This window comes from Plodia interpunctella, chromosome 10 (assembly GCF_027563975.2).
Source record: "Plodia interpunctella isolate USDA-ARS_2022_Savannah chromosome 10, ilPloInte3.2, whole genome shotgun sequence".
Taxonomy (NCBI): domain Eukaryota; kingdom Metazoa; phylum Arthropoda; class Insecta; order Lepidoptera; family Pyralidae; genus Plodia; species Plodia interpunctella.
Window position 1 is genome coordinate 315,678 of NC_071303.1, and position 52,906 is coordinate 368,583.

The 52,906-nt window shown below is 35.4% G+C and overlaps 1 long non-coding RNA gene across 1 annotated transcript; it reads left to right on the forward strand.

The window, feature by feature from the left end:
- The first annotated feature begins 296 nt into the window (after positions 1-296).
- Positions 297-52,596, forward strand: LOC128672925 (uncharacterized). Its single transcript, XR_008405009.1, has 3 exons — positions 297-839; positions 22,365-22,394; positions 52,557-52,596. It is a non-coding gene; the product is annotated as an uncharacterized LOC128672925 (long non-coding RNA).
- The last annotated feature ends 310 nt before the right edge of the window (positions 52,597-52,906 follow it).

The following is a 52,906-nucleotide window of genomic DNA, read 5'->3' on the forward strand; positions in this document are numbered from 1 at the left end:
AAAAGAAAACAAAATATCAACAACAGATTAACCTACTCAAAATCATGCCAATTCCTGAATACTATCGTCTCAGAGTTCTGTGCTGGTTGACGTGACGTGCGGTTCACTATCACTCACATTTACCTAATATTCAAACTAGATTCGAACATCATAAATAACTATAACCACTAACCAACCAATTAATAAAGCAAATACAATGTTACAACCAAGATGTGTAATCACAAAGCTGTTTACATACAACTATCGGAGCTTTAAAGCTCGTCTCGCGCCCGCCCCGGCTCACTCGCCGCCCAGCCGCCGCGGCGCCCGCCCGCCCTACGATTGCTGAAACACGCGAATTCGCGAAAATTTACGATACGAACATTTTAAAATGAACATTTTTAGATTTTGAGTAATTTAGTGATAGTAATGAGTAGTGGTAGATTTTCTGGCACTAATAAATATTTTTTGAAAATTAAGTTAAGTTAAACTTTTGAAAATCAAGAAAATAATATTAACATAATAAGTATAAAATAAATTAGTTACTACAACTTAATATATATAAAATAAATTAGATTTAAACTGTTTTAGAAGTAACCTTAAAAAGCAGTAAAGCTAAGTTTATTATAACCATAACGCGTTAGGTTAAAAATAACTGGAGTTAACATAACCGGTAGTTGATAATTCAGAATATACCTTATTGATGGAATTATAGGTTTTGAGACTAAGCGATTGTGAACTCTATGTGTAGTATTTAAGGTTGATTTTCGACGTGTACTGAAGGACAATTGGGGGAGGTGTATTATGTAAATATTGGTGTAAAAGTAAATCGTTCGAGGAGCGTTCGGTCGGAGATTCCGGTGAGTGATTGTGTTTAGTTTGGAGATATACTGCTAATCTATATTAATCATTGGTGAGGAACATTTGAGCACGCGGGGCGCATATGGAAGGTTATTCAGTATGTATAAATGTTTTTTATTTCGAAACACGAACGCAAAAGAAGTTGCGGGCGTAGCTTAGTATGTACACATTCTTAGCTCGTCAAAAAAAATTGGTTTTTGCGTTGAAAACACTACAACTAAACCTATTATACAACTGTTAGTTTCTCTTGATATTTTTTACAATGAGAAGTCCTTCCTTGTGAGAAGGACATATTAATCCCAGAAAAAAGTACTTACTTTTCCCTATGTGAAATACAGTAAATCAAAGTTGTATGTATACTTTTTGTCAAAGACATTTATCCAGACATTAGATTTTCACAAGCATTTTTCACATCAATCTTTACTATAGCTACAAACTATTGGCATTTCGGAAAGACCACTGCTGAGGAGAAATGGCGAAATAAACGAATTAAAACAGTGGTCCTATCATTCCAGAAGGGCTTACCATGATTATTGCTCGCAATTTTTCTAGTAAAGAACACATTAAGGGTCAAAAGTATACAAAATACATGTTACGATAGTGAACGATTGCTGATTAAAAAATAATTATAAAACACTAACCTAACAAAATAAACGAGAATCAAGCTGACAGTTCCCCCTGGCTGCATTCGTTTGTTTTTAAACTCATTATCATGGATTTGATGGGCTTATACTACGCAATATTGCGCGATCTGATACAGGAGACGTTAGACTATATCTCTCGGTTCGGCTGCGGATCTTGTCATAAGATAACAATAAATAAATATATTAGGACAAATCACACAGATTGAGCTAGCCCCAAAGTAAGTTCGAGACTTGTGTTATGGGTTACTAACTCAACGATACTATATTTTATAACAAATACATATAGATAAACATCCCAGACTCGGATCAATCAGAAAACGATCATTTTCCATCATTACCCGACCGGGGATCGAACCCAGGAACTCTCGGTTCAGTGGCAAGAACTTTACCACTGCGCCACCGAGGTCGTCAACAACAGTAGTTAAGCGGACACCCTCAGCTGCGGGATAACACTGTACCGCACTTGTCGTTTATGACGAATTTAGTATCGTCTTTGATATACATATTTAATGTTATCACCTCGTACGTATCGCCACATTTTTTGTTATATTTTGCTTTATAAATCTTTAGATACCTGTTCTTTGTGTTTAAAAAGTCATACTAATAATATAATCAACTAAACGATATCTTATAACAGCATCCACCTTTGTTTTTAAAGCTTACCTTAGAACACTTGGACGACCAATAATAGAATAGATTTTTTTTTATCGCATACACACACTCAACAAATATTTTACTAACACGAGTGTGCATCAAGACCGTCAAGACGAATTTTCTGATATATACGTATATAAAAATCGTGAGATATGAAATAAAAAGTACTATTACACTGATACATGATACTCTCGAAACACATAACATTTTCCTTGCAATCGGAATGATATGCTGCAGATATCACTTCCTTATGCAATAAACATTTCCGATATAGCATTGAGACTGCACAGTGCATCTAGCTGGATGCACTTGCGAATATAACTGTGTAAACAGCGGAGTATTGAGTGTTCTGGTACAAAATACTCGATAACAGATAATCCTGTGAAGTCTCAGTTTTGTAGTGGCTATGAAACCGATTATATTTGGGTTTGTTCCGGTTTCTGCTGCATCTGATTATAATCTCTATCTACCCGAGTTTTAAACTATACTTACATTTATGATAATGAACTATAGATAACTCTTCTTCTGCGATTCTTCAACTGCCATATTTTTTTATTTAATTATTATTCATTCGATAGTAGGAATATGTCATTGTTAAGTTCACCGTAAAACGATGGATAGCCAAGATTATCAGCCGAGGAGAATGACAAGAGGTTCATGGCTATTATTGGAGTACTAGAAGCTGACTATGATGATGTAACAATGATGTCATTAAGCGCCATTGCATTAATGCATAGCTTCGATCAAAACAAGACTGCTGCCGTACATATTGCAGCTAGCCAATATGACGCGCGCTGCATACATTTGTAGATTCGTGTTGGACATATAGAAGATAGACAATCGATTTTATTTATGACTATATTTTTTAATTAATTCACCTCGAAACTAAAACTTTTTCTGCGCAATTTTTTTATATTTGTTATTATTAAAGTAAGCGTGTCATCAAACGCTTACTTTAATTTTATTCATATTTTAATTAAATGACTTCAGAAGGTATAATTTTTTGAGCCCTCTTCTTGACAAGGACTAAGTACATCAGTACCTACTTGCACCAGATCACTATCTTACAAAATCTCTTAATTCAACTCAGGATAACATCTCTTGTTGACGCAAATAATTTACTAGTGCCGACTTTCAAAAGAAGAAGCGGCGCTACAGGCTTCACTGCAGGATTACATGGGATCAGAATAGTTTATCTATATAAATAACAGCTCAATGGACAAGCATGTGTTGCAAGCGAAACTGCGCCGGTTCGTGTGTGGGAACGATTAGCAAGCACTGTCTACTCGTTTTAATTAAAGCGAATCCAAGCCAGGATGTTCTTCCTGTAATTGAAACGGTTCTGGGGTACATAATGTATGGGACTGTATTGTAATGAGGTTTGAAGCAGGGGAAGATAAGGAAAATTTAAAAGGAAAGACCGGTATAAAGTTGATGACGTTAGCGTATTGTGAAACTGGTTTATAATATTACTTATTCAGTTCGTAATTTTGGTTCTTTTTTCTGCAATTTCAACAAGATAAGTAATGTTACAGATAGCGTTGTAAAGATTAGGATTTAATAGAGTCTTATGAGGTAAGTAAAAACGGAACATCGTGTAACTGGTCAGTTTATAATATAATACATTCAGCTCATTATAACTTTTGAGAAAATTTTGGAGAGGTTTTCTGGAAATTCCGACCATCACTACATAGTATAAAACGAAGTCGCCGACTGGGACGGTTTCTTTCGTTCTTATATTAATTCACCCAATGAATTTTCATGCAGTTACTGTTCAGTTCAGATCACTGTCAAGATCATTTATTCCCGAAGGTTTATACATAAATAAATGACGGGTGAGGACGCTAGTATCTTTATAAAAACTTCAACAACATACCTACGTCAAGTGAAGTAAACTGTCCTCGGGGTGCTGTCACGACCGGAGCTGACCGTAACTAGTTTATATCTGTGACGTGAAGGTGGTTTCTGGCTCACACCCACGTCCGCCGCCTCTCAGGGTGATATGTGATAGTGATGGCGTTAACTTTGCTGAATGACAGTATTTTAAATCCTTCCTTCAAAGTTTTATAGTTGAAAATAAATAAAATAATTTTATTTTTGATAATGAGATATTACTAATAAATAGTCTTACTTATAACGTATGGTTTTGAGACTATTAACAAATTGATCAAAGGCGTAAGTAATTTTGAGGTATATTGTGTATTTTATTTTAAGAGTCTCGATGAATGAACTCTTGTCCTTTACAACTTAGACTTAATTATATTTTTTACAATATTTGATCTAAAACTAAATTCTTTGGTTGCAGGTAAGAAATGCCACGTTTATTATGACTGAGGCAGAAGATCGAGTGAGTATAATATTAGATTTATCGAAAATAAACTAAATAAAAAATCCGACCAGAAAACCATGATATTCTCTAGGTTACTTAACATCGTTGACACGATCGCCACCTTGTTCACGACTATTCAGTAGTTATTAAATCCAAATACGTCGCTAATGCCCCCTCCCGTGTATCGACGCTGATTACCTCACGTCGTACACGGATGCAGTGAAAGATTCGCAAACTTGCAGCCAATTAGGATTCGGCTCGCGGGCCAATCACGCGCCATTGTGGCCGCCCAATTAAATTACACGCCGGGTTCCGCGCGCCACCGGAATGATAAGCTGACCCACAGAATTTGGAATAATACAAGTTTAGTAGAATTGGCGTGTGATTTGTCGCCGACTGGTCCTGGGCTAAATTAGTAGATGTAAAGTATACGACATGCGGAATCTTTGTTTTTGGAGATCACGTTGTAATCGATATGTAACACGTTGCCATTTTTGTTCAAATTTTAATTTTCAATCATATTTGTATCTTGTATTATAGCGAGCGGAGCGTGAGTCAGAGTAACAAATAAATAATAATAATAAATCCATATAAAAGATAGCACTTCTATTAGGCTGCAAATTGCAGACTCTGTGAACTGACCGGTTTCGTTCGATGAATTGTTATTCGCGATTCGTAAGTATAGGGAAAGGAAGGATGTTTTCAAAAATTCAAGGTGTGTTTGAAGTGAAGATTCGGAGGAGTGAATAAAGGTACGCATAATACCTTCTCAGCTTTTAGGCAGTACCTACGTATGTATTCTCACACTTACACATGTTATAAAACAAAGTCCTATGCCTTATCTGTCTGTTTCTGATAAACATAAAAACTGCTGCACGTATTTTCATGCGATTTACACTAACAGGATTCCTGATATAATTTATGTTTTTACCCGAGCGAAGCCGTGACGGGCTGCTGGTGCTCTAATATATCCCGTTATACATCATTGTTAGACAATATTAATTTTTGATACTTAACCAAGTAACAGAAAATTTAGTGAATTCAAATTAAAATAGACATTTGGGACTACCGAATTTTTGCAACAATATTTTGTTAAAATCCTAATACCAAACGATGACACAAACAGTTGTTCATTTTGATCCACAATAAATTCAACTGAAGCCAAGCTCCATTCACCCGAACAAATGGCAAAAATAAACACATTTAGCAAACATATCGTTGCGAACAAGAATGGAGATTTGATCTGTCTGTCATAATCATCATAACATCTGCTCTTTGACCACAGAAAGACCAATGCTTAGTGATTTTAACGTTTTTTGAACTTAATTTCATTAGTAATAGAGTATGTTTTCAATTGAGGCGAAGAAATATGTTAATTCGATGTTTATAAAATTTTTTGAATGGTTGATCCATCAGCCTGCGTATTTAGAATAAACATGTCGTTATTTCAAGAATAATATGTATGACATGATACATATACAATATATTAAAAATGGTAATGGTTTAAAGTATGTAAAGGTTTTTTTTAATGTAGATCTATGTGTATGTATTGGTTTTTATCCTAAGAGTCACAAGAATCTCGCAAATATTGTGTTCTTGGGAAAGCAATTTTAAACAACTTTCTAAAGCTAAGCTGTATTTGTTTGTTTTGTAAACAGCTTTTGATAAAATGGTAAGAAAAAGCGCATTTTCATCACTTGCCTCAACTTGTAAATGTCGAATATTTGCATTATGTAACTTCACATAGATTAATAAATACATAATGCCACAAATGAATCAGGCAATGGAATAGGAACTGAGGCAGGCTGTCTGGCGTATAATTTGTCACGATGACAGCCGATGATGGACGATGGAGCGCACGTATCGATCTGAACACCACTTGTGGTGATCAGCTGCCGATTGATGGATTGCGTGTTATTTTGTTTTGCTATAATTTTGGTATTTTTTTACAATAATGAATAATAAAAATAACAAAATTAGGCCAAGGCCGAAAATACACCACCAAGTTTAACTCGTATAAAGTTAATTAACACGAATACTTAATAGGCAAATATATAGATTTTTGCAAACAGTTTATCGTAATTTCTAAACTTACAAAATGTTACAGGCGTAAGTTAAAATTTACGCGAATAACTTCCACGAGTGTAAGTTACGCCTTACGTGCGGAACTAAGGTAAATGCGGAAGAATAGGTTCGATTGACAGATACATACTGTATGAAATCAGAAACTCAATTCCGAAACAATATAAATAAATCTTCAATAAAAAAAAAGGTCTCTAATTAAGGAAAAAAACAACATTTAACATTTTTTACATGCAAAATCCAATCATAACATAAAAATTGCAAATAATATCGGCTCTGTTATCCAGTTTACAACCAATACTATTGTCGTTTCCTAAAGGCTGCAGTGAAACAAGGGACTTCTAAATAAAGAGCCTGTATTACACTAGCTTGCAAAAAGTCTCAAAGATGGTTAAAAGCTAACTCCCAAATATTGACAAAAGGCCTTCCCTCGCTTACGGTGCAAAATATTTTAATACCTCCACCATTTCCGAGGCACGTATGACACGACAGATAAAAAGAACCCCTAAATATGCACCTTCAAGTTCAAGGGGAGAAAACTTGATTAAAGCTAGAAAATCGAACGATATTATAATATAAATCGAAATTCGTGAGTGACGGGCGTGCAGACGAACATTCTGGCAATTAAAAGGGGTGGGCAGGGGACTGTCATCCATCACGGTGGATTACAGGGGACACTATTATTATTAGCAGCCGCCGATAACCGGTTTAAGCCGGTTTTTGTTTGACAATTTTCGCGATTGATGAGAAATTCGGCCGCTTTGGGTTGCTGGTGAATTCGGTGAATTAATTTAAAATGTATTGAATGAAAAGCTCTATTAAGAAATAGGCGCTATAAATTGAAGGACAAATAGTGGACAAAATAAAAAAATATAATATCGATAAAATCCAGAGTTGAAAGTCTTATGTCTTCCTATCTTATGCCTATTGTGCTCAAGGTTTTTGTAAAAGATATCCAAAAATCTATTACGCTGCGAAACTCCTAGTAAGTAGGAGTATTTTTAATAATACATTAGCCATCGAAGTTTTGTTAATCTTTGAAACTTTAGTGATCTTGTTCGATTTCAATTTATTATGAGAGGGAAACACTGTTTGATTTTTTGATCAGTGTTTCCGGCGGCCTACATTTTTAAAGCGTTTAAACTTTCCCAATCCAATTTTGGGTTGAGTTTCAGATACTTTGGGACAAGATTAAATTGATTCCAACCTTTTTCTTTGTGTGAATCAGAATGGCACTGAATGTAGAGTTAAAGTAAATTTTAATTGTTTATTTGGAGATGAAAATAACTTTTATGAGAGCGGAAAGAACAGTTTTGATTTCCATACAAGCAGTTCGATCATGTGTTTGCCATATATATGTATATACATACTATGACCATGTATATACATACATACTACATGCTATTCATACTAATACTATAAATGTCTGTCTGTCACGCTTCTATAGCTTAACCATTGGACCGATTATGATGAAATTTGAAAAAGTTATATTTTACCTACGGTCAAACATAACGGGTAATAAGCTAGATTAAGAAATTGAAAATATATATATTTTTTATAGAATTACTTTTGGATACAAACTAAATTGAAGGTAGAGTGGTTGTATTGTAGCTCTTTTAAATCACAGTCATACCTTACTAAGAGCCTTGCAGGATTAGAGTAATGCCTCTGAGGTCCGATGGGGCGGAACCGGCTGAAATTGCTTCATTCGGGCAACCCCGTCGAAACACTTGGCAATTTCCGCTTAGAAACGGGACTCTTCTCTCTTCTTTCGTTCCGAATCCGAAGATTTCGATTAAAATGTGATTAATTTACAAGATGGCAGCGTAAATACGCAAATGTTGATCGTCGGGAAATTAGGAAATTGGTTTCGTGCTTGAAAATAAAAAGGTTTTAGATTTTTTAAGATCCCCCTTTTATAATCTGAAGAAAAATAGGTCACGAAGAATACCTATATGGAACTTTTTGGTTCGACATACATTGATAGTTTTATTCCTGTAGTAAAAAATCTTGCATATGTACGTTAATTAGTGTTGGCATTTGTCTGAGTTCGGAAATAGTGTATAGCCGGCATAAGATAAGAATATTTTTAATATGTACTTACTAGTTACTAGTTATAAAATTTTGTTGTACAAAAACAAAATCTTGGAAATTGCCCCTGTAATTTCATTTATTTTTATTTCTTTCATATATGAGTAATTTTAACATTCAGTATTTTAAAAATTAAAGCATTTTTACAATAGTAACATTTAACAAAATTTTCCAAACACTAACATATTTACAAATTCCGTTAAACTCCCACTAAAAGTTAGCGTGCGGATGAAATCCATTCGTTTGTCATGCGACGGGCCGGCGGGGGGAGGGGGGGGGGGGGGGAGGGGTTAAAATATGCCACGTTTTCACTTTTTTCCCAGTTCTCTTGAATGTAAATAATTTAAGTGTGCGCTCATCCTTTTCGCCGGTTTAAAAATGAACCGCTTTGGGCGTGCGTGAGCGATAACGTGGAAATAAGATTTTTGCTAAGGTTTCGACTTACGCCGGGCGGCTGAAAAATTAGAGATTATCCCCCGAGTTTAATAAAGGTATGTGGAATAAGATAGGTTTTCTTGGAAGAAAGTAGCGAATTTTGCTTTATAAATTGAGGTTGCGTCTAGAATTACCTAAGGTTTTTTTAGAATCTTTTTTAGCCACGAAAAATAGTGAATTTTGTTATGTATTGTATATGCATGTGTTTTTGCTTCAAATATTAAACTTCATATGAATGAACAAGCAGTGTGAAATATCCTTTCCGTTATCTCGAGATACTCAATTAAATTGATAGTTACATTCTACTTTCATGACAATATATAATTATTAATTGAAACGCGCAATTGTTTTAAAGTACACAATGTAAATATACAATTTTAACTAAGGATAGCATGTTTGTAACGTATTGCTACTTCCTTTGGCGAAAAATCGATTTAAAAACAAAACACAAAAGCTATACACTTCTCAGGCGTTCTCCAAAAAAAAATAGTAGGAACGGAACGCGCAATTGTTTTAAAGTGGAAAACAATCCGCTACAGCGGCGCCCTCTGCCCGCCTCGCGGCGGAAATTGACAACATCGAGACAACTGACTTTTGTTTAGATTCAGATTGCCTTTTTGTTATATTGTAAAAATATGATTTTCTTTTAGAAAATCTCGCGATTTCGGATATAATTCTGTTTTTTGAAAAAATAAATCGGTGATCTTACAGTTTTTTTCCCGTTTACCGTTGTAATTATTATGATGAATTTTCGCACAGCTTGCAATACAGTTTCAAACATGAAATTCTGCATGAAAACATTAAAAACTCCAATAATACCAGAATCCAAACAAAAAAGTAGCACAACAAATACACGTCCGATCGCCAAATAAGGTGTCCTACAAGATTTAACCGTAAACACCCAACTCTTCAAACAACGCTGAACAAATAGAGACTCTAAAACCACTTGAGAGGGTCTAAATTACATCGGAGCAAACACTGGAAGATTTCGATGACCATTGGGGCTTTGTAATCAAACAAGATAGCCATGTTTAGTAGTTTTTTTTTTTTCAAGAGGATATGGGAAATCCTTTAAGCCGCGTCTGTTCGCAATTTATGTGTTATGGCTTAGAAATCACGATGAGTGAATGAGTTGTAGTGAGCAAAGAAGCATGCGAGTTGCTTGATAATAAACGTGAAACACCAAAATTTTACTTGTTTCTGCCAGCCCAATACACACATACGTATTCAAAGTTCAAAATTAAAAAAAAAATCAAAAATCTTTATTTATCTCCCACTGTTCTATCTAGAACAGTATTCCTAAATATAATTAATACAATTGTATTGTCATGTATACATCCAAAAGATAAGATAAGATTGTGAGAGACTGGTGTCTGAACTAAGCAGAGCCTGTATCTCAGACACCAGCCTCTCCCCACTAGGAGCAGGATAACTAACACTTGTCTATGTATTAACCATATTTATTATTATTAATTAAATCTAAGTTTCATATAAAAATATGTAAATAAAAGTATATACTAAATCTAGATGATAGGTATGTACAATGTGTATCTAATTGATTCCACAATTATGAAAATTACATTTGAATAGCAGGCATATAAATAATGAACATGCAATCACTATAGGCTGAACAAGCCCGGAGTACAATAATTGGAGCACAAACAAAATTCGCAAGAAAATCTCTAAAATAAACGTGACACATGTTCCCGCGAACCCTCAGACATTTCCGACCCAAATTTTCCCTCCAAAATTTTTGAAAGAGCGTTTTATCCACTCATCCCATTGTGCTTTGCGGAATCACCCGCGGCCCATTGGATTTCACTTAAGATGCTCGTTCGCCATCATTAATAACTACCTTCCTACCTTTGTGTCCCGGTGACTTGAAAAGGTGAAAGGCTGAGGCTTTACTTACAGCGATGGCGGGATTGTTTGTAATGCCAGCGGTTCTCATAATTTGCTCCTATGGAAACATTTGTTGGTACCCCCATGATAATATTAGTCATATAAAAAAGTAGCCACCAGTATTAGTAATCATGACATGAAAATCATTAATGCAGGGCTGCCAACGCGCGAGTGGTAACCCTGGTTTGCAAGCGTCCGGGCTGCGGTCACCACTTTCCGTAAGGTGGGCAGCATTCCTGTTTGCTTGCTCAGTAGTATATAAAGAAAAATCTCGTTGAAGCAAAGATTTTTAATATGATTTTATTAATTTTGCTAAATCATTATTACAACCGCATCCTTGCCTAATATCAATGTTATGTTTGTCAATCCTCAATGCTATTGTCGCCATTGCCGGTGCCATGGCTATATGTCCCTAATTCGCCTCGTACGACATCTACGGGAGGACATGCAGTGAACCTATTCTGGGCGGAACCATATCCCATAATTACATTTTCCTATTGATTAACGTTTTATATAAATCATCTCGCTGTAAAACAGACTTTCGCTTTCCCAAAAATGGCGAGCTTCAAATTGGATGTGCAGGTGTCTTTTTGTGGCCATTTTCTTGTCGTTTTCTTTGGCTTCTATAGGTATTGGTACAGTTAACGGCACATCTATACTAATTCGTCGTACCTTTATTATCATCGCTTACAGATCAATACAGGGCATCAACGATTTGCGCTTGACTATACTATGTTTTGATTTCTTTGCTCACAAAAAATGACTAAAATAGACTTTCTGATTATATATTTAGACTTCAATTTTGTGGGCTCCTTCATCGAATTGTCCATTCAGAATCTTTACTTTTCTCGAATTCTGTTTGTTTCATTACAACGACTGTGAATAAATATAGTTATTTTCAATTGCAATTGACGCGACTCGGCACTATTTTTTGACGAGAGAGAGAGAGAGAGACGTTAATTACAAATCATAGACTAAACATAGTTTCAGGAAAACTTTAAACTTAAAATAAAGTCCAATACCTAGTACCGAATGGCAAAAAGAATACATTCCAAGTAATATCTAACTCACACGTAACAATGTTAATTCTTCTTTAATTATACAGCTACCCCCTTTCCCCCCTTTCCCCTTCCCCCTTCAAGCCGTCGGCATCTTGATTTACGTCGGTCGGGAAATTATCCCTATTCCTGATTTACAGCACGTTTTTACCTGCATATTTATAACTTCAAAATAAACCATGTGTTATTGAGAATAAGGTGCAATTTTCCAAGGGTTGTTGACCCCATATGTTGTGGTAATTGCATAGTGTAGGCCGTTAATTGTCGGAGATTTTCGTGATAGCACAGTTGAGGTGGCTTTGTTTTCCAGGGTTTTGTTGTAATTGTGTTTTTTTTTTTGAAGTTATGGAAAACACCAAGTTGTTTAAGTTGGTCAAGTGCTACCCAGACTCTCACATCGTAGGTCCTTAATTTTTTTTCGGTATGTACTAACCCTTATAGTCTTAAAAAAGTTAATTAAATTTCGGGATAAAAAGTACAGGTTGTAGTTAGTATAGATTTCATTTTGATATACAGACGGGCAAAGAAATGATCCAATTTGAACCTCATTTTTACATTGTAGATACGGAACCTTAAAAATACTCGAACGCCGAGAACACCTCAACATCTCGTCTCTTTTCAAGCGAATTGGAGAAATGTTTAGAATTTTTTTTATTACTTACATCACTGTGCAACTGAAATGAAGAAATATTCCTTGAAACGAGGCCTCAGATTCGGCTGTTATATTTACATAACGTTTGCAGCCACTGGGAACTGTTTTATCAAGCTGTAATATTGTACAACAATACTTCTCATGGAAAAATGCACCTCATCACAAAGACTTAAAGCCCATTTTGGGCAAAGCCTGGAGATAATAAAGTACCTTAAATTGACGCTCTCAAGTCGAGTTAACTTTAAAGTTGAAGTATCCACAGTTCCTTTTTACCACGGTGCTCTCAACACTTTACAAAAATGTAGAAACTATGTATGAAGTCTTTACTTCAAACATGTAGTGTCTTGGCTTGGAGTCCGACGTGACTACATACGTACATACAGACAAACTCCTACCCTGTATTAACAGGGTATTTCACAACATAGAATACAAAATAACTCAATAACTTCTTCTTCTTGCTTTTTACCAATATACCTAATTATTTTAAAATCTAAACACAATAATTTCATGTCACTATAAATCGATCAATTTTGTTAACTTACTAGTGGCGTCCCGGGGCTACGCTCCCGTGGGAATAATAAAAAGCCGGTCCGGTTCGAAGAAAAAGCCCTACACAGAAAAAGAAAACTTCCTGTTTATCCAGTGTAGGTTAGTACAGATGTGACACTGTACTTTTAGTTATCAATAAAAGTATATTGGGAAGGCTTTTTAGACTCGTTCTCGCTCTTCTTTTTCAATCGTCACTATTTTAATAATGGAACCTAAAGTTTCATATAAATTAATGATTTAAACATTTAAAATAAATATTTATATAAGAAGAAACTCGTGAAATAGCCAAAAAACTAGATAATGAAAATTTATTTCAAGTAAATTTACATGGCATTAGAAACCAATCATTAAATTTAATATATTATCCTATGACAGCACGGTGACCACTTACTGCAACTCCAGCGAGAATCGAACCCCAAACATCGAGTCTATCAATCGTGGCACCGCGCCATTAACTTCGGTTTGCGATGTACGTGTACAGAATTATTGCACATTGTACGAGTCGGCTCGCCTACTGAACTAAGTAAAGTTTGTTGACCTAGCGAAGCAGATTTTAAGAATATAGAGATCGTCTAATCTAATTCGCTGGGTATGTCGACCTAAGAAAAAGAACAAAGTCTGAAAGTTGAAATTAAAATTTCATTTTGATGATTGAATTTGATTTTGATAAGATGAAAATTTTAATACATAGTTATCGCTGCTGTGCAGTCTCCCAATGAACAGGAGTGGCTGGTGGATATTCCATTTAGGTTATGTAGGTATTTAACCGCAGCCTTTTCTCCAAGGACGTCAATTAACAAATATAAGTCTTATACATATATTAAACATTAGGAGGACGAATAAAATAAAAGTTGTATTTCCAAAAAAATTATTGAAAATTGTCACACAAAATATTATATACATAATGACTAAGTCTGAATAAATGAATTTATTATTATAGATAGAAGCGTGAACAGAAACGCGAACAATTATTGAAAGCGGCAGATAGACTCGCCCTTGAACTAGACCATAGTGAGCTAGGTGTTAGAAGTATCGTGTAGCGGGTACACGCGATCGATCCTGGTGGCGCGCCGGCGATGGAAGATCCACCGCTATCAGTCTAGCTGCTCGTATCTACAAATTTATTGCAGACATTGAGGATGCTAACTCGATTGAAAATGTTTATGTAACATATAAAAGTTGATAACGTTAGATCGTACGTTTCTTTTAAGTAATATTTTATGTTTGTCTTAAGTCATGTATAATAGACGCGAACGTAGTTACATTAATTTTTTTGAACTTCATTCCACAAAAGTACAACGCTGCATTATATAACTATTATTCTTTGTGATGACAAGAAATCGTATGGAAAGTAGTATATATGTTATTTTATGGTATGGATCATTACATAATTACTGTATACTGGATGGCAATAATTACTTAATTACGTTGCACTTTTGATCTTTATTGTTAAAAATAGTATTTTTTCTTATAAAATAGAGTCATTTACCAAAAACTATTCAAAAATAATAAGTAATTGCTTTATTAAAAAGCACTATATATCTACTCTCTTATATATTTATTCTATTTCCTTGAAAAAATTACAATATGAATGAAGAAATCTTTATTGTAGGACATTATTTTTTTTCGAAATAGGTTTCTCGTTATTATGAAAATACCGGTCAAGTGCGAGTCGCACTAGCGAACTGAGGGTTCCTTAAAATCTTAATTTTAATTTTTCAAATTTATTCCTAAACATAATGATTTAATAAATAATTAGTCAATTATATTATTTATAACTAATAAAGTTATTAGAATAGGTTTTGATTCAAATGAGAAATCGAAAATTACTTTTAAAGAATCATATCTTTTGATAGCATATACTTTACTTTTCTCTCTACTATTTACTTTCACAGCCAAAGAGACCGTGGCCCAATTTGTAATATACATTTCAACTTGATATATTTACGCATTCCTGACAATAAGGGTCTTTACAGCTGGAAAGACAGACCGACAACAAAGTGACCCTATAAGGGTTTCGTTTTCACCTTTAAAGGTAAGGAACCCTAAAAATATTAATTTGGTGTAAGTTCAAAGAAAGTATTGTCAATATTTCCCATCGATTTCATTTCTTGGCGCAATTCCAGCGAAGCCTCAAAGCTTGCGTATTGTAGCCATTGTGCTACGGCGTAGCCACTCGTAGCTCGTAGCTACGACTCGTAGCATTGTATTGTGCACTTTCTGGTTTCTTTTCAGGTATTATTGAGTGTTTATTTCATTTTGCCCGGAAGTGTACAATAGATGACTGGATGAATCGGTTTTTACATAGAAGTAATTTGGTATTCGTATTCAATTGGCGTGATATTTTGTAAAGAGTTCTTTGAACTGAAATTAATTTCTGTTTATGAAAATAGAATTTAATTTCAGTTCAGCTGGTCAGACAGAGTAAAAAACGCGACTTCTTTCTTTTTTATTCCCGATAAAAAATGCTGCCCTAGTTACCCATGAAGGTTTAAACTACAAACAAAATTTCACGAAATTGGTTCTGCAGTTTATGTTTGGCAGTGTTTAGAAACTATAAATAAATAAATAAATAAATAAAAATCATTTATTGCAGGCATAGCCCATAAAGTGTCAGTAATAGTAGTAGTGTATAAGTATAGTATATAGTATAAAACAGAGAGTCACTTCACACTTTATAATCTATTATTCGTTTCCAACATACGAGTACGAAGATAGAAATCTTTCCTCTTTATGATATTTGTATAGAAGTATAGAATTTCTAAGCCGTTTAGAGTTCACTACTGGGCTTAGATCTAGCGTTTGGTTCCGCATATGATAACAGATATCGTCTTTATAATATTAGTAAAGATATTTTGAGCTGTTTACTGTTGGACGTAGACTTAAATTAATCAATCTTAAAGGGGAATATTATTTCTATTTATAGCGAGCAGCCATCTCATTGTGATTCCGGGCGAATTTCATTGGTTTCACTGTTTGCTGCTCAATTCCTGGCTCGTACTCAACTTGAAATATCGCCCCGTGGGTTAGCACAGTGTGTACAATATACATTCCTACTAGCTGCAATCTAGGGCTTTACTCCCATGGGAATTTCGGGATAAAAGTTCCTGCCAGGGGAAACTGATCAGCTCGATTCTAATACAAGTATTTTATCTGGTCACTAGTGTTTTACGTCTATATTATTTATCAGCCGTCAATCACAAACATGTCGTGTTTTTGTATATGGTATGGCTAAACCCCCAAGTGCGGCTTGTTTTTCTTTTTTCTCTTTATTTTTTTTTTATAGAGGGTTTTGTCAGAATTGACTACGTCACCCTCATAGGTGATAACAAAAAAAAAACTGTATTATTTTATAATATAGATCGGCGCTTCACACCGACCATTACCATTTTGTATAGCGTCCTTGCCTCGTGCGATGATGAAGTGCGGCTTGTTGTTACGGAAAGTTCTTTATTCGACTTAGGATGATACTTCTAACGTTAATATTACTTAGAACTTAAGTCTACAGACGACTTCCAAAGCACAGGTGAAGAATGCTTTTTGAGCATTTACTTTTGGCAATTTATCTCGTCAGTAGTCGTTCCGAGATGCCAGTTTTATTTTAGAAATTTTACATACGCATGTTTATTAGTTTTTAAGGTCTGATTTCTGAATAAATGCACCGAGAATCCCGTAATTCTCACGGGAATCGAGCAGATTATACGTGGCTCCAAATAAATACTAGGGACCTGCTAAAAGTAGCCTATGACACTCCTCAAACTTACATCAATTCGTCGACATTTTGACGTGAATCCTTCGTGAAACAAATAAACATAAGTAAATTATGGATTTGATCTAGTATGTAGTTAGTCCGCTTGTATTCATTAGAGAACAAAGCGTGCCTGTCTTATACCTGAGGGTTTAATGTGTAAACTCTGTACGAACTTTATGTGGGACGTAGTTTGACGATTCTGAGATATGCGAGTCTTATTTGTCTCCTAGTTGTATCCCGGGCGTGGATGTTAAACGAACTTTGGAGATGTAAAAAATGTATTTTATTCTTCTGAAATTTGGCCTGGCTATTTCAATAATTAATTTTCCAATCCAACAGAAATACTATACAAACAAACGCGAAACAAATACTTTGATAAGCAACTGATTTACAGAACCAAATATCAACCTCCCGCGTCTCTTTTTTTTTTACTGCTTTTTGTTTGTGTTTTCTTTGTGCAATAAAGAGTTTAGAAATAAATTAATATTATTTATGTCAAAGTCTGTATGTACAATACAAGAAAGGTAATACTTGGAAGTCTATGTATGTCGACGAGACAAAATTTGTGAGGACGACCTCACCGACACAGCGTTATATGTGGCATGGTCCTTCAGTGCAGGTGTACAATAAGTGTGCCCTGGTTTGGAGAAAGGCACCATTTTGTTAATCTCTGCCAGAGCTTATTATAAAGGAAACATGTCCAGGTACCAACCTGGACATGTTTCCTTTGCACCGGGCGAATTGAAAGTATATATATATATATTGAAAACTGTAATAAAAATGTAATGTCGACAACGGCGTATTGAAATATATATTAAAATGGTATTGCATTTGTTTTTTAATTAACAAAACAAAGTGTAAGTGCCGTATCGTACACTCTCGCGCAGTGGGTCGCTTAATAACTCACAAAATTAATACAAAAGTCCCAGCGACCGGAATTAAAGGCACATCATTGTTATTGGAATTGAAAATGGCGGGTGATATTCCAATACTCCAGCCGGGACTCGTAAAAGTGCTAGACTTGTCACAGGCATGCTGGCTAAATAATGAAAAAAAAAACGTTATTTTACAGTTTGAAAAGCCCGGAAACATTGTGTGGTATTTCTGCCCAAACCACGTCACACGTCACCCTGCGTGTGCTACCACAACTGAAGTATCTGTATGACGTCATAGATCATGTTGTATCGGCGGCGTGTCTTCACTAATATGATTTGCCGAGTCGAAAGAACTTTGAAAAGAAAATGGAAATATTTAAAATATACATTTTCATCTCTTCAGCAACAGTATTAGTCAGATAATGTTAAAATTCACTAGCACAAACACATTTATTTTTATATGAAAAAGTTGTATTTACTTTTTTTTGTACGACTCGTATGTCGTATTCTTTGTTAAGACCAATACCTCGCCACTGCTCATTATGCTAAAGCATTGTACGTGGTAAAGTATTATATCCAGTGCACTTTTAAATACAAGTCGTCGTCGCTTGCTCAGTTCGTTTGCTTTGTTTCATTTTCCAATGGAGCGCCAAGCCCCGCCAAGCGTTGCCAAGGTCTGCCGGCCGTGCCAGGACTTGCCAAGCGTGAACTTCCACTACTCTTTTCTTCGCTTCTTTTATTTCAGTTGAAGTTTTTAAATTAATAATATCATGTATCGAACTTTAACGAGTAGAAATGTTATTGTTCAGGAGACAGGTAAGTTTTAGAATCGAAAGTATTTCTTTTAAAAAGTTTACGTTGTCTTTCAGTTGGACTTCACATTTAGTTTAGCCTGCCCAACGTACAGTCAACAACACACCAACCTCGTCAAATTCATTGTAAAGCATTCTCTAATGTCGCCATAGAGACCCCATTGCAATTTAATAGCCCTTGACATGCTATTGAATATACATATAAGAAATGAACGGTTATATACCAATAAATAAATAATGTTGCAGATCGAGTGGTCAATTCGATTCCAATTTAGCTCGTACAATAAGCTAGATATCTGTCTTCTGCATGTTAGTGTTAGTAACCACTGCCTGCTACCAGTGACCGAAAATGTTCTCTACGTTTAACGTGAGAAAGAGGCAAGATTTAGGTGGATAGCTGATAACCATAAAAATAATTATATTACTTAGGGGATAGACTATTTTAAATATTTTTTAGGACTTTAAGTTATGAATGTGTACGTGTATGAATTCAATTATTAAATAACTATATCAACGCGTTAAATAAATATCTAACAAAACATGCATGGGAAACCAGTCCAAAAACTTCGTACGTATGACATAAATAAGTTTGTTGTGCTGGTCATTATAATAATTATTTCTTCATGGTTTTACTATTTAGTTCCATTTCGAATGATTGAGCAATGAATTCAATTTGTCCACTTGCGTGCGAAGCATCAATGGTCCATTTAAAAATGAAGCATTGTGCCACAGAGCAACAACAAAAGTTGGCACAATACGAGGAGCGCGCATCGCTAATGTCTAATACAGTTGTAGCGAGTGCCGCTGTGGGCATATGCTTGCTGCTCTGGGGATTGACGGGGTACCATCGATATCGATTGATTGAAATTAATACGTTTTGGTTTGTTAACGTTATGTTTAACGTTAGGCGATGGTTAGATGAGCAGACTTCTTTTTATTCTGGATACTCGTTATGAAAAAGAATGAAGAAGAGTTATCGTAATAATGAAGTTTGGCAAATACTAAACACACTTATCGTTCTGAGCTATGTGGCCCAAAAGTAAATTTCAATGTTCAGGAAAGATAAATCTTTAAACATCGGTAAATGTAATGTGAATAAATTAATATAACACTGACCTTAAAGATGAAAAGTTGCAATGCAACCAAACTAAGAGTTTAAGTTAAGAGTTCGTCACAACAAAAAATCTAATTTTAAAATAACACTTTATTTGAAGTTTAAAAAATCACAAAGTACTTGTTATTCCAACTAATATATTGATTTTTGTATACCCATAATCGGTTAAATACGTAGGCTTAGTTTTTCTTTTGACACCAATTTGTATATAGGTACTCATGTTTTTTGCAAAAATATTTTTTCATTTCCGGAAAAAAATTTTGAATTTTACTTTTATAACATTAAAAAAACATAAGAAACAGAAAATTACCAACCACTTCAATATATCCATATCAATATTCTTTCCCACAAGGCAATTAGATGTTATCTCGCTAGCATAACAGTGTCGATTTTATCGATAAAATGTATCGACTGTGCGCCGCCCTCGCGGGCCCCTTCACCGCCTGTCATTAAGGGTGATCCATCAAAACGTCCACCAGGATTTGGGGGTAGCTCGGGGGAGCAGGGGTTGTTAGAGGGGTTGTCGGAGGGGGGAGGGGTAGCAACAAAATTAGATATTCGTGCGGTGTACGGCAGGAGTGCATGCTGATTGATTGCGTAAGCGAAGATTTACTCGAGTTAATGTAACGTTTTCATGTATTTTATGGATTTGGAAGTTTTCTTCTTCTGATCGAGTGTGCTTTTTTTACCAATACTGATGAAACCGCATAAAGAAATGACTTTTTCGACTACCCGCTGTCATGTAACGGCGTAATAATTGTAAATTGTAAACTGACTTATAATAAATCGACCAGTATAAACCTTCGTGGGGAAATCTGCGTTTCCTTACGATATGTGTCTTTCTCCGGAAGCATATGGTGTCACACAGATGTGAAACTGATCCATCGCAGACCGGGTAGAATAGAATTACAACACATCGCGTCCCATAAATATCAATAGACCGCTGCAATATACCGCGAATTTATCGAGGTCGTAGGTTCATCGTTCTAATCAATACATTTTAATAAATAAACTAATAGAATCAGACACTGTATTGTTTTATCGATTAATATAACAGAACATATCTACGTCGAATAAAATCAATCATAATATAATTGCAAACAAGCATATGCGTTATTAGACTTCGAAATTTATCGTTCATATTTTATTCGTTCATTTTAATCAACAATCGAATACTAATTACTTTGAAATCTATTGTGTACCTTTGTATCTTTATTTTTTTGTTTCGTTATTGCTGATAATGTGGTCTAACATAATGGAGCAAACTACATTTTACGATGTTCTAAAATAACATCTTTGTATGTATGATATATTTTTCAACTTGCCCGTCACATATTGCGTCCTATACTAATATTATAAATGCGAAAGTTTATAAGGATGAATGTTTATGCTAAATTACTGGATTGAATGTTATGAAATTTCGCACAAGAGTAGAATATAACCGAAAATAAAACATAGGGCACTTTTTGTCCCAAAATTCCCACGGGAGCGAAGCCCCAGGGCGCAACTAGTGCTACATACAATCATGAAAGATTTTAGCAGATTTTGTTGTCGCTGGGCATCGCACAATGAAAATTTGGACCGAAAAATATTTAGTCTGACTTAATTTATATAGAAAAATACAAGAATAGGTAGTAAACTAAAAGATTTTATAAAAATAGAGTTCAGTGCCCTCTCCACAGTTTTAATAATTCAGTAATTACGGACAAATCGATGTCTAGCATAACGACTCGGGTCACGGCATCAATCGAGTCGTTCCTACTTGCAATCACAATTATATCGACAATCGATAGTCGAGGGGACTTCATCATTTTTATAGTGAATACTTGACGGAAGTACCATTAATTATTTCATTTCGTGTTGTTATTCGTTCTTATTTTACTATGAAAATGCTGGAGTGGAGTTTTTTCTGATTCTTCTCAACTTACTAGTACCTAAAGTTTGTTAAGAGTAAATTATTGGTTATTACAAAATTGTTAGTTACATTCTATCCTATTACGAAAATACAAATCCATTTATTGTACCACTAGCAAGCGGAACAGACAGTCAGACTTTCGCATTTACAATATTAGTATGGATTAAACAGAATATATAAGAATTGAACAGAAAATACACATAATACTAAACTAGAGCGTAAATAGCAATCTATACAGCAATTTATCTCCGGCGATCTTTTAGTAAACTTAATAATTTGTTGTAATTTTTTAAATTACATATTCAAATGTTAGGACATAGTTAAAAATATCTGCTATTTAACAAAACTTTAAAAATAGCAATGAACATGTTCTTTTGCGAAAATCAATAAGAAAATTGGACCATTTATGTTTCAACCGACGCTAAAGCCCGTCAAAACTTCGCACCCATCACCTGGCAACTTCGAGTTTCTTAAGAACAAACAAACTTACTTTTTAACTCTTACAAAGGACCTATAGAAAAGTCCCTTTAAATTGGCAACCATTTTCGCAAATTAGTAGAAGGCTAATTAGTAATTACCATCGTCACCCCATGCCTTTGTTTTGGTTCCGCGCTCCTGTTGAGTGCCACGTTCTTAACACATTTTCCTTTTTGTTTTTCAGGAATCGTGTTTTGCAAATGCCAACGTTGTGGTAAGTAATGGCAAAAAACATCACTCACTCGCTCATCTTTCCGTGTTGCCGATTTGGGGCTATGACGCCATAGGGTCAACGTAAAAATATACTTTAAAATTTTTAATTTTGACTATGGTTTTACAACCGGTCGCCGGATGACGTTAACCCTCCTTGGGAATGATATTGTTGACTATCAGTTGCGAAGACTTTGTGTTTCTTAGTCGCCTCGTACTACGACATCCACGGGAAAATATGGAGTGGTCCTATTCTGAGGCGGTACCACACGACAACGTGACGTGCGATATCCTGAGCGGTTTACTGAATATAAAATGGTCTCTCTGACAACAATAAAAATTTGTATCAAATATCATATTTTTGTAAAAATCTTATTTAAATTTCTGTCTGTAGTAAAAAGAGAAAGACAGTCAGAAGTGTGATTTAGTAACATACACACTGTGCAGAGGATGCGGACGTATGTAAATCTGTTGTCGCGCCGTCTGTCCATCGTCGCAAGCGCCGGCCGCCGTAGGGTGACTACATAGTTATGTATAGTATTATTATTTTTGAAGTGAAAACTTCTTTAGCGGCGTTGTGCACTTTTTGTGATGGGTAAAAAATGTCAAACTCGCGTCAGGACACGTGACCTGATCGAAAATTCGTAAGATGTCAAAAATGCACAACGTTAATATTAAAGTTTTCACTTCTGCTAGCACTTCCGGAGTGCAACCCGGTTTTTATTTTTTTTTGAAGACTACATCTTGGTAACCTCATTGTGTATAAAACGATTATATACGAATCTTAAAAAGCGAGATATCACCCATAACCATTACCGAACATATAAGAAGGGAGTGAGTGTGCGCGTCAATAGAAGTGTAAACTTTAGTAAATTCTATAGACTTAGAAAGGGTCCCGCGTAAAATCGATATATGACAGTAATGGATTTAGTAAATATTTACGGAGTACCTACTAATTCCGTGATAACAGTATTTTATTGAAATTACATAAGAAAGGTCGAAACATCAGAAAATCTACTAAAGAGTAGGAAATTAGAGCGATTTTTCAGGATACCAAGAGGAAATCGCAGATCTTGGCCTACCTGTGCGGCGCGACAATGAATTATAACTCAGTGTTGAGTTATTAAAATATTACTTCTGAGATCCTACCTTACTTCTTCATCTGAACTCCTTCAGTTATCCAACTTCCTACCGGTATAACTTAACAGACGCAAATGCAAATAATTGGCGCCAAAAACTCCCAAGAAAAATCTTGATAATTGCTTGATAATAAGTGTCCATAGGGACACAAATCCCGAAATTTGTCATAATCGTGGTCACAGCACAGCATTAGTAAGTCACCCGCGCAGGCGCAGTTAATGCAACTGCAAAAGTGCAAGCAGGGCTGTCGGACACTGTACGATATATATTAGACAACTTTTATGTCAACCATTATGTCTTGTATGTAAATTTCTATGTTTAAAACACATTTTGATTTTTAAATCGGTTTTGATTTTACTGGTATGATATTAAAAAAAACTAAAAATGCATAAATAATGTACATTTATTTGTCTGAAAAATATTCTTTTAATCGCTGATATACAAAAGACCTACTTATCGTGTGTTTTTGTAGGTACAATAAAGACATTACAATCCATTTTTGTGCAATACTAGCATACGTTTCTCTGTGATTTGTGACATTTCAGCACAAAAATTACGTCAACATTCTAAGTGGAAAAAAAAACTTTTTAAATTTTATTTTATATGCTTGCCAGCCCTACGAGTAACGTGACCAATGACCAATACGAACCTGCAGATCTATACTGAGCCGCACACACAACTCGTGCACTTGGGTGGTCGTGCTAATTCTGCAACATTGTCTTGCACTTACAAACATACACACAATTGCAACACGGTTAGTCAAAGCCGCAAGTTATTTAACACTTGTATACTAAACTCTTCTTCTATCCCCAAAGGTTGACTAACCTGTAGAAAAGTACATACCTAATTTCATTATAGTGTAATAGAATGACCCTTCTTTTTATCTTATCACAAATATGAGGAATTTATTGATTATATACGAGTTGATATGCCGGGCATTCTTGATACTCTCTTATGTTATGTCCTAGAAAAAAATCCCGTTTAGGTAGTCGTGTTGACTATTGATTAAATAGCCATTTTGCGACGACCATAAGTCATTATGCCACTTATAACAATTCAAATAATTAACTTCGCATGTGTCTGCACGTATGAGGTGTTTTAATTCATCGATATAGATTTTTATAAAATCGAAATTTTTAAACGATCACACGCGTTCAGTTAGAATTAACACTTCTCGGACCAAAACAATCTCCACCAATTAAAAGAACATGACACTTAGTCACAGTCACGAGAAAACCTATTTTAAATTGGAAAGTTTAAATTCTTATGATGTATCTATCAATCTCTGGTGTATCCCACTTCCTGCGACTCCACAATCCAGATAATATCAAGCGCAGATGGTACAGGCCGACTGGCAAGCTCACTGATCGTAATACCTCCCGAACAAAACCACGTGATCATGTGCATAGACAATATTTGATTGTGTCAGTTCGAGCCCCCGATCGCAATCACATCAGCTGTATCGCAGTAGAGCCACGAAGGTTTCATTATTTTACCGTTTCAGTATCGCAAAAATATTAATGGCGTGGTTTGCTGCAATTGTTTGCGTTTCCATGCTCTCTACCACTGACTTACGAGTATATATTAACTGTGCTCTCTACGCATCCAGCCACTAAATTCTGTACGAAAAAAGGTGCGCACCGTCCTTAACGTTTTTTAAAATATTTCAACTAATATTTAAGAAATGGAGCCCTAAAAATACACAACGCTACGCTTTAAAAACAAACGTTTTTCCTTGAGGAATTGGAGAAAAATATCATATTTCCATCATATTTTATTTGTTTTCTTTTTTATCGTAAATTTAGCAATATTTATCTAAGTAAGATGATAAAACAAAAATGTCCCGAGAATTATTGTTACGTTTCAATAACAAATCATGTTCTTCGCGATAACATCTTAAGTGACCATGTTATAGCTAGTGACGTGGCGAGTATAATATTGATTCCAAGAATATTATCGATATGTAATTTTATTGTGTGATATGTATTTAATTGTGTATTCAATGAAATCGTTATAATACTAATACGACTTGAAATAACTAGAAATAAAATTTTACAACCAGCATATTTTAAAAGCTTATTTGCCGCTTAGCATAATAGTTTATGAATTCTTATAAGTAAGTGTAATTCTATTGCCATTTGAAACGAACGCTCGAAGGACAAACGACGAAGTTTATAGGTACTAGGGGGTACTACTACTTAGGGGAAAGCAACAAAGTTAAAATTAGATATTAGCGACATACTTATTGTATAGACACTAGAGGCCCGCTTTTTCTGGCCGGCTTAAATCTATTGTGCATCGATAAATGTGGCGACTTCCTATTGGCTATAGTCTAGCACCTGGTTTACCACAATTCACTAATCTTACTATAAGCCTTGCCGACCACGCACTTTTACCACTTATCGATATGAATCGCGGCCATCACTAGTTGGCGCCTACCTGCGCAAGATTCGTCGCGCCGGATGCCACTTGTCGTCGCCAGTATCACATGTGTCTGTGCTTCACTTCTGCCCATTTCGTTTTACAAAAAAAATCTTATGCTACCATTTTACCGTAATCTAAGCTACTTGAAACATTCATTTTGGTTATTTATGTACACCACTAATTTTTGCACATGTTTTAGATTAAGATCTACTTACTTCTGTTTGAATCAATCTCAAACAGAAGTTATAGACTATCAATGGTTATATCATGTTTATCAATTTAAAAAGAAACAATTTAAAAAGAAACATTGACGACCTCGGTGGCGCAGTGGTAAGGTTTTTGCCACTGAACCGAGAGGTCCCGGGTTCGATCCCTGGTCGGGTCATGATGGAAAATGATCTTTTTCTGATTGGCCCGGGTCTTGGATGTTTATTTATATATGTATTTATTATAGAATATAGTATCGTTGAGTTAGTATCCCATAACACAAGTCTCGAACTTACTTTGGGACTAGCTCAATCTGTGTGATTTGTCCCAATATATTTATTTATTTATTATTATTTATTAAACATGATTTTTCATTCACAAAAAATCACAATCGAAAAAGGTCCATCAAACGCGTCTGTCGATCGTAATTTTTCGATTATGGATTGTTAAGACAATTCGTTCGAAAACGATTGGTGAAAATTGATGAAAAAACTTCGATTTCAACGATCAGGTTTTTGACCAATCACTCCAATATCCCGTTAATTATCATTTTGTCGTATATTACCTAAGATATTCCAAATTTGAGCGAATGCAACATACGTATAGCATAGAAGTTTCCTTCAACGTGTGATTACAGCGCAACAGATCAACAATGGAATATTATATTTCTGTTCATGTTTCAAACCTGAAACACAAAAAACAATAAGCCGGTAACAAAATCCAGTGTTTACTCCATAGCACACAAACAGCAAACGTCATTTAAACTCCGCATGTACGTTATCTAATTGCACACGAGGAAACACTCGAGCGTCCAGGCAGGGTTAGTGCTTGGCAAAAAATATTTAAGACGATGAGGCACTTGCCATCAAGCAAGTTTTTACTAAAAATGCGTTGTTTTCGGGTCCGGCTCCATTGCACGTTGCGGCTCCGTTGTGCTCTGTTATTTTCTGTGGGTTTTGACATTGACGTACGTCGAAACCCATACTTCTAATACCTAAATATAATGTTGCAAAAAGCTGGCAACCCTACTGATCGACTCAGCAGATCGCATCGCACGCACATGAGTAAATCACCCATATCTTAGCGCGTAAAAAATAATGGAGCCTGATACGTTGCTGTCTTTGAGCTTGGTATGCTTCCTGTGCTCTGTCCTAAACATTCACTATTTTGGTGTTTATCTAGATATATCAGGGTGTGGAAAGAAATATTAAATATTAATACTTAAAAATGTTTTCGTAATTAGTTATTGTAGAATGGCGTAGGAAACAGAACAGGATTAATGTTGGCTGCAAATAAGGATTATATGATATGCATTGGCATGATAAAAATTAAATCTTCATAAGTTTATTGGCCGCGCATCACGCATAAACTACTCAATGATATTCTATGCGGGATTCACAGCCGTATAGAGGATAGTCAACTTAAAATTTGCTATAGGTTTCACCGCGTTACTTTGCTTAGAATTCGAGATATTTACAATAATAACAAAAACACAGATTTTACTTTGTTTCGAAGGGAAATTCGCGAATGCGCGGGCAAAACCTAGTGTAAAATAAATCACATAGTTTGGTAAAAGGAATTTAAATGAAACAATTCAATTCCCATTTCGATTTTCATTCGCCTTTGGTTTCGCCTTTTGTATCGAGAGTAGTCAATATGGAGTTCGAACCATATCTTTGAGTGCCAACTGTTCCCGTTTCACGTCAAATGGAGAAACGGGACAAAGTGGCGGCCGTAGGCTTCGTTTTGGTTGTTAGCACTCGATGATAGTAGTGGAAATAAAAGTTCATCTGTCTGTTCGGTTTATGCCCGAATAAGTGTAGGTGGCAAAGGAATTTCCCGATTACAGGTTTTTAAGTTACGTGTGTTACTAGGATGAAAGGTTACTTGTTAAAAGCATGGGCAAAATAGACAAAAAAAATAAATTTAAAAGTATCATCAGATTGAATACACACGAGTACATCTATACTTACTTATTCTCATTCTTCTAAACGAATGGTAAATGTAATACCATTTGTTTAAAAATTAGACCTTTATAAACACTTTTTCAAGCCAAATTTTAAATGACATTACAAATTACAATTTTCAAAAAGCTTTAAACTACTTTCTGGCCGACCATTGCTCAGAAGAAACGCCGAAAGAAACTTATTTAAACAGTGAAATATACTTGCTATGAAATACTGAGTCTCTGCAGAGGGCAACGACCGAATTAGCAATCAATCAAATCTAGAGTTTTCATCTGCAGCGACAAGCGAAAGCGCGCGTTCATTGTTGTATGGCACGATAACGTGAAAAACTATTACCTTTTGCTGCTAGCCATTATTGATAAAGTTAAAAGAAAATTGGGCAAACAATGTATTTGGCTTTTTAGGTAAACCCAAATTGATTTTGAAACAAAAATTTAAATTTTTAAAAAAACTATATTTGTAAATTTGCATCATGGAAGTGATGGAAACCGGATAATCCTGCTAATATTATACTCGTAAATGCGAATGTTCGTGAGGATGTACGTGTGTATCTATGTTTATTACTCTTTCACGCAAAATCCACTGGACGGATTGTTATGAAATTTTGTACACGGGTAGAATATAAACTGGAACAACACATAGGGTATGTTTTATCCCGAAATTCCCACGGCAGCGAAGCCCCAAGGCGCAGCTAGCGCAATATAAAAACATAAATCATAATCATGTTGACATACCATTGCTAACGTCAAGCCTGCATAATTTGTGGTTCTATTATTTCCAAGCTAAGTATGGACTTTAAAAAAATATTGTGCATATCCGCAATGGAAACGCGCACTTATCATCAAATTGCATAACAAGTGCATCGCTCCTCATTTTCCAGATTTTTCCAATTTGTCCCACCGACCGACCGTCCGTGAGATATTTTTCCTTTTCACTAAAAATTTCTGCAATTTGTCCATTGGCCTGCGAAATATAAGCGCCTCGTGAACTTCTCTTAAATCATGATGTAAATGCGTTTTAGGTTGTTATTACGTTTTCTATTTTCTAAACTAGCGACTGTTTTGAGCCACTCTGTTGTTTATCGTAATACCCCTATTATATAAAATAAATCTTTCTCAAAAAATATTCTACCCCACAGTGGAATCCGCATCAAGTCCTGTAGCTGTCACCGAGTTACGGTACACCTGTTTATAATTAACTTTAATTGATAATTTTATCAATCAATGGAGTGCAAACAATCGCAGCTATGCACAAATGCGAATGTATGTCTGTTACGATTTCAGGGCTAAAACGCTGGGTCTATTTTGATGAAATTTGCAATAGATATGCGGTAAATGACCCGAGGTCTAACATGGGTTTCAGTGGGCGGAGCTGAGGGCAATAGCTAGGACTATCATAAGTTTATACCAGAAATCATAAGTTTATACCAGAATCTCAAAACAAGAAATAAAGAATAGCATTATCAAGTATTGCCAGTTTTTAACCAATAACAAAATCTTATATTTCCGTTCTAATGAGGGCAAATGGCGACAGAAGCCGTGGAATTTCATTAGTGACTGTTTGTATGTCTGTGGGTCCATATCGCGCGAGTAATAAAGTCCTCTAATGTGTTCTTCTGTTGGCCATTTTATTTCTGATTTTATGTGTCTGTCTTGCAATTTGTAAGGCACAATAACAGCGTGGGGTCCAAGTCAGAAGTTCTGTTCAATTTGAATTAGCAGTTTTATGTTAAAATATGGAGCCCAATAGAATTTTTAAAGCCAATATTTTTTTCCATGCTGGTCTGAAAGCGATAGAAAAACATAGTATGCGACAGCTGCTCCGGCTCTCGCGGAGATTGTAAAAGTCAATCAAAGGAGCTAAGAGAAAAGCATGGTACTTTATCTGCATATTTTTAAGTACAATAGTGTGCATAATTAATTGTTTAATTGTGTTAGTATAATTGGGACGAGTTCACAATGAATCTGGGTAAATTGTACTAGTAAATAAGATTTAAGATTTCTAATCTTACAATTTCTATTTCATGTTATGTGAAAATGAAAGGTGTCAGGACGCTGTAAAATATGTGTATTTACTGTTTGACTTCTGATGGCGACTCAATTAATATTTTGTACGCCCTAATCTTATAACTTGTCATCTACAATGAAATATTCAAGTCGTTTTCTTTTTGCGTAATGTTGTATCAGATCGTAAACTTCGGGGCAAAATATACACGACACCAACTCCAACACAAATACCACATATAAAAATAAACAACAATACCTTATTCCATTACAATAACAGCTACAATCTGTTTTCAAAACGGCAAAAACAAGTTGGTGTCAACAGTGTTAAATGTTCAGGATATTCAATTTTGGTCTTTATTATCAGCGCTTTTTGTCCAAGAATTTATTGGGTAATACAATATTGTTGACGTTTTATCCCAATGCAATTGGATATTCCGACAACTTTACATGTGCTTTGGATATGGTGAGGTGACGCGGACAGAAATAACGATGTGCGTCGGTGTTAATCGGTAGCATTTCTTTGAGTTTGTTTTCGAAAACAACACGAAAACTCTAGATATTTTTGGATTTTAGTTAAAAATAACCTGGCATATTCCATGTAATGTATATATTCAAGTATACATCACCTAAGACTACATTCCAAGAATACATTCGATACACTCTGCCAATTTTTACAAAAAAGAAAGAATACATTTTGCTCCAAAAACCAAAACAATTGTAAGCATTTTTTACAAACGTGTGTGCGATTGCTGAATAACTAATGACGAAAATAGATCCATACACATCTCACAAACTTTCTCATTTATAATATTAACAGGATATGATAAATATGCTCCTAGGTTGTTGTCATTCTTTCATATAATGAATACAAACAAGTATGAAATTATATGAGATCAAAAATTTAATTACGTAAACCAAATTTTTGAAACCTCTTCCAACGTTCGGCACCAATTTGTCTGCGGTCGATATCGCTGTGAAAAATATCGGGTTCTCTGGAAAAATGGCGCATTTGTTAAGAGTTATATCGGGCACTTTGCGGCCGTGATTCAGTAGCCTGACCCGTCGTATGTATTTATTTAAATGTAATACCGTAAAACAACTTATTCATTGATTTTATTTTTTTAGCTGCGCTCGCGGAATTTCGGGATAAAAAGTACCCTATGTATTCCAGGTTATTTTCTACCCGTGTACCAAATTTCATAAAAATCGGTCTAGTAGATAATGTGTGACAAGTTAACAAACAAACTTACTTTCGCATTTATAATATTAGTTGGGATCTAAGTAATATATTTTTGTTATATTGTCTCATCTTTCTTTCATTGTGTAAGTAGCGTAAGATTGCGGCTACGCTTGGATACACTTCGTTTCACTTTTTTCACATAGATGAAATTAAAAAAATATTGAATAAATTTATAATAAATTTGATTTTATATATTTACCAGTCCACCAATCATTGTCTAATTTTACATATTAATAAAATGACTAACAATTTGTTATACAAATTGTTTTTGTGGAGAAAAAATAAAAGGCATGGACGCGTCAGGAAGAAGAATAAAGCATCGAAAAGGTTCCCAAGGGAAAGCAATTTGGGAAGGACTAGCGTAGATTACCGCACACACAGAGCCTATGCTTGTACTAGACATCGTAAAGATCCAGCTACCTCAATCGTAACTCCACAAACGTGTAATTTTTCACCAGATCCCGGTATTTTTCACAGTGATATCGACCGCGAACAAATTGACGCCAATAAATTGGAACAGGTTTCGTCTGTGGTTTACCTAATTTGTTAGAATGGTTTGTAATTTATGAAATTGTATGTTTAAGGTGCCATCGCATGGAAGTATTTTCAGTATGTTTGAATAATATCAGTTCAATAATGCCTTCCGGGGACTGTTGGGCCTGCGACGTTACAGCAGTGCTTCAGGGATGCTAGCTGAGCCTGGGGTGGATAGCTTTTCAGCCATTATTAGGAAGCGGATAACCTCTCTGATTTATCGGGTGAGGAGCAGCTCCATCGGCGAGGCTAGATGTGGACAGTGGTATTATGTTGCACTGGACTCGCATCCAGCTCGACAAAGATACTAGTATTAATTATCGTGTTTATTACTAACATAGAATTTAAGTTTTTGTATTACTAATATTATGGGCTCTGCCTGATATATACGCATTTTATTTTATTATTTTTATAGTAAGAACGTAAAAAGGCAATCTTTTGGTTCACTATTTAGTTCACTACTAGTGGCCCGGCCCGGCTTCGCACAGGTAAAGTTATAATACCTAAACCTCAATGTGTCTGTGAACTTGGAATAACAAGTTTCTGAATATCAAAGTTTCATGGGAGTCAGGGACTCACACTAACACTTTCTACTGGTGATGGTCGTACGGTAGTTAGTGACTTGTGAGTTTATTATTGTACTAGCTGTGCCCGCGACTTCGTTTGCGTGCGCGGTTCGAAATAAGTAACATTTTATTTTACATGACATCTCTAAGCAATCTCTACAATTGTAGAAAGCATTACAATATGTTTAAACTTATTTCTAGAAACAAAGTACTCGTCTGATTAAAAAGATTTAATTGAGATTATCTCGCACGGGGTAAACAACATATGCTGAGCTGGGTCCTTTTCAAATTGCGAGCACAATGTAAAGTTTTATTTTTTATTTTTATTACCTAGTTTTATTTTTTATATATGTTTTGTGTTTGTTTTTTGAATAAATTAATTTGAATTTGAATTTGAGATTGAGATAATAGATTTTAATTTATTAATTGAAGTTCTTGTATTACTTATGGTATTGAGCAATGTTTCTGTTAAAACTACTTTTGTTTAGAGGTTACTCATTTCCTATTTTGAAAGCCTCGCACTCACCTAGACAACCGCGTAACAATGGCTAGTGGGGCCCACCGGAAGCTCTACACCGGAAGCGGCGGTCTGGCGGAAGCACACCTCATTTCCGCTATCTACGCCCGCTGCACGAAATATATAGGGGATAGATACCTAAATCATAAATTGATAAAAATATATAAATTGACATAAATAATTAGATGACAAATATCTATCTATTTATTCGTTAATGAATTTGAATCACCATATTGTTCTTTTCATTCGCCTCGTTCATTGACAGTTCACATCTCGTTCACTGCCATTTTCACTCTGCTAGATGGCAGATTGCTAGATTTCAAGGTATAATATAACATGGAAATAATAATTGACTATTAGATTAATATCGAATAGTCCGATTTTTGTTAGTAATGAACTATCAATTAACTTAATTATTTTCGTAAATGTATTCAAAATTTATCTCATAATTACCTATTCATAAAACTAGAAAAACTTACTTCGTGTTACCGGCTCTCTGATCTGAGTATTTTTACTCGAATTATCTGCCTTTATTTTGTGTCGCTGTCCGACTGGAATTATAAACGTTCTGAATTAACTCGTGAAAACTAATAGTTTCCAGCGGAGTTTAATAACTGTTTCTGTAAGTTTAATTTCGTAACTAACGAACGATTATTTAAAACTTTTCCATTTTCGCGATTTCGTCAGCTTTTGCTGAACAAATACGGCTATATTTTTAGTGATATTTTTACGAAAAAAAATTTATAGATTTGTAACATTATATTGCTTTTATCTGTGTTGTCCAAGTTTAATGTTTTGCTGGCCACCGATAAAAAAGAAAGACATTTTATTCTTGATTTAAATATTTTTTCACACTTAGTACTTAGACACAGTGTAGCGCCTCCCTAGTGTGCTTGTTTTATATTTTTGTTTTAAACTTTTAAGTAGTTATATAAATTTAATTTTGTAAAGGTGTCCTCGGAAGACCAGCGTTGTGGTTATCACCGCAACATTATGCTGAGAGGAAGCCTTTTTGGTATACACAAATACGCCCAAATTGTGAAATCCTTTATATAAATACTTAAGTTTGTGATATCAAATAAAATATTTTTCTTTCTTTCTTTCACACAATGACAGATACTAATATTACCGCCGATTGTTTGTATGTTCTTTTTTTTAAAAAATTCATTGTTAATTTGGAAAAGTCAATATAATTTCATTAAATTACCACTACATAGTTTTATTTATTGCTGACCAAAGATTTTGGCCATATGTTTATAACTATATTTAACCTTTTTCTAAGATAGAGTTTGCATAATTCCTCTCCTAATACATACTTATATTTGCCTATAGAAAAACGCTTTCCTTCTTATTCATAGAAAAGACAAAACAATACTATAAGCTAAAGTATTTTTTGGCTCGTTCTGTCTTTGTTGTTATATTTATACTATTTTTATAAAGAGAATATAAGCGTTTGTGAGTTTGTATGTTTTTGGCGGATAATTTCCGAAACTACCAAACCGATTTCAAAAATTATTTCGCCATTAAAAAGGTACATTATCCAAAATTGCTATAGGCTATATTTTATGACAACATTTAGTTGTAAATAAAGTTATAGTGACAAGATATAATAAAGCTATAGTATACTTTATTTCTCTGTGAAAAAAGAGTTTGCGTTTTTATACCTACCTGTACAATACAACGCCCTCACAGAACCAATAAGATCGTTTAATCGAAAAAGTTTCACAGAGAACCACTATCTCTGTGTTTATTAGCATATAGGGTACTTTTTGTCTCAAAATTATGCGTCCCTCGGGACAGGCAAACAGTTCCCGGTTGGAGCCGCATGGCGGCGCTAGTTGGCAACTATTTGCATGTATTAGCATAGTTTGAGCGCAAATTAAAATCATCGGGGCCCTCATTAGAAACTTTTGGCGATTGTTTCCAATAATTGGCTTTTAATATATCGAAGCTTTGAGTTTCCCGAAAACAGGGTTTGTTCGGTTTGTTTAGAATTTTTTTGAATAAGACGATAAGTGTTTCTAGTGCTTTACTTCTGACCTTGTTTATAGACAAAGGAAACTAGACTTTGTAATAACTTTCGTTTCGCTCATATAAGAAAGGGAAATTCTTAAACGGAACACAGTGCAACAGTGCCCGATTTTATAGGGCCTAATGTGCCGCGTCGCATGACACGGGCCGGGAAGTTGTATAAACAATTTTTCCATTCCATTTGGCTTCGCTATCTCGTCGTCGTCTTTAGTTTTCTTTGGATACTACGATTTGCATATTCCATGAAAGTCTACATGCATGCCAAAATGTATTGGCATGTAGTATGTGGAGACTCCATACAAATAAATTTCTTCGTCTTCACTGTACAGCCTTCTTTATGTCTTAGACAGGAATGGTAATTTAAATTACCGAGTTACTTACAGTCTTAGTATCAGACATAGTCTGGAAGCTCGCGGACGTCGGGAATAAATCAAGATCGGGGTCACGTTCGGCGCGGGATTTGGGGGATTTCGGGATTCGGGCCCATCGACCCCGGCCCGTAAAGTTTGTGCGACACGGCCGTATTCAATGACGGCATTTTTTTTTTTAATTTATCAGTAGTTTTATTGGGTTAAGTTTCTAAAACTGGTGTCACATTTTGTTCAAGTCGCCTACAGAAATCTAACATAACTTACAGCTAGTGTACGACCGCAAATAATATCTAGTGCCTATTTTTTGAATAAATTATTTGATTTTGATTTGATTCAAATTATGTATGAAACAGACGTCTACCTATTCGTTACTTAAATTGTGTAATAAGTTTACGCTTTACAATTAAACTTGTTTCCCGAGTTAAATAACAGAATTCGCGCATAAAATAATCCAGAGAAATTAAAACGGAGCCATTTGTCTAAATCCCTTACGGCTTCCACTAAATCCTGTCATGATCTTGAACATTACAATTTGCGACTGACGTTAATGGTTAAGTTAAACTTAATCATAAAAACAGATGTGTTATAAGCTATATAACGTATGATGTTCGTTAGTTTGTTTTAGTCAAGAAAGTCTCATTGTTAAATTTTTTGTAATAAATAACATGGCTAAGGCTATTAATTTCAATGTATTTTCTGAAATAATAAGATATTAGGTACATGCACTTCCCATTTTTATAGCTAGTGGTATGAGCACGTGCCATCAAAGACTCCCTTTCAATTCATATCATCATTGACATCTTTCTCTGGCGCTGGAATCTTTTACTGTGTTGTGATTTTCATAAAATCATAATTTATTTACTTTACCGACATTGCTCATAAAATCATAATTTATTTCCCGTATTAAGTCCTCGTGTTCTGTGAGAAACGAGAAATAACTCTGAGTCACTTATTAAGACGCCGGAACAGTGGGCAGAAGTTGTGAAATGCCAAAAAAAGGTAGCCAATTACCCCTATCTTAATTACTCCGCAAACTTGTACCCTTGTACCCCCTTCGTGCTAAGTACGGCCAGCCATGGAATATCACTTTCACAACGTTATATATTTACAATCGTGATTTCACAAATCCGGATTTAAAGCGGTTCTTTTTTATTCTTCACCCGGGTTGAAAAATAATTAAAGTCAATTTAATATCCGGATAAAGTACCTCGTCTATATGCGTATCTTGCGGGATAAACAAAGCCAACAGTTGCGATAATTTAACATAAAACGTTGTAAATCCTATTTTGTTATTTGGTATGAATGCCACTTTAAAAATCGAAACTAAAAATATTGCTTCAAAAGTCACCTCTACGCTCCATTCAATATCACTGAAATTTTCTTAACAAAACCATTGACAAAATTAGACGTCTCAAGGCAAGTCTCCGCAAGATCATAATATAAGCGTCTTGAAATATTTCCAGGAAAGTCAAGACCACAAGAAAAAGTATAAGTGCCGCGAGAGAGGATAAGGAGGCAACATTAAAATATCGCGAAACGCGCGCCCCGGGCATAGTAATACCGGTATTATCCGGTTGGCGCTGGATTCCGCCGGAATTTACCGGCCACCTGTAACCGGCCGCTGCCGGTTAAATTTTCATACCCCTCGAGCCTTGAAGGACTTTGAGAGTGTTTGTGCATTTTTTAGTAGTTTCAGGCCGTGAAGGCGCCCTGCCGACGTTTTGTTCCTCGGGAATTGTTGACGTTATTTTTCAAGGTAACACTGATGGAAAAAAGGCGATTTGGGTGACTGGTTCAACACGATCAATTCTTAACTCTACTGTGAACCGGTTAAAGTCTAAATTTGTTTATTTTAGCAGATGAAAAGAACAACAGAATATAGTTGTATGTATAATGCTAGGTTTCTTTAGAACGCTTCGGCTCGTCGTTTGAATACGTTACAAGTATTGTCGTATCTAGATACAACTTTATTCTATTTTTCTTGGAAATCTTTGTGTCAGTTTTACTACATCTTTGTGATACATACATGAAGTTTTTAAAAACAGTATACAACCTATTCATATATAGGTAAGCCAAGACTAATCACTGTGAGATTTAACTAACATCCTTATTAACAATTCAAAAATTAGAATTATTATAGGTATCCATTATTGAAATAAGAAAAGTCTTATACCTAATGGAATCTCCGGTCATATCAAGGCAGATTGATTCTTCAATAAAAAACCTTGTTTATATGCGTACGAACAAAAGAAATTGAAACATGAACCCTAGGACAAAAGTTAGTGCATAAATTCGGAATTTAGTGTCATGCAAAGCGATCGTATACATAATAAAGGAATACCCGGGTGTCTAACAACCGGTACTAAACCTCTAAACACACTCATGGCACCGTAAGCACATAACACGTACCCCGAAATTCCATCAGGTGGCTCTTAAACCCTGCGAGCGGACAATGGAGCCATTTGCACGGTTTACACGGCAGCCGGGCGCGAGTGAACCGGGTATTGACCCGGGTGATAGTTGTGATGTCGAACGAGTTTTAGTGTGGTAGGTTATTTGGAATAAAGTTTGTTTTAAATAGAACTTGTATTAATCCGGATATATATTTAACCTGGTGTAAAGCTACCCGGATATAGTTGTTGTACTACTACTTACATAATTATAAAACAAAGTCCTCTTCTACGACCGTATGTCTGTTCGTGATAAACTAAAAAAGTGCTGCACGGATTTTCACGCGGTTTTCACCAATAGATAGTGTGGTTCCTGAGGTTTAGGTGTATAATTTATTATGGTTTAGGTTTAGGTGTATAATTTATTATGTTTTTACCCGAGCAAAGCCGAGACGGGCCGCTAGTCTTACATATATATTACATTTTACAAATAATCCTAATAAAATGTGACCTGGTCTAGGTGACAGTTATGTTAATTCGATTAAATTTATTTCGGCACACAAATCAGAATAACATTTTTATACATTATGATGGTGGTTTGTCATAAAATTATGTTGAGTAATATCCGAATAAGGCTGGAATAATTTTGTTATAAAAAAATATGTCATTTCAGATCTATGCAACAATAATAAAACCGTACCCAACCGGATATCATGCGATCCGGGTATTTGAAAATCCGGGTATCATAGTAAAATTTGGCCGTAAAAGTACACGAAGCAGCCATCTACCCTGCTCACTCACATTGTCCCGTAAGGACCCTATAAACCGTATCGAGATCAGACCCTTGCTATATGATTTTTTTATTTTCACTTAATTTACCATCGCAGGCGGCGAGACTTCATAAAAATATACTTAATATACTAGCTTTGGGTTATTTTAATTTCAAAATTATCTTTCTAGAGTTATCGTCTTTTTTATTACAAGATTTTTTTTGTTCTTAAATTTTGTAAGAAAATTTTATCACATTTACTATTTTCAGTCGAGCTTATATTTTTGAATAAAATGTATAATATAATGGCGATATACTTAGCTGAACCCACATTATCTTCTCTGTACGACACAAAGGTTGACTTTTAAATTATGTTCTATCTAAGCACAATAAGCACATTCTAATGCAATAAAGTATACATAAATAAATAAATTCTACTAATCCTTTAAATATTTTAAATGTGAAAGTTTGTGAGGATGTATGTATAGATGTGTTTGTTTTTCTTTCACGCAAAATCTACTGGACGGCCAAAAATTCCCAAGGGAGCAAAACCCCGGGCGCAACTAGTATAGACATTGTCGTACAGATAAATACAAACAATATAAACTTGCTTTTAGCATTTCTCAGACCACCAACATCCAAAACATTTCTACGCAAATAGACAAAGACGAAGTGACATATCTGTCCCAGGCAATCAAAAATTAACAAATTAGTATGCATGTAATTAAACCGGTGTCATGTGGAATTAATTAATCGCCGAGTTAACGCCTTCGTAAACTTGAGACGGCATCAAGATTCATCGGCATGCATTGCAGCCGGCACTGAGTAAAGATATTCGGACAAAAATGGCGCCTTTTTTATACTATTGCAGCAGAAAATACAGTCTTGTTTCGTAGATTTTTCACACAAGTCAAATCCATTTTTAAATCATTACTTAGTCAAATCTACAATGGAACCTGAACAACACAGGAATCATCATTTTAGACTTAAGTTTAAAAAATGTTTCAGTTGATAAAACCCGGAATTCTATACAGATATACGGACAAAAACTAGGTACTAGTTCCGCTTGGGGTCACCATTCCCCTAACCGTAGTTGCTGCTGTTCTAGATTATATACCCGTGTACCAAATTTCATCGCAAACCATCCAGTACAATTTGCGTAATTAAGTAAAATAGGTACATATCCTCACACACTACTAACATCCAAACTTTCAAATTACAATTGTACCAATTGCTGAATCTCTAGTAATATCTTTACTCATGGTCCCCTTATTGTGAGGCTGGTAATTAAAGCAGTAACGAGACACTGCGGCTCGGAGTAAACACGCTGTCTCCTCAAAATGGCTGCTCTGGTGTTAACCGCTACTGGCATTCTTTTTTCTTTCTTTTTTTACCCGTGGCCATTTATATTTGGATTTACTATTTTATTTCAACAGTTAATTATTATTATTTTTAGGTTTTTTTTTAACTTTTAGATGAAATGCTTGTACAACTAACCCTGTGATCAAAATAGAAAACTTTCAAAAGTTCTTCTACCACAGTGCATATCTCAATGTCACTTTACTTTTTAATTTTATGGCTCCATCATTTATACACGATACCTTTGGAGGACTTGTCATTGTCAATGTCAAAACACCAAATGCTAGTGCTGTGCTCTGGCGTTATAACGTATTTTTTTAAATTTTGAATGTATGTACTTAGCGATAAAAATGAATGGAACGTCCAACGTCCTTGGAAAAACAAATAAAATGAGCTGAAAAATATGATGACAAATGTAAAATATGCTTAAGGCATTATCTTGAAAAATACTCTGTATACATGTGAAGAAATTTGTTTAGGCGCTATGTCGCGTTGCTGGGTAAAAGTGTCCTTTTTTGTTCTTCCATAATTCTCTTGCTTTACCAGCTAAAGCCAGAAATTAGTTAGCTCAAAAATGCCTGAAAATCCATGCTTTCAACAGATTCCATTTAAATAATAAACAGAGCACGGTGTCGTATCGCAACTAATTGGCCGCCTGTCTGTCTGTCCGGCATTCCTCGCGAGCCGGCGTCGACTCCAAGTAATTAGGGGATTTTTAATCTAAGCTATATTAACTTACAACTGATACATTTATTTACCGGTACCACTAGTCAAAACAGTATATACTTTATCGACATTATAATTTAACATATAATCGAAATATTATAGCTATAGAAAGAGCGTTGTTTTGTCATTACATATACTGTCCGAGACGTATCGTTTGGTTGTAATATATTTATGGGCGAAGCGACCATATTTTCCTCAAAACAAAAGAAAATCTGCGGGCCGTCCAGCGAGGACCAAACGTCTATTATCACATTCCTAATGAAAACATACTACAGTTTTACGACACTCCTTGCTTATTGAACAGCGATTTGATCAAACCTGACCTATTTACACAACTACTCTCAGTTAACTCAAAATAAACCTTACTCCTTTGTCATAGGAAGTAGAGTAGATGTGGATGTAAGTTGGCAGGATAGATACGGCCAAATTTAAGGGTCAGGGGTTCACATCTCATAAACAATCATGAAAGAATCGTAGATGTCGTCCTGTGAATGTTGTGTCGGCCTACTGACTCTGACCTTTATTTTGTAACGATGTCTGTTTGTTTATGTATTTGGTAGCTCTTGCGGTTTTGTAGGTACACGAGTAAAAAAATAATTGTTTTTTTGTTCGTGAAGGTATTTTGGGATAACTGTGTAGTTTGGTGATTCTCCACACTCCTCAAGCAACCTCTATACCGAACTTGTATTTCTTTCTACTAGTAGTAATGTTACAGTAATGTGATTACTTACTATCAATTTATGCATTAACCTCTAACACAGACTTAAAAAAAATGTTTTAAAAAGAGTAGACCGCATTTTCGGAATGTGATTAATTTAAATTTGTGTAATTGTTGAGTATCTACTGTTGCGATACATTCGTCTATTGTGTCTTTTAATTTATGTATGTATTTATTCAAAATTTAATTACCAAATTGGTACAAAGGGCTAACTTAATACAAAGAGCTAAAACCATTTAATTTTCATTCAACAAAATCACAAAAAGATTCAGAACAATCGGAAAGATAAATTAAAAGAAGTAGAACTTGAATTTTGACAATGAGAGTTTACATTTTCATGCAAGTAGCAATTTATGGCGGATCCAGTCCCGCCGTCGCCTGCGCAATGTGAACAGTCAGACATAAATCTATACTTATTTAAATAAAAAGCTATTTGTGGCTGCCACTCGGACGTGCGTGATCAACTCGTGCACGCTGATCAAATGTCAATGCGGTAAAACGATTAGTTGATGACGTCATTCAATTGGTGATGATTCTAGAATATTAAGTCGCTTATTGTCTAGTCTAGTTTTCAAATTCAATATTTTTTATTCAACTTATGATGATTACTCTTATTTACGTCAAAAATTGACTAAATGTTGGCACCAGTCAACTATGACGTTAAGTTTAACCTGCGTGCTACCGTCGTTTAGATACAATGGAGTACTTCGCGTTTTTCATGCAGATATAAGTTAACGTCAAAATTGACTGGTGCAACCATGGTGCAACGCACCCGGCGACTTTTAAAGCGCAGGTGAAGAAGGAGCTTCAACATACTACTATCAACCTGTAATCTACAATAACTTTACATACATTTTAACATACTAGGTAAGTACTCTCACGATTAGTGTGGAACAATGAGTGATTCAACAATGAGTGTGGAATAAAAATAGGGATTAGTTTGTTCAAATCCGAGAGCAACACGTCCCAATGCGATCTCGAAATATCTGTTTTTTTTTCTCAATCCAACCTTTTTATTATATAAATGTATTTCCGCTTCAAAAGTCGCACCCAATCATCCACCATCAAGACCCTTAGCGCAGAGCCGGTAAATATGAAATTTGGCTAGAAATTGATACGACGGCGACACCGCCTGTCGGTAATAGATCCGGACATTTTGCCCGAATCCTAAATTCAATTTGGACATGCGACATGGCAGCTGACGTGGGTCGCAATATTGGGTTGTTCGGAATTTGGTTTTTGGTAAGAAGTTGTTTTAAGTTGTAGCCAAGATATGTTGTCTTTTGGTCGAAAGCTGCAGGTTCAAATCTATTTGTCCCCAAGATTCCTTTTAAAGCACTTTACTCCACCGTTGTTTGTGTTGATTTCTTGTTTTAGTTATTAATGTGTTCATTTTTGTATAATACAACGCTACAAGTTGATTGTAGTTTTGTCAGAAAATAATCAACTAAGTGTAAAAGAAAAATATTCCTTTTATGTCAGGAAAGCTTGTATGTGTAGAATCTTAGTAACGAGCAAGTACTTCGATCTTTCAGCACAATATACACTTTCTATCATCCATACTGTACGGTCCGGTCCGGCAGGAAGCGATCCGTCTGCCGGACAGGTTAATGGTCGGTTGTTTGTCTTAAATCTGATATCAATGGAGCCATCCCAAGGATGAAGAATGGTTCTACATGCTCTATTAAAAACATAACCTCTATAGCCAAAAAACTTGATATGGACATGGGCGGTTAGTTTGTTTATTCATATCGAATGCTATTTGACTACAATTCTTTGAAATCGACCTACATGCTCTTATATCTCAATTCTATTAAATATAATCCATATCGTTATCACGAAATCGATAACACAACCATTTTCCAGCAAATCCAACAAATAGTCGACGCAGTATGCATTTGTAAACGCTATAACGATTCCGATCATCGTCTCACGCGATCTATATCGATTCGATTGTATCGAATACCCGAGTCAACGTTCCGCAGTCCATTTCCATCCAGTCGATAAACCTGTCAAATATAACTGGCCAGTTGGTTGATTAAACAAAAGAAGAACACAAAGTAATAGTACCTCTATAATTTTGGTGTCAAAGTTGGGTTTAGCTTGTTATTTGGTGAGGTAGTTGAGATGTTATGGTGTTGTTATGGGTTTGTGGAGGTGTGGAAATAACAAACCAGTGGTTGTTGAATGTAAACTGTGGACTCAATCACATGGCTCCTGAACGCGGGTGGCTAGATTCAACATCGTTCGGAAATGACATGGTATTTTTACTTGATTTATGGTCATGCATTGAACGAGTTTATGTACTTTGGTATTATAATCATGTTACTAACGACACTATAGATTGTACATATGTGTAACTAATTCTTAAAACAGGAATCGGAATAATTTAATATCATTATTATCGTGGTGGCCACATGAGAAATGCCTCTACGACTGGCAGAAGCCGCCAAAAAGTATGCGCAATTGCTACTGCAACAAACTGATCCGTCATAGACGGTATGCCAATGGTATGACGTCTAAATATGATGACGGCCGTGCGAAATGGAAGATTAACAATAAAGAGAAAAATTGATTATTTTTCACTTTATCTAAATCCCGATATTTTATCATTTGGTGTATGGAGAAGACAACGGCATATCACTCCGTTAATATTAACAAGAAAGTCGTTGGGTTTGACCCTCAGCCCTCAGCCACGAAGTAAACAATTGTAAGGAAAGAATCTTCTGATTGATCCCGTCGACTTTGGACCCTGACTGCGTCCCAGTCTTCCCACAGTTAACCAATAGCTGTCACCGGCTCCTCCAATCAGGAGTGATGGATCACTCTGTGGACGGAACTACGTGCCCGTGTGGCTCACGTACTTGATACCGTACTGCGTAATTTCAACTACTTTTACAGTCTTTTGTTACATTGTGTTGACTTAATTACTTCAATGGATCAGTGGGCGAAGTGCGGGTTAGCATTTCACTTCTCACCATCGAATCGATTCGAAGTGAGACGCAGCGAAACAATCACATTGCGCCATTGTGACGCAACGATAACCACACAATGTCATTGGAATTTTCGAATCGATTCGATGGTGAAAAGTGAAATTGCCATAGAATGAGCAAGCCTTTGTTACAGTAACAAAAAGGTATATTTATGGTTAGGTAGGCTATATTTCTTTTCTTTTTACTTCAGAATCACCCTAGATCAAAATTGTAAAACAGTAAAGTCACACACTACAATGAATTATTAACAAACACGGTTACGTGCCCAGCGATGTTTGCGCAGATGACACACGGAATCGAACCGCCGCCGCCGACCCGCCACATTTGACTCGCGTCGAGAAACAGAAAGTAACGAAACCCTATTGTTTTTTCATCTAAAGTTACAAAATTTAAAGTAGTTCGTACTTTTCGTGTTAAGCCTCAGAAGGTAAAAATGTAACCCTTGTAGAATCACTTGGTTGTTCGTCGCTACAGTATAATCGGTTAAGTGATTTGAATCTATCTCCGGATTTAGAGTTCAGAGCCGCCATTTTAAATTAGATTTTTTTATTTAGAACTTTTGACAAATGTGTCTGTATGCCATTAATACGAGTATAGCCATATAAATACGTATTATGTTGTGGGCAGTAACGAGCCAGTTAACACAATCAGCAATCAGCACAGCGCCGGACGGCCGGATGCAGGATGCAAGACACATGCAAACAGTCGTTAGCCGATCAGATCAATCTTGGTAAAGCATCAGCTGATGAAGGCGCATTTCGGAAGATATTTGCACGTCACATATACACTTGCAAAGTGATTGGACTTTAACTTGGGAAGGACGATATAAATTGATAAAAATGAGATGGCGCGCAACCTTGTCTCGCCCCCGCCGAATATGAGCCCTCCATATGTTCAAATTCAAAATTCTTTTTTCAATTTAGGATGATACACATCACTTATTAAGATCAAAAAATTACTAAATTAATTATAAAAATTACTAAGTACTTAAATATACTAAGTCTACTGCCAACTTTCAAAGCGCAGGTGAAGAAGAAGCGGCGGAACTAACTTCACCGCAGCCTTTTCTCCAAAAAGATGTCAATTAACAAATGTAGGTCTTATACTGGATGTTGGTTGTGTGGATGTGGATGTGGTATGAGACGCTTAAGAAACAATAGCATGGGCAGCTGATATGCGTAATAACATTCTCAAAGAGGGTTTTGTCAGTCAAGCGGTATGTTTTAAAATTACAGTTGAATCTTCAAAATTTTAAGTGTTATTTTTCACGCTGAGCCCGTGCTACGCATCGTCACAGCCGCGAATGAGAACACGCGAGGATGAGAAACAGAAACTGAGACTGTCGCATTGTTTGTAAAACTTTAAACTGTTTCAATGATAAAACGGTCATTATAAGAAAATGACAAAATTAATCATATCTAATAATATTTAATAATAAATACTAATGTAATTTCAGAACGACCACTGCTGAGAAGAAAAGCCGAAAGAAACTTATTTGAACAATGTTGGTCCCTATAACTCCAGAAGAGCTCACCATTATTTTTTTCTAATAGTAAAATGAGTAAAATACATAAAGTACATGATCAAAAAGTATACTTACATTAACAAGTTTTGCTACTTGCACGGTTGCGTGGAAATACAAACACATACATACATAGGAATACCTATTTAATTAGTTATTATATACCATTGATCGTAAAATGATTGTGATGGATCATTTCCATAAACATATCGCGACAATTGTACGAAGCTATTTCGTAATGTAATGACTAAATTTTCAAGTATTAATGTTAAGTGCGTGGAATTAAGATGTGGACTGTGACTGGACGTTAAATGATGGATCGCACGCGCGTGATCCATCTTAGTTGACGGCGTTGATTGGCCACGAAAGGGTAACATTATTGGGAGAAATTGATGTCTTTTATGAAATGTGACTGTTATGATGTATTCATGTTCATAAACGTGAATAAATCTAAAATATTGGTGTACATTTTAATAAAATTATGCATGACTTGACGTACTTTATTATTGGTAAAAAACACCTCCAAAATTTCAGACTCCGATCGCGCTTCTCTTAGCTATGATTCAAAGTTGAGGGTTCTGTAAAGCCCATTTAAAATATTTAGATATATTCTTACGTTTTATAAATAGATGTCCCACTGTCGCGTCTGTCTGTATAACGCGATAAAATACAGGTAATTTTTTAATTGACAAATAGATTTAAAGGAATTTAAAATATTTTAACCCTTCTGGAAGCAATTACATTCTTGTGGGTGCATCAAAACGGCATTAAAACAAGACGACGGACACCTTAGCTGCAATGTTACATCCGTCCGCACACACCGCTCTATATATAGATAGCCGCAGCATCCGCCTGCAGTACAAACCAGGGGCAGTTTACCTAAACACCGCGGTTATAAGCAGAGTGCAACTTTGAGACATTCGTTTAGGATTCAAAATCAAATGCTAGAAAGTATTTTCGAAGACTGATTTACTTTTAAACGAAACACAGTGCAAAATATATTAACACCAAAACCACTAACGAATATATATTCGTTATAGAAGTACTTATTCAGTTATAGAAGTCTGTCTTCGTGGCACACCAACTGGTATGATCTACTGTCTTAGGTATATTAACCTTAGATCGGTCTTAGAAGCGTGTTTACTGTGGCATTTTATTGGGAAATCAAACATCAAGTTATACATTTTTTTTTGTAGTCTATAGGTGTTCCGCTGCTGGACAAAGACCTCCCCTTTACATCACCATAATCATAATACATACGCAATTAAAATAGGATCAATTTAAGTTAATAAAATTGTTGTGGTGAATATATTGTTCTCAAAACATCGACTGGAATGAAACAACTTTAATAGCACCTTGCTAGGCTCCGGCCAAATACCGTTTAGAGCACACATTTCACAAAACACTTCACACAGGAAACTAACAGACCATAAACTAAATCATCAAATCACCTTCGAATTAATGAATCAGTAAATCACCGGACTACAGTCCGGTGATTTACAGGTCCGGTCGGTATACTGGAGCAGCACTATGAAAATTGATCGAACTAACGTAATAACATCGCATTGGCAAAGCATCGCTAGAAAAAATTGTACTATGAAAATAACGGAATAAGGTGATCGGTAGAACAAAAATCGCAGTATGAAAGTTCCGAAGACACAGAGAACTCAACTTGATACGGTCATATCTGATTCGTAAATTCGTCTTATCTTTTTGTAAACGTCATGATGTTTACGTGCATACACAAGAAAAAGTAAATTCAGGACACCTGAATACAAACGTGCTCTTTTATTAACCGTTAGCAATTCTTTACGTCTCGTTGTCTCCAGGAATCCGTCTCCGTCTCGTAAAGTGGGGTCGACAATTTGATAAAATGAGCGATAAATCCACGTTTATTTGCAGACATCTAAATAGCCAGCGAATAACGTCGTTGCTAAATAAATAACTAGAAAATAAATTTCTTAAAGTAAGCATACTTTCTAAACATTTTTTAAACGCAGAAAATAGGCAAAGTACAGCATTTTGTTTAAACGACAGCGGCGCGCAGGTTACACATTTGACTGGTGAACTCACTCTAATATGATTAAAATGATATTGTCAAATTAACAGTTTTGAAACATCATGGAAATTCACTGAATAACAACTGCGAATTACAAATGCAAATAAAATTTAATTTGCCAGGACAAATAACCGCAGTCATTGAAAGTCTTGTCGTCCACTCGCGACGCGTCGCGCGTGGCGCAGAGCAACACAAATCGCGATTGTAAACGGGTGAAATGACAACAACAACTTCTTATTCTGGAATAATAAAAAATAAACGAACCAACGTTGCCGTTTTCAAAATAACATTTTTCGAAGATAAACTTGTACTTAACGGAAACGGTAAAAAATGAAACATGGTTAAAGGCTGAAGTTATGTTAAGTCTGATTGGCGACATGTCTTTAACAACTGAATTATTTATATCTGTTCTAAATTTCATCAAAATCCTTCTAGTTATTTATCCGTGAAAGCGTATCGACAGATTTTCGCATTTGTAATTTTTAATTACCATAATTTATTACTTGTTTACAGAATAATGCCGCGTGTGATTCACACATTCTCTCAAAATGGCATCGCGTTATTCCCGAAACAAAAACACTTCAGCGCCACCATAAATACGCACTGACTAATATTAATTGCACATGTGCTGAACTTTGTAAGGTCGCGAGTTGAATTGCTTAATTTGTATAGCGATCAAGTGTAACATTTCTATGTAGGGAATCCATCTAATAGTAGTAGTGAATGAACAAAACCATAGACGACAGTAAGGGTGGGTAGCATAAGTCCCGCGCCGCCGCCGGCGTATAGACAAAATGGTGTCACTACTTTGTGTTTTTCTGCGCAGGTTAATGTTAGCGTCAAAGTTTACTAGTGCAACCTAAGTTGTTAAATTATTCTATAAAAACGTTGGAGATCTTTTTAACAATTCCTAGTTTAACCACCTAAAGGTTGTCATATTTATAATCAATATGTGCAATGAGGTTTCTGTGTTTTGTATTGTACCTACTCTTTATACCTGCCCCTAGTTTTGCAATCTAAATTCTAAATTCCTGACATTATTAAAAAATAATGACACGGACTTAGAATTTAGATGAGATGAGTGACATTATTACAAAATAAAATTTTTGTATTTTATTTTTTTCACAAACTGACACAAAAGAGCATTCATAAACAACAATATAACGATAACACAATAACGGCTTTACGTTACAATTCACTCGTTATTTAACGGTTTAACGTTTCAATTCACGAATAATTAATTTCGACATCCGGTCATAACAATGAATGTATTATGCCCCGGTGTTAAATCTAATCCAGCAAATCCGCACCCGGGTTGCGGCGACAGGGCCGGATAAAGAAAGTGTCAAGAGTGTGTTGTGTGCGGGGTAAATGACGCGTCGCCGTTGGCAGGGTTAAATGTTTTACTCGGGAAATTTTTTTCAATATGTGTTAATATTTTTTATTTATTAATTATTATGTTAATATGTGTGAATACATATAGAGGGAAAGAAATGTTCTGTGTTCTGTTCAACGAATAAGCAAGATATTGTAGTGTTAAACCACTTTTTTTAAACTGCCAATATATTGATCTATTTTTAACGAAGACAAACTCCTAAACCTCAGACAAAATTTTTAAACGACTTAGGTAATCAAATGTATTTTTGTATAATTCCAGTTTTACGATAAAATACCTATACCACAAAATTGTGGCTTCGCTATAATCAAAGTCGCGCCTAATCCTGTATTGAATGAAACCTTCAACAAAGAAGCGAACAGAGCGTAGGGACATGAATGGGCTGTAATGCGCCAATTGTTCGCAGTGCGATGGGTTGCCGCTTGCCGCGTCACAATATTTTGACGAGACCCTTCTTAGGAAATCGGTAGGGTTAGCGACTTGATGTTATTTTTACAAGATATTACTTGACAATATCGTTCGTTTGTTTGTCTCTGTTCATTTTTTCAGTTGATGAATAGCAAACTCTTCAAAGCAACTTTCAACTCTACTGAAAAAATTTAAATCAAAATACATAACCTAAATTTTTTTATAAATTTAGTCGTGAAGATTATTGCTCCTTGTTTGTGCGACTTGTTTTGTCCTTTAAAGTGAACGTGTTATACTGAGCTTCACGGCACGAGCCTGTAGAATTTTCATTAAAAATACATACTCACGAAAAAATAAATACCAAGAAATTATTACGATAAGCTAGTCATTTTTAAGAATCAGACAAAAATTTAAAGGTCAACATACATAGTGGACCTCCTCTGTGTTTAACTGCACGGGACTAAAATTACTGTTAATATTTAATGCATCAACATCTGTCAAGGTAAAACTTATATAAGATATTCAATTGGCAGCCCTATCAGAGCGAATAATTTAACGTGTGATTTGTGCATTAAATCGAGTGTGAACGAGTCAAAGGGAATTTTGGGCTCCAGGGCTGGCAAAAGACGATCAGATGACAAGAAATATTGTTAGAGTACATTGTATTGATGATTGAATTTCAATAGATTCAAGTTGTATCAAATTATCAATTCTTTCCTTAAGAATGAGCAGGAAAATCGTTGTCAACGTGATATTCGCCGTCCGCCCATCGATATTGTACTAACGTGCTATATAATACGATATTAATTTTATAGTTAACTAACGACCCGACCCGACTTCGCTCTGGTAAAAACATAATAAATTATACACCTAAACCTTCCTCAGGAATCACTTTATCTATTTGTGAAAACCGCATAAAAGCCGTGCTGAAGTTTTTGAGTTTATCGCGAACAGACAGACGCGGTAGAGGACATTGTAAGGATTAATTAGATGTGATATCACATAATAGAATAAATAAAAGATATTGTAGATTATAGTATATTGTAGATTATATATTACAGTCTCTTTATAATTTATGGAAAACTTAACAATAGCCGGTGAGATGCACCGTCAACTTTGACGTAGATTTCAACGTGCGTGCCGCAAAAGAAAGGTTTGGAAAGCATCGAGATCATACCGCCATCTATTCCTTGTCATTTCTCTGTAACGTGGACCACTCTTGGGGACTTTTGTTTAAGAATTAAAATTAATTAATATATATACTTATATGTATTACGTATATAATATTTTTTTGCATTGGGTCACATTGTATATTGTTTACTGATTTCACTGTATTGCAACGTCTTCAAAACATATTTTAATCTTTCATAATCGATACATCGAATTTTCATGTACATTTTAGTAAAAAGCAATATCTATAAGCCTGTATCAATAATAAACATGCAGTCTAAATTTTCATACATCTACGGTGTGACCCCATTTAACATGGAAAATATGAACCTTCCTGAAAATCAGGTCTTTATTACTCACCGCCACTCAAGTGCGCACTTACTCCAGTTCATTTTAATTTCGTTAAAACACCCTGCTAATGTGAGGAGGCCTTTGTCGGCATTCAGAGGTTAATCTTGTAAATACAATTCATAATGTACAGTTTTTCTTCCATAAAATCACAGTACAATGTGGTAGAGCTGTTACAATACCGATATTTCCAATTTGACAATTTATGTGTCTCTAAGTATTCGAGAATTCCCGCCTTTTTAGAAATTAAAATTGCGATCCGAGAACTTAATAATGCAACTAAATATCCATAAATATCTTTATTTAAATCACTTAGATGATAAATATTTATATACTTATTTCACATCAAAATTGTTTTTAATTTGCTTCTTATATTTGCTACTTTTTTTAGCAAAACCTAAACTCATAAATGCAATTAAATACCACAGTGACTGATGAATCTATCAACGGGTGCAATCACGGTGCATGCCAAATGTACAATCGCATCGCTGTCGATGCAGCATGCGGCTCTCGGCTGCAGTTAGCGCGTTAACGACCTTACACACAGACACAATGAAACATGTAGTTATTCATTTTAGATTCCGTATGTATTAATTATTATTCCGGTCGGCAACGCGCGTGTGAAACCCTTGGTGTTGGTATAGGCTGCGGTAACCACTCTCCATCAAGTGGGCAGCATGCCTGTTTGCTTGTTCAGTAGTATAAAAAGGCGGTAATCCAAAAGTTAGATACACAATTTCGCGGACATAAAGGCTTGGAACTTGGTAATTATCCTCAAAGATAAGGTCAAGATTCTTTATTCGACTTAGCATGATATATGCATATCACTTATTAACGTCATAAATTTACTTTGCGTCTTTTAGATAAAATGGCGTACTTTGCGTAAAGTTGACTGGTTCAACACAGTCTATTGTCTGCTTCTAACTTCAGTAATTAGACAGAGCACACACACCACGTGGGAAGCTACTTCCGGTGTTATGTTTTACAGTATTCAGTCTATGGCTTTAGGAGACCACTACCGCGTTTGGTGGATAGTCGTCTTTATGATGCGGTCGGGTAACGACATTTACTGAGGTTAGAATGTTATAAGGTAAACAGACAGTCAATTAACAGCTTGTTCATCATAATCATTGAATCGCAAAAATATTAACATATTTTTGCGATGGAATGATGATGATTTGTAAGGACACGGGTGGATTTTTAGTTAGATAAAGTATTTTGGGAGATGTTGGAGCCAGTAGTGGAACTTAATAAAGATATTTGTTTTTACAGGTGGACATTTTAAATTTTTTGATATTGTTTCAGATCGCAGATAAACTCGCGAGATTCTAACTCCATTTAGGTAAGTTTCAATTGAGTTAAATAAATCTCGATGATTCCCAGGAGGAGGTTTATGCCCAGCAGTGGGTCACGGAGGGCTGCCAACATAAAGTTATGATTTCCTAGAAGTGCGCCAAGCCAAGGTTCAGCGTAAAAAATGAACAATTAAAACTTTGAAGACTAGGCTGAGATTTTAAAAACCGACCGCTACCTGTCAACCCTCATTGGGAATTATGCTATTGTCTATCAGCTACCACAGCTATGTGTGTCCCATAGTCACCTCGTACAACATCCACGTCGGATATGAAGTGGTTCTATTCTAGGACGGAAACACA